This window comes from Prionailurus viverrinus, chromosome A2 (genome assembly GCF_022837055.1).
Source record: "Prionailurus viverrinus isolate Anna chromosome A2, UM_Priviv_1.0, whole genome shotgun sequence".
Lineage (NCBI taxonomy): Eukaryota > Metazoa > Chordata > Mammalia > Carnivora > Felidae > Prionailurus > Prionailurus viverrinus.
Window position 1 is genome coordinate 58,975,167 of NC_062562.1, and position 70,514 is coordinate 59,045,680.

Below are 70,514 nucleotides of genomic sequence, written 5' to 3' on the forward strand. Positions count from 1 at the left end.
GAGCCTGATGTGGGGCTCAAACTCGGAAACTGTGAGGTCATGACCTGAGCCAAAGTTGGATGCTTAACCGACTGAGCCACCCAGGGGCCCCTTTATTTATTTATTTTTAAGTAGCTTCCACGTCCAGAGTGGGGCTTGAACCCAAAACCTGAGATCAAGAGTCTGATGCTCAAAAAAAAAAAAAAAAAAGGCAGATGCTCTACTGACTGAGCCAGCCAGGCACCCCGACTAAATGCATTTTATTTTTTTAATTATTTTTTTAATGTTTATTTATTTTTGAGAAAGAGATTGAGAGACAGAGTACGAGTGGGTGAGGGGCAGAGAGGGAGAGAGAATGAGAGAGAGAGAGAGAGAGAGAGAGAGAGAGAGACATGGAATCTGAAGCAGGCTCCAGGCTCTTGTCTGTCAGCACAGAACCTGATGTGGGGCTCGATCTCATGGACTGTGAGACCATAACCTGAGCGGTAGTTGGACGCCCAACCGACTGAACCACCCAGGCGCCCCATGACTAAATGCATTTTAAATGAATGAGTTGTTTGATGTGTGAATATATCAATAAATATATTAAAAAGAAGAAGAAATTTCGAGTGGTTAAAAGACTGAAAAGCGTCAAATAGAAAGCCATTGGGGCCTGGGTAACAGTAGTTTCAGGAAATGCTGAGGGTGACCTGGTGGGTGAGAAGATACAAGGATCTTGGCTGGGGCCCTATCTTGCCCCTTGAGGGCAGGGCTGGTGCTAATCCACTGTGGGACTGGGGCCCTGACCAAGTTCTTCCCTGCAGCTCTGCTGGAGCCTAGGTCATCAGAGGCCGACTCAGTGCCACTGCTCAGGAGTCAGATGGCCAAGTCTTGGGGGACTCTGTGAATTGGCTGGGTAAGATACAATGACATCATTCCAGATCAAAGATGGCGCTCCCCTGCTTGGCCTTCACGGGCTTGGGGTGGATGGAGTGGGGGTCCCAGGCAGTCTTGGATATTGTGGTTACCCAGGAAGAGGGGCTGAGACTAGACCAGGCTTGAGGGCATGGAGAAAGCAAGATTGAGAGAGAGAGAGAGAGAGAGAGGAGGAAGAGGACAAGATAGAGGGACCATGGCTCTGAAGACGCAGTCCAGATATGGGGCTGGGGTGGGAGGGCAGGACATGCTACTGTGACCAGGAGATTTGAGGCAGCAAGGTGTCACTTCCTGGACTGTGCCCCACAAGAGGTTCTCAATAATAGTTCTTGATAACATTTAGGTTGTATTTTGCTACAAGAAACAGAAAGCTCTATGAGAAATGACTTAATAAGGCAATATCATCTCACACAATGAGAAGCCCCTCAGAACACTTGTCACATCTCCTTAGCCAGAGAGATTTTTCACATGCCTAAACCAGTCATAGCATGGAAAATGGGAACTCAGTGGGACATCCCAGCCCTGGGGCATATGGCCCTGGGGAAGAGGGGGCATGCCTGGACCCCATGAGTTGTGTCAGCAAGGAGATGGGGGGATCTGAATGGACAATGTGTTGATACCCCAACCATCTAGCACCAAAGAACACTGTGCAGACTTTCCCCTGTATGCACAGGGAGATCTCCACAGATGCACACACACGCCCAAATAGCTTCCACCGCTCTAGCCCACTTGGCTTCCAGGCCTTTGTATCCATGGCATCCTTTTCCAGGGCACCAGCCTCTGGCCTCCTAGTCCTCTTTGCCTGGCTCATTCCCACTGTTTTGTAAACCTCAGCCTAGAAGTCCTTTGTTCAGCCCAGCAACCCTTGGCCCCCATATCTGGGCTGATACATCCTCACAGTGCCCTGCACCCCCTTCAAAGCAATGGCCATTTCACAAGGGCCTCTGTGTGTTGCTTCTGGTGTCCTGTAGGTTCCATAAGGACAAGAAGAGTGTCCTGTGATCCCTTGATTCCAATGCTTTGCACAGTACCTAGCACACAGAAGGTGTTCCATAAATATTTTGGCAAATGAGTCAACGGATGGCGGATGGTGGATGGATATGAATGGAAAAAATAAATATTTATATGAAAGGATGAAAATTCTGGGGGACGAATGAGTGGATGGGTGGAGAGAGAGTGTACGTATGGCTGAGTTATACAAATGTAGGTGGATGGGTGGGTGGTGTATTGATGGATCCACATGCAGTGGCTGGGTGGAGGGGTAGAGATGTGGATGAATGGGGTAGGTGGATGATTATTAGATGAGATGGGAGAGTGGGTGGGTGGATGGGAGCATGGAGTGGATGGATGATGCATGCATGGTGGGTACAGAAGGGCTAAAGGAGGAATGGGCAGATGGGTGGGTGCGCGCTGTCCGAATCTACCACGGGGTGGCGCCCTGCACCAGTTGGAGTCCCTAGCTCTGGCGAATGCCCTTTCTGCCCAAAGGAGACTTACAAAAGAGGAACCTTTTGTCCTAGGTGTCGGTGAAAGGTTCCCGGGTGACGCAGGCTGGTAAACAAGTTGAAAAGACGCTGCCCTGCGGGCTCACGTCAAGCGAGACCGCGCAAACAGAGCCACCGCGACCTTGGCTCCCTCGCCCGCGGCCGATGTCCAGCTACCCCCAGTGCGCGATGAGCGCAGGGACAGGAGTCCTGCTCGTCCGCTCCAGCGCGGTTGCAGAAGCGGACGCAGCCGCCGCTCCCGGGGCCACAGCGTCTGGGCTGGGAACCTCGAAGGCATCGGCCTTGAATTGCAGAAAGTCGCAGGGAGATGCTGGGGGCAGGCCTACGCAGCTCCTTTTGCCCACACGCGAACGCAGTTACATTCTCAGCCGCCTGATTTCACACCTACTGGGGAAATAAATCTACGTCCTAACAAACTCCAATCCAGTGCCATTCATCCTAGCCTTGGCCCCCTCAGAATCCTCATTAATTCCAGATCTCGATTCAGGCTCACAGTTTGAAACACGAACCCGAGAAGGCTGTACCCTAATTCTGCTGGGCTTTGAGTGCAAGCCCAGTTCCTAACCCGAGACTTCCACCTTCTGACCAATCAGAGCACCCCTTTAAATCAAAAGCAATAAAATGTAATATGAGCCAACTCCAAACCCAACCATGGATGCATAGATCCTTCAAAACACTGAAATAATAGACAATGCCCCATACATTGTGAGTGCCAACTCACTTCCACCCCCATGGTGGCTGCTGGCTTCCTCAACATTTACCAGCGCCGAGAGTTAATAATGGTTGTCTTTTTTGCCAATTTGATGGGGAAAAAAGCCCAAGTATCATTTTAATGTGCATTTCTCAAGCCCCCAACAACTACTTATTAAATACACACTCAGCATTTATTTAAGCCGCATGATAAAACCCAGCACTTCCCGGCCCTATGACACCCCTCCCCTCTTCTCAGACTCCTTTGGTTGTTTCTTCTGATATGTTTCTCCGTTTTTGTAAATAATATGTTTAAACCTCCATCTATTGATTTACTGATTTCAGATAATTTATCAGAGGCCTTCCTCTCATGGAAGGTGAAGATTGAGCACTTCATGCAGCCCTGGGTTCTGTCCATCAGGTTCCCGGTGTGGCTGGCTCAGGGTTTGAGAACCCACGTGTCTTTGTCCTGCTGTGACTACATTGGTGTCGCTCCCTCCTGACACTTCCCTGTACAATGTTTTCTATTCTTTCTGAAATTAAACACTCCATTCTCCACCTTCTCAGTTTCCCCCCTGGTTTTTTTTGTTTTTTTGTTTTTTTGTTTTTTGTCTTTTTTGAGAGAGAGACAAAGAGAGTGAGCAGGGGACAGGCAGAGAGAGAGGGAGACAGAGAGAGAACCCCAAGCAGGCTCCACACTGTCAGCACCAACCCCGATGCGGGGCTCGAACTTATGAACCGTGATATCATGACCTGAGCTGAAATCAAGAGTCAGTCAATCAACTAAGCCACCCAGGGGCCCTGATTTCCCATTTTCAAAATTATGAAACATATACACCCTACAGAAGAATGTGTAAAAACAATTTTATTTAAGAAAAAGAACAAACACCCAGGCTAAGCACTGGAACTTTTCCAGTCTCTTAGAAATCCCTGGGGCGTCCTCATCCTGACTTCTGTGGTGTACCTTGTCTGGCTTGTTCAGTTTTATCATCCATGTATGTGTCCTTAGACAGCAGCTTGTTTAGTCTTGCCCGGTGGTGAACATAGAAATGGAAGCCTTTCCCCTTCTTCTTCAGGGACTTGCTTTTTTGCTCAGCATTGGGAGATTCATCCATGTTGGCTCATGTGCCTGTGGCTCAACCGTTTTCATCACTGCATGGTAGCATTTCATCGTAAGAATATAACACAGTTATTCTGTTTTACTGCTATTGACACCGGGCTGTGTCCAGTTTTTTCTCTTACAAACAATGCTTCTAAAGCCAATTGTTACATATCTCCTGATGCGCAGATACAAAAATCTTTCTTGGGTGTGCACCGGTGAGTGGAATTGCTGGGTTAGAAGATATGCTTTTGTTGTTTTCCTGGGTAATACCAAACAATTTTCCAAAGTGGTCACTCTACTTTATACCCCATAAACAGGGAATTTAAGTGTCCTTTGATCTATTTCCTTGCCAACATTCTGTATCATCAAGCTTTAAAATTTTTGCCACTCTCGGATGACTTGGTGGCTCAGTGGGTTAAGCGTCCGACTTTGGCTCGGGTCATGATCTCTTGGTTCATGAGTTCAAGCCCCATATTGGGCTCTGGGCTGACAGCTTGGAGCTTGGAGCCTGCTTCAGATTCTGTGTCTCCCTCTCTCTGCCTCTCCCTTGCTCTCTCTCTCTCTCTCTGTCTCAAAAATAAAATAAAGAATAAATACTAAATTTTGCCAGTCTGACCTACACTGTTATCATGGCCATATAGTATCTACACACAGGCCTGTGTCTGGGCTCTGTTTTATTCAATTGGTCTTTCTGTCCTCCGTTCCATTTTATATGTCATGATCACAAATCCTTACAATCACTCTAACTATCATTTCCTAATGGACAGACACACAAGATATTCCATCAGTTCCATAAATGTGCATGTTTACCCACACACATCTCTTCTGGAACCATCCACCCTCTTGCTCTCATCCTGGCTTCTGTGCCATCTGTGTCATCTGAGGGCTCCCTTCTCTTCCTCCTTGGATTGAATCCATGCAAGGAGTGTCTTCTGCTTCTTTGATCTACTTTCCTGCTTTGGTGGAGCATTCCCTAGTAGCTCTCCGAGAGAAAGTCACAGGAGGTAAACTTTTAAGAATTGCATTTCCAGACATTCACCTGACTGATAGTTTTGCTGGGTACAGAATTCTAAGTGGGAATAATTTTATTCTTCTGGGATATTTAAGGCATTTTGTAGCCCTTTGTGACAGATAATATTTCCTCCAAATAGCCAGAGTAATATGTCCAGCCCCACATGTGTTTCTAGAACCTTGCTACTGCCCATCAGGACACAGAGACTATTTCTTATCCCTTTAAGCCTGGAGGCCTTTGCAACTGTCTTGACAAATAGTATGTGGCAGAAGGGAGGTTGTTTGGCTTTCCAGGCTCTATCAGAAGGGATGATAAGGTTTCTTCCTGGCTCTCTGTCAGGCCTCTCAGCCCTGGAAACCAGTGTCCACGTGGTGAGGAAGTCCTGGCCACGTGGAGAGGCCGTGTGTGGATGTCCTGGCTGGTAACCCCAGCTAAGACTTCAGCCGAGAGTTTGCGTCAATTCCCAGAAATGTGATGAGCAATCTTGCAGATCACTTCGGCTCCCAGACTTTGAATCACCTCAGCTGATGCCAAGTGGAGCAGAAGCGTAGTATCCCCACTGAGGCACACTCATATTGAAGATCTGGGAGAAAAATAAGTGTTGTCACTGTTTTAAGCCAGTAAGTTCTGGCGTATTTGTTATGTAGCCAACGCAACCAGAATTTCTCTATTTACGCCAGCTATTGGCTAAGTAGGCCCTGAGGATAAGACGGGGAGTGGGCTATTTCCCACACCTAAGGAGATCATAATATATTCAATTCAACTGAAAAAATTTAAACAATGTAAAAGAGGGTGAATAACCCACATACTCACTGGAGCCTTAACATTTGTTCTTGTCGACACGGTACCCTCAGACTCAGCTGTGGATGGCCCTCCCGAAGGGTAGGAGGCACGCTGGTGGGTCTGCTTCTCTGGGAACGTTTGGTCAGATTGTGCTAGTGACAAGGGGGTGATGAGAAGTTGGATGCTTTTGCCTGTGTTGGCCCCCTTTGTGGTCCGGTGGTCCGGGTAGTGTCTCACTTCTGCCCGCTCCAAGTCTGGCACCCGGGGGCTGGGGAGCAAACACAGCTCTCTCCTCCTAAGTGTGGACTGAGTGGGGATCTAGGAAATGTTTGTTGAGCTGGGCTGGAGAGCCATGCTCCTAAGGCTTTAAGAGGCAGGCTTCGGACCTACAGGGCAGGCAGAGCTACTGGGCTCTGGAACACGGTTGTCCAGTGACAACCAGAAATGCAAAGCCCCTCCTGACCCACATGAAGCAGAAGGGGGGTCACCTTGGGGAAGAGTGTGGCCGCTGTGAAGGAGCTCTCGTGAGCCTGGAACGGGGGCAGAGGGGCCCACGGGGAGCACGCAAGGGCTGAGCTGCTGACAGCTGGGTCCTTCTCTGCCCCGGTCATAGGTGGGAGCCAGGCAGGTGTTCGTGCTTGGGCTGAGGTTGGAGATGAGACCTTGGAATGACCCCTGAGGGGTGGGGGGCCGACTGAGCAGTGTGAGGTTATTCCTTCAGTCATTCAAGAAAGACTTATTGAGGGGCACCTGGGTGGCACAGTCGGTTAGGCGTCCGACTTCAGCCAGGTCACGATCTCACGGTCCGTGAGTTCGAGCCCCACGTCGGGCTCTGGGCTGATGGCTCAGAGCCTGGAGCCTGTTTCCGATTCTGTGTCTCCCTCTCTCTCTGCCCCTCCCCCGTTCATGCTCTGTCTCTCTCTGTCCCAAAAATAAATAAACGTTGAAAAAAAAAAAAAAGAAAAAATTTAAAGAAAGACTTATTGAGCCCTCATCACCGGCCAGGCACATGGGAATGCAGAAAAGAACAAAAATAGTCAAAATCTCTCCCCTCAAAGAGCCAACCTTCAAAAAAAAAAAAAAAAAAAAAAAAAAAAAAAGAAAAAGCCAACCTTCTCATGGAGAAAGGGAGACAATGCATAAACATCCCAACAGGCAGCAGGCTGGATGGAGAAGAGGCAATGGCAAGAAAGCTGAACCTTGGTAAGGGCACCACGGAGGGTCTGGGGTGGGGGAGTTGTTCTATCGTACAGAGTGGTCAGCACAGGTCTTCCGGGGAAGGGGACTTTGGTCCAGGGACCTGAAGGAGGTGATGCTGTTCGTGTACCTCTTCCTGGGAGACGTGCTGTCCAGGAGCCCCGGGTGAAGTGGGAAGCGGTTAGTGGGTTTTGGACCCAGGATGATGTGGCAGCGTTCTGGATGCTGGGAAGAGGGGCAGGGTCGCATGTACATGGTGAGCCTTTGCTGGGCGCCACGGGTCATGAGACAGGGAAGCCGGTGAGGGCCCCAGAGGTGACTTTGGCCTGAGCACCCGGGAGCGACCAGAGCACGCGGTGAGTGACCGCTGGGCTCTGGAGGAATTCTCAGTCCCTGGCCAGGGCTTGGCGGTCACTCAGCAGGGCTGTAGCGCGCCCGCACATTTGAGCCTGCAGCAACCTTTATTGCTGTCGGGGAAAGAGGACGCAGACGTAAATCATTTGTTCAGTCATTTATTCACCCAGCAAACGTGTACTGAGCTCCTACTATCTGCCGGGCACGTGGCAGGAACTGGAGGTCTGCGGTGGTCTCTGTCCCCATGGAGCTCATGGCCCCTTAGGGCAGAGAGATGTGAATCAGATGTTGACTGTCACAGGGAGTGAGCAAAGGGCTTCGTGGACAGAAGCACTAGAGGGAGGCCCCTCCAGGGTCCATGTGAGCTGGAGAGGGTGAAGCTGAGGCGGGGAGGAGGAGGGCAGAGAGGTGGCAGGGATGATGGGGTTCTGAGGAGCAGAGGGGTTGGGGACAGGGACAGCGGGAAAGCCCAAGTCGGAAGGCTGAAGCAGAGCCGAGCCAGCAAATCAGGATGAAGCAGGACCCAGAGGAGCAGTGACCCACGTGAAAGGCCAGAGGTCAGGAAGGCCCCGGGGAGCTCAAGGAACTACGTGGAAGTTTCCGTCAGCTTTTGCCCTGTAACAAACGGCCCCAAAATGTAGTGCTTAAGACAACAACCACTGAATTTGCTTGTGATTCTGTGACTCTCCACCTGGGCCCGGCAGGGCTTGCTTGCGTGTCTGGGGTCAGCAGGCAGGTTGTTGGAGCTGGGGGCCTCGGAGGTCCTGGGTGTGAGAGGGCTCCCCCCTGTTCCCCTGTGGGCCAGCCTGGGCCTGTCCCGCCGAAGCTGGGCAGGGGTGTGGGTGGGAGCTGCAGGGCCTTAGGAAGCCCAGGCTCAGAGGGGCACAACCTCACTGCTGCCACGTTCTGTGGACCAAGGTGAGTCACAGGCCAGCCCAGACTCAAGGGATGGAGAGGCAGCTCCACCTCTGGACGGGAGACCCAGAGGGATGACGTCACGCTTGCCGTGGTCAATGGGCTGACCTCGAGAGCAAGGAGGGGTGTGGGGTGGCCGCAGGGGGTGGAGTCTGTGTTGTGCAAGGGGACACCACTCACCTGGGGACTTCAGCTCATTAACATCTTTCAAAAGTTGGGATGGATTGGAGCAGACAAGAGCACATGTGGGAAGAGCCGTGGCTCTGGCCTCTGGATGAGAGGGAGGTGGTGTGGACAAACCCCAGGGACTAGGGAGGGAGAGGCTGAAAGAAAATCTAGAGGTCCCGGTAGATGGTCGGCTGTGGGGCCAGGAAGAGGGTGTTGGGGTGACTTTTCAGGATCTGGACCTCAGAGTTCCCCGCCCAGATGGCTGGGAGCCTGCCCCCAGACCTGCCCCTCCAGGAGGGAGGGTGCATCACAGGAGTGTGCGCCCTGAGGCCCAGGAGAAGCAAGGGTGCTGTTTGTGGATGTGGATGTGGATGTGGGTGTGGGCAGAGCGTGGGCCCCAGTGTTCATGCACGTGTGTGCTAGCCCTGAAGCTCTGGACGGGGCCGGGACGGGAGGAGAAGCAGGTAGACAGCGCCTCTGTTTCCCTCTCACCCCGGGTTCCACAGATAGTAGGGGTGAGCCTGCTGGGGTCAAGGGAGAGCAATCACCGAGGGTTGGTGGTGTTTCAGAGACATTCATGTGGAGCTACAAACCGGTGGCTGGGTGCAAAAGATGGGAATTCAGGGGAGAGGTCCCGGCAGGAGACGGAAATTTACAAGTCACTGGCAAAAAGACGGCAGACAAGGCACGAATACAGATGAAGTCACCTGAAAAGGCCGATCCCAGGGCATAGCATTGCTCCAAAGTTTTGATGAATTTCAATGAGAGCAGGGGGAAAAAAAATGGTTCTCCCCTTGGGATAAATATCTTACTTGAAAGAGAAGTAAATATCAGAAAATGGCTGATTTCGTTATTTGATGAGATGAAGAAGGCCTCAAATCTGTTGCACGTGGACAAGGAAGATAAAAAGAAAAATCAACAAAGTCCAGGCGGTAATACTGGAATAATGGCTGATGTACGAAAACGGGAGATGTGGTTGACAGGCATCCAGAACGCGGGAGTCAGAAGCTCGGAGGCCTGTGGACTGACACAGGAGTTCCTCTTCAGGGCAAGACAGATAATTGCAGCATAGAAGCCAAGGGCCTTCGGGGGAGGAAAAAGCAAGGAAGGATGTAAGCCAGCGTGGATGAAAATACGCCCACTAATAAACCAAACCAAACAAACTTGAAAACTCAGTGGTAACATACAGCTGGGACATGTTTACATATTTCGCAGAAAAATGCTGAGCCCCCAGAAGCTTGCTGGCAGAAGACAGAAATTATTTTTAAAGACATGAGCTTCGGGGCGCCCGGGTGGCTCAGTTGGTCAAGCGTCCGACTTCAGCTCAGGTCATGATCTCACAGTCCGTGGGTTTGAGCCCCACGGGCTCTGTGCTGACAGCTCAGAGCCTGGAGACTGCTTCGGATTCTGTGCCTCCCTCTCTGCTCCTCCCCCACTCATGCTCTTTCTCTGTCTCTCAAAAATAAATAAACGTTAGAAAAAATTAAAAATAAAATAAAGACATGAGCTTCAAACTGCACCCCTGAGAAACAGCCCCGAGTGACAGAAGCCCTCCGGGAGCAAGAGTAAGACAAAAGGATTCTACAACCAGCTAAGTAGCATTCCTGATCCTTTCTCAGAGTTGGAGTTATTGTCTGTCCCAGCCAGCTGCCCCTGGCATTTTTCTTCTCTATTTAACAGATGGGGAAACTGAGACCCAAATATCTGGAGGCCACACAGCTGGCAGGCCTCTGAGCCTCTGGCAGCCTCTTCCCCTGCATGGTTATGCCTTCCCCAGTGGTCAGTATCCCCTACATGTGGGCCCCCCTCTGTCACCAAGCATCCTTCATGTGACAGCTACTCTTAACTCCTGTCAGTCAACGCTTCCTCCAAGGCCCTGGGACGCAGGCTCCCCCTACCTCTGGTCCCATGTCCAACCCTGCCTGCCTGCTCTGTTGGGCAACCCGCACCATCCCAAGGGGGTGTCAACGCTTACGCTCCTGAGCAATGCTCTGTGCCCGGGGCCGCCACCCTCCCGGGTAGCGATCATCCCGGCTCTCACCTCCCGTGCGGGGTCAGGGGTGGGGAAGTGGGACTGCCTGGCGGTCAGACCCGAGCTTGACCTTCTGGGCCTCTGTTGCCTCGCATCTCTGATGAGGACTCAGTCTTCTATTTTCTTTACAGATGTCCTCCCTCAGGATGAAGTTTGTGACTTTTTTTTGTCCCAAACTTATGGTTCTTCAAGAGCCTGGGCTCTGGCTTCAGATGGCTTGCCTTCAGATCCAGACTCTGCCATCTTTCAGCTGTGTGACCGGGGGTGAGTTCCTTCACATCTCTGTGCCTCAGCATCCTTACCTATAGGACCGGACCATGAGTGCACCTGCTGTATAAGGCTATGTGAGCATTAAGTGAATTAATACTGGCAAAGCTCTTGGAATAGAGCCTGGCCTGGGCTAAGCTCTTGGTCCTGCTGTGTGTCCTGCTGGATTCACGCCGCGGCCGCTCCCCTGCCTCAGACACCCTCATCCATCTTACAGAGTCTCCAAGTGCTCTCCTGGCTTCCACCTTATACAACCTCGCCCCTCTCCTTTGACTCTCCCTGTGTTGCTGTGGCCACACTAACTTCCTTGTTTTCTCAGCTACCGCAGGCCGGCTGCCTCAGGGCCTTTGCACCCTATCCTCTTCCCTTCCCCTAGAAAGACTGCTGTCACTTCAACAAGCCCCACTCCCAGTGGCCTGTTCCAGACTGCCTCCTGTGTCTCTGGCCTGGCGCTCCTGAGCACAGCACTCTATTTCAGTTCTTCTCCACCGTGTATGCCCCTTCTGACCTCTCCTATCATTGCCTGTGTGGGCCTTTCTGCTGTCTGTTTTCTGTCTTCCCCGATAGAACACAAGCTCCTTGAGGGCAGAAGTCTTTGCCTGTGTATTTGCTGCCGTGGTTCAAATGCCCAGGTGGTAGCGGACACGCAGCAGTGACTCATAATGCGACTGAACTGGGATGTTGTGTCTGAGGTGGGCACATTCTTCAGGGCCTTGCACGGAAGGCGGAGGCCTGCACCCCAGAACCCCGCCTGACTGCCACACGCCCCAGCGCCCGGCCCACAGTCGGAGGCTCACTTCTCGGGCCCCTAGCTATTCTCGCCCCCGAATTCTCCTGGTTTCTCCGACAGTGGCAACACGCCCAGTGCTGTATGGGACACATTTGCTCTTGCAACAAGTGGCCAGAGGCACAGAATAAAGTCCCGGTGAGGACCAAACCAGATAAAGAGCCATTTTCAGGCAGCTAAAGAGGTCTTGCTCCTGAGGATGAAGGACGGCCTGAGGCTGGGTCAGTGTGGAGGGCCCAGCCCTGCAGGGGCGAGATAGTGATCCCTCTCCCGGCCTACAAGAGGAACGGGAGCCAGAGCCGGGAGCGGGGCAGGGCTACTGGTGGGGCCGGCAGTAAGTGGGCAAAGGGGTTAGGAGTGGGTTAACCCAATTCCCTTTGATTCTCTTATCAAGAGCCAGTGATGCACCTTGCAGATGTTAACCCAACTTTAAAAATGCAAATATCCTTGACCTAGCTCCACCCCCCCTTCCCCTTCCCCTGCCCCGCCCATTATGCTACAGGGGGTCACCTGCACAGTGGAACTGAAGTATCAGGGAATATCCACTGTATCCACACAGAACAACCCCAGGGAGATTGTTAAGAAGTGTGTGTGTGTGTGTGTGTGTGTGTGTATTAGAATCCACTTTGTGTATTAAAGATGGACACGCTTTTCTGCTTGGCAAACCCATGGAGATGGCCTCAGGGTGGCCTCTGGGCAGGGGCACTGCGGGAGGGGGTGACAGTAGGAGGCACACTGGCTCTTTATTGAACACCCATTTCCACTTTTTGACTAACTTACTGTGTGCATGAATTACACAGAAAACTCTGCTACCCTGAAAACAAACATAGGCGGCCACAGTCCCAGCAATGGGCATGCTGGGCACACACTCACTCACCAGGCACGGACTTCCATTCCCTTCCTGCCCTGCTCGGGGCTCAGCACAGGGAGGGTGCCTCGGGCATTCTGTTTTGGTTTTAAATGTTTTTTTTTTTTTTTTTAATTTTAGTTTTTGGGAGAGAGAGAGAGTGCGTGTGTGGGAGAGGGAGGGGCAGAGAGAGAGGGAGAGAGGAGTCCAAGCAGGCTCCGTGCTGTCAGGTCCAATGTGGGCCTCGATCTCACAACCGCGAGATCATGACCTGAGCCAAAACCAAGAGTGGGACACTTAACCGACCGAGCCACCCAGGCGCCCCTGGTGCGTTCTGTTTTGAACCAGGGAGAACCCATTCATAAGTCACCAGGAAGCCGACTGAGAGAATGTGGCGGCCCTGGACCATGCGAGCCCAGGACCGCAGATCCGGGGCTGAACGGCAGGATAGTGAAGAGCTCTGTGCAACTCCTCGCTGGCCTTGGCTGGAAACAAGCCCTTCCCTCTGGCCTGCTGACCTCTGCTCCACTGCCTGTGCTGACCATGCTACGGACACACTGGTGTTGTCTCGGTCTGTCTCACCTCAGTGCCTTTGCATGTGCCGAGCTCTTGGCTAGAGATGCTCTCGTGTGATTCTCAGCCTGGCTGGGCCCTTCCGTGTAAGAGAAGCCTGTCTTGACATTGCAGTATAACTATGCCTTCTGCTCCTCTTTTTTCCCTGTCTCAGTCTGTGGCTGGTTTTCTTCAACCACGTTACAGGTAAGCTCTCTTCCCGACAGGTGTTCCTGTAAGCACCAGGGAGCAGGGGCTGCGCTGATCATGTCTGCCGCCTTCTCCTCAGCACCCAGAACGGAGCCTGTACCTGGTAGCTAGAGCACACACACCTGTCTCCTTGATGCCATCCCTCCCTAGCCCTTCTGCCCTGATTCTCATGGCCCCAGAGCCCACAGGAGTCGGTAGCGGGAGTCCTCTCACGGCCCCCAGTATACCCACCCCATGTGGCCTCCCCCATCTCCCCCCAGCCTCACCTGGGGTCAGTACCGGTGTGCACAGGCAGGGCAGGAAGCCATAGGGTCCCGGATGGGACATCCTCCTCCCTGGATTCCCTCCTCCCCAGTAAGATGGGGACAAAAACAGTCAAGAGAATGATGCGGTGAGCCAAGGGAGGGAAAAGCCAGAGAGGAGAGAGCTTGGGCAGGTCCCAGGGAGCGGGGACGGGACAGCAAGCAGGATCTGGCCATCTGGAGCGAGAGTGCAGAGAAGGGAAGCAAGGACCCTTGTCTGCAAACGCAGTGGACCCCCCCCCCCCACTTTAAAAAGTACCCGTCCTCTGGAGCAAGCCTGAAAGGGACTCTTCAGGGGACAGTGACTGTCTTGGTGCCTGCAATGAACTCCGATGTTTTCCTTCGTTTCCCTTTCGATTGTACCCTTCGGTTTTGTTCCGAACAAGGCTGATTGCACTTCACTAAAGGGATCGCCATGACCCACTTACTGGGCTCTAACTTGCAGCTGGACGTAGAGGTCAACACGTCTGGCAAGCGAGTATGGAGAGAAGGTGCCATCCAGGCCTGGCTCTGCCGCTTCCCGTGCCCCTCCCCCCAGCACGTTGGGGTCGGGGACATGATGAGTGTCACACACCTTCCTCCATCCTGCTGGGTTGGGCTGGTCCCCCCACCCCAGATGCCACCCCAGGCTGAGCTCGGCCTCTGTCTGGCCTCTGTCTGTCGTTTCTTGCTGTGCCTTAGGAACATTCCAGCATAATCCCCTTTAGCTCAAATGCCACACCTGGGTGGTGACACACCCAGGGCGCCCTGGTGTGGATGGACCAGCAGGGAAGAGCCCTGTCCCGACCTCCAAGGGTGCCCTGCTCCCAGCCACTCCTCTGCTCTGCGCCCCACTCTGCAACCCCTGGGCTGCCCGTGGTCCGGTGACGGAAGGGGGCACCTCACACAGCCTGCCCTGCCCTGGCGCTCTGACCAGGGGACGCCTGCACCTTCCTGGTGGGGAGATACTCTGAGTGTCCCGGCTGCCCACGGTGCCTGTGTGCCTTGACACCTGTGCTCTCCCCTCACCCACCCTGGGCCCCCACCACGTCTTGCATCTTGTGTTTTCTGAAGAGCCCCCAAAGTGGAAAAAAGCCCTTTCCGCAGGAGTCTAATCCAACCCAAAGGCTGGTCCTGGGGTTCCACACTTCATGTTCCCAAGGCCATTTCCTCTGCTGCTAGCCCACCCCAGCCAGCGCTGGCTCTCACCTGGCTCTTCCATTGGCCACACTCCGCTCCCCACCCCCGTCAGGGACCTCTGCTGTGTCCTGGAGGCTGACCTTGCACCTCAGAGGGGATGTCTGTGTGGTTGGGCCAATGAGAGGCGCTGCAGACAATGGGAGGTGGGAGCGGAGAGGGGTGAGGCGCTTCCCCTGAACCAAGGTTCTGGCCCGCTGCTGGCCCCTACCTTCCCACGCGGTTCCTCCAGCTCCTTCCGGCCTCGGTGGGGGTGACTGGTTGTGGGACTGCCCCTCACCTGCCCCACCTGCGCGGAGAGCCCTGTCTTTAACTCAGTATCACCCTTTTGAGGGCGTTGTCTGTCCTTCGGGGACTCTGGCTGACTGACACACCCCAGACACTCCCTTTTGCATACAACAGCAGGATAGTCTTTTAAAAACCTCAGTCTGGTCCAGTCTCTCCTTCCCCTAAACACGCCGTGGACTCCCACTGTGCTGAGAAAACAAACAAAAATCTTTATTTCCATCTACAACAGCCTGGCGTTAAACTGCAAGTTGCAGCCCCTCAGGGGGTCAGGAGGTTAATTGCAGGGGTTGCATTCCTTTCCTTTCTTTTTCCTCCCTCCTTTTGAGGAGAGCAGAGCAGAATAGACAGAATAGAAAACCCCAGCACTCAGTGCTGGGAGTGCGGGTTAGGTGATGGGGTGAGACTTTTGCTAACACACAAGCTGGTGAAGCCGGAAGGTGAAGTCTCACCGTGGGTTGCGGTGTGCTGAATGTTGGAATCCCTGGCCTTCTCTGGCCTCCTCTCCATTGCTCCTGCCTCACCCCAACAACTGCCTGGCTCACAGCCTCGGCTTCCTGTCAGCGCCTCAAACCCACATGCTCTTTCCCTCCTGAGGCCTTTGCATGTGCTGTTCCCTTGGCCTGGATTGCCTTCCATTGGCTCCTCCTAAGAACTCCTCCTCACCCCAGTGTCACCTCCTCAGAGAGGCCCTCCCTGGTTGGCCACCCTGAAGCAGCTTCCCTCTGTCTGTCCTGGTCACAGGACATTGGTTCCTTAGAACCTCCATGAGGACATAAAAGCTGTTGGGTGAGTATTAGTAACTGTTCCTAGCACTTATTCGCATGAGGAGTTACGCCATGTCCCTTTACTCCTCTTCTTGCTTATTCCCACTGGAATAAAAGCTCCAGAAGATGGGCTTTTGCCTCTAGTTAATGGCTGTCTCCCCAGACCAGTACTGGGTACACGGTAAGCACTGCCGTATCCCTGGGCCAGTACTGGGCCTACGGTAAGTTCTCCATAAATGCGCGCCAGGTAAATGAGTGGATGAAGTGCTCCTGTAACAGAGAACAGGGAGGTTTCAGGGAAGCACATCTCAGGATGCCTTGCATGTTTGGCGACCCTGGGTGGGGGCTGGGACTCAGAGGAGTGGGTGTGGGTGAGATGGCTGAGGGTCCTCGAGCCTCAGGCTTCGGCCCCTTGCCCGCCCTGGGCCCTGCTTGTGTCAGCACCTACGGCTTGCAAGGTCCCACACAGCCCTGACCTGACAGCTGGAGCTCCCTATGGGTCCCTGCTCCTGGGATGGGTCCCTTCCTGTGGCAGAAACATCGAGGATAGGCACCAGGAAAGCCCCCATCCTGCCTCTGCTGTGTGTAGGTGGTGTCACCAGACACGTTCCTTTGTGTGGCTCCCCCTTCAGCTGAGAAGTCAGGATGGAAAGCGATACGTACTGTGAGGACCGAGGGAGATAGTGTGCTCTGCTGAAAGACTGATGTGCAGTGTGACATTGACAGTAAATCATCCCAAACTGGGGGCAGAGAGGGTGCCCGCCGGTTTGGCCAGTTGAAGAAGTAGCTCCTGGGTCCCACGATGGCTCATCCATTACATGTCAGTGGTGGTTCCTGAAATGCCATTGTCTGGACCCTTCCCCCACCCCCAACCTGGTGGCTTCTCCCGAATCCTCTTCTGTAGGGCAAATGCCTTTGGAAAAGGCCGTGCGATAGGGCTCAATAGGGCTCCTGCTCGGCTCACAGTGGAAAAGAGTTTTTCTTGAAGGTGGGGATTATGCAAAAGGCCAACTCATGACAGGAGGAAGTGCTGAAGCCGGGAGAGTGTGCAGGGAAGACTGGTCATCCAGGGATGGCTGGCCTTGACTTTTAGACACAGGGGACGTCCTAATCTTAGCACACACCCATCCAAATAATCCCAGCTGGACTAAAGAAGCAAGTGAGAACACCGAACCGTGACAGCACTGGAAGCAATGCAACAGGGCGAAAATGTGACTAATCCACAGGTAACTCTGAAAGAGAGGAATTTGCTAGATATGACCCCAAAGGCAGAATCCTTAACTGCATTTGGCTCCATCAATCTAAAAAAAAAAATCCTGCAGCTTCAAAACGTGGCTGGTCACATCCCTGGTGCATAGAGTTCACGCATCCTTCCTGTGTAGCTCCTACACACCGGTAAGAGAAATATCAGTATCTCTATACAAAGTAGAGATAGGACTCCACGAAGAAACACAAACTGCCAGTAAAATATAAACACAGGAAAAAATGCAACTTCACCAATAATCCAAGAGATACACATGAAAACAATGGCACTTTTTAAAAAACCTGACACACTGGCAAAAACTGCCCAAAATGTTGTCACTTTTTATGAAGTGCTAATATTCAGTACCGACCAGGATATTCGAACTTGGGGATTGAGATTCATTGATGGCAGGGATCCAGATTAATATAATTTTTGGAGGACAAATTGGTCAAAGAAACCAAATCTAAAAATACCCCTTGACTCAGAAATCTCACTTTTCAAATTTATCTTTAAGAAATAGTAGGATAAGTACACAAAGACTATTGCAGTTTTGTATATATGAAAATTTGGAAACGATGTAAATGTCCTTCAAGAATGGATTTGGTAGGGGGCACCTGGGTGGCTCAGTTGGTTAAGCATCCAACTTTGCTCAGATCATGGTCCCATGGTTCATGGGTTCAAGCCCTGCGTCGGGCTCTGTGCTGACAGTTCAGAGCCTGGAGCCTGCTTCGGATTCTGTGTCTCCCTCTCTCTCTGCCCCTGCCCCACTCATAGTCTGTCTCTCTCTGTTTCTCTCAAAAATAAATAAACATTAAAAAAAATTTTTTTTAAAAAAGAAAAACCAAATTTGGTAGGATCCCTATGTTATACAGCTGAAACTAATATAACATCATATGTCAACTATGCCTCAATAAAAAATAAAGATACATTATTAAAAAAAAAAAGATTTACCAAATATAGAATACTAGGCAACTTAATAAAAGTAATTGCTATTGGGGCACCTGCGTGGCTCAGTTGGTTAAGTGTCTGACTCTTGATTTCAGCTCAGGTCATGATCTCATGGTCATGGGATTGAGCCACACGTCAGTCTCCATGCTGGGTGTGGAATCTGTTTGAGATTTTCTTTCTCTCTCATTTTCTTTCTCTCTCTCTCTCTCTCTCTCTCTCTCTCTCTCTCTCTCTCCTGCCCCCCCCCCCATTTGCTCTCTCTCTTTCAAAAAAAAATTAAAATGTTTAAAAGTATCTGCTTTTGGGGTGCCTAGGTGGCTCAGTCGGTTGGGCGTCTGATTTTGGCTCAGGTCATGATCTCATGGTTCGTGAGTTTGAGCCCCACGTCGGGCTCTGTGCTGACAGCTCAGAGCCTGCTTCGGATTCTGTTTCTCCCTCTCCCTGTGCCCCTCCCCTTTGCACTCTGCGTCTCTCTCAAACATAAATAAACATTAAATTTTTTTTTTAAAGTAACTGCTATTAATTTATCATTATTGGCACAGGAAGAGGTACACAATATATTGTTCTGTTTGAAAAGGCTCTAGAAACAACCCAAGTGTCCATCAATTGATGAATGGATAAGCAAAATGTGATAGAATATGGTTCAGCCTTTAAAAGGAAAGAAACGCTGTCACATGCTACAACATGGGTGAACCTCAAGGACATTCTGGTTCATGAAAGAAGCCAGTTACCAAAGGACATATATTGTATGATCCCACTCTTATGAGGCCCCTGGAGTGGTCAAACTCACAGAGACAGAAAGTAGAGGGGTGGGTGCAGGGGCACAGGGAGGGGAATGGGGAGTCAGTGTTTAATGGGGACAGAGTTTCAGTTTGGGGAGATGAAAAATTTTGGAAATAGACAGTGGGGATGGTTGCACAACAGTGTGAATGTACTTAATGCCACTGACTGCACATTTCAATGGTTAAGATGGTCAATTTTATGTTACATGTTTGTAGTCACGAGTTTTACAAAGTCTCTAAAATAGTATGTATGATGTGTTTCCATTTTTGTAATATAGCAAGAAAACGTTAACAATGATGGGATTACAGATGAGCATTTTCTTCTTTTTTATACCTGTCTGTATTTTCTGATTTGAGGGCAGTGAGAGCATTTACTACTATACTAATAAAAAACCTATTTAAAAAATTACATACCAAGTTGCACAATCAAACGATATTTTTTTTTCTGGTTATAGAAGTAGTATATATTCATTGTAGAAAATCTGGAAAAGTGAAAAATAGAATGCTAAAAAAAGATCACTTGTAATCCCATTATTCAATGTAAATACTTTCATTTAAAAATTTTTTTTAGGGGCGCCTGGGTGGCTTGGTCGGTTAAGCGTCTGACTTCGGTTCGGGTCATGATCTCATGGTCCGTGAGTTCGAGCCCCGCGTTGGGCTCTGTGCTGACCGCTCAGAGCCTGGAGCCTGTTTCAGATTCTGTGTCTCCCTCTCTCTCTGCCCCTCCCCTGTTCATGCTCTGTCTCTGTCTCAAAAATAAATAAACGTTAAAAAAAATTAAAAAAAAAAAAAGAAAAAAAATTTTAATGGTTATTTATTTTTGAGAGAGAGAGAGAGAGCGAGAGAATGAGCAGGGGAGGGGCAGACACACACACACACACACACACACACACACACACACACACACACACAGAATCCGAAGCAGGCTCTAGGCTCTGAGCTGTCAGCACAGAGCCCAATGCAGGGCTCGAACTCACGGACCTTGAGATCATGACCTGAGCTGAAGTCGCATGCTTAACCGACTGAGCCACCCAGGAGCCCCTCTAATGTTTTCTATAAACATATATTCTTTACATAATCACATATAGAATAACTCCTACATAAATTTTTCATCCTGCCTTTTTTCACTGTAACTTTTATCAAATAGTCTTGTGAAAACCCAATTTAAATAGATAAATGATATTCCACTACATGGAATGGGGCATTCCCCATTGGGGGGTGGGGCATTGTTCATTATCACTTTCCTTTGGCTGGACATTCATTCAGTGGTTTCTAATTTTTCTCAGCTGGAAGCAACATTGGGAAGAACAAGCTTGTATAGAAATCTGCCGACAAATCCGATCACTTCTTTGTGATCAGTTCCTAAAAGCAGACTTACAGACTGAAAAGTGATGTCTATATTGCAAGGTTGCTTTCTGGAAATGTACCTCTTCCCAACCAGTGTTATAACTTAAAATATCCTTGTCAGTTGGATGAAGATGGCACGTTTTCATTTGTGTTCTTTTGATCAGTGGTGACGTTAGGAATTTCCCTGTGCACACACTGGCCATTTGCGCATTCTGTTTACGTCTTTTTTCCACTTGGGTCACCGTTTTCCTTGTTGTGTTTTGAAATGACAAGGAATTCCTCCCTGAATCTGCCAGGTGGCTATTGTCAGGCTGGCGTGGTGCCCGCCCAGTGCTCTCGGTATCTTCGTGTAAGTCCAAGATTCTGACACAGACCCCCCTGCTTACCTGTGAAGCCTGCCCTGTGGGTGCCGATCAGTGGTCACTTCCCAGCCCCACTGGTTCCCTGTGGTTTGCTTGGGACCCAAGATAGCTAGTGACTTCCTGGACTACCAGGATAGGCACCTGGGGAAAGGAGATGGGGACCTCAAGTACAAGGGTGGCTTAAAAAGCACACACTAAACCTCGAGGGCTTTAACTAGGCAGGAATGACTCACCAACTCCCTGTTATCCATCAACATCTCTCTGCCTGAGCGAGGAGGGGCCGGATTTCACTGGGAAGGTGATTTTGATCCATCTTCGTTTCTGCATGTGAATTCAATTCCTTCCATTGAACCGTGGCTCTGGCATTTTTCTCTCATAATTTCCATCTGTTGCTCTGATTTGGTTCTCAGGTGTGTCCATTCTGCTATTCAGTCTTGGTTGGGTTTTCATGATTACTGTGAACGCTTACATTTTCGAATGTTCTTTCCTGTTCTCTGAATGCTCCTTTTTCATAGTGGTTGGTTCTTGTTTTACAGGTTTGCTATTCCCGTGGTGATAACAACAGCGCCTGCATCACAGAGAAGTTGTGTGGCTTAAGCAAAGTGGAAGTTGTAAAGCACTTAAAATAATGCCCAGCATATAGAAAACACTCATAAATGCTAGCCCTTAGCTCCAAGCCTGGTGTATAACAAGCACTTAATAAAAGTTACCTGACGTATTAGCATCAGTTCATAGAAGCTTTTCCAAGAAAGCTTGGGAGCTCGGGGGCTGTGTCAATGGCCTGGGGTACATTGCTTTCCCCCGGCCTCCCAGTACAGTCGAGGGAGCCACCCACAGACTGATTTCACCTTTCCTTCCCCAAGACTGTGCCTCAATGGCCTCGAGAGACTATTGGTTCAGAGTCTTCCACTGAGGACCCCTCAGAGGCTATTTTGGCCAAACGTTTGGTGCAGAGGAGAAAACAGTCCCACAGAGTATATATAGTGACTCGCTCTGATCTCTGCAGCTGGAGATGGGAAAGGACTGTAGGTGTCTGGCTTCCCAGCCCCACTGGCAGACAGACACAAACCTGGCCACACAGCTCACACCCCAACCTTGTTTTCTCCCAGTGACAGTGGCTCCTTCTGCGTGGTAGCCTTAAAGGGCAGAGGCATCCCTCCCCTTTTTCTTTCCCCTTCCCACGGGCTAGAGCCCACGTGTAGCTGTGAGTCGTCATGTGGGAGAAGGCAAGGCCCTGCAGGGAAGGGGCCTGGCAGGCAGCAGTCTGGCCTGGTGGGTGGGTGCAAGATGGATTCCTCTCTTATTTACAACACTGCTAGTCTCAGAGCCAGTGTCACATCTTTGTCCTGGGCCTCCCCCCTCCCAACAGTGGGCTGGAAGCTTGGCTCAACCCCAGGCCTGTGCCCACTTGGCTGCTGGTCACTACTTGGACCTCCAGAGCCATGCAAGATCCCCTAGGCCTAGGTGCAGTGGGATGGTCCAGAGGTGTGGGGGTAAGGACAGTAAGGACTGAGTGACAGAAGATGCTGAAGAGGCGAATGCCAGGTGTCACTGCTGGAGCTGGGCTTCATCTGTCTCCTGCCCTGCGAATTGTGTGAGGTCCGATGCCCTGACCCACCCCCTCCAGGCTCCCACCTGACACCTTGCTAGGGGACCCTCTCTCCAGACCCTTCTCCTTACTGCCCCTTCCCAGGGTTTCAAAGCCTTCTCCAGGAAGCAGCAGACGCCTCCCAAATTCCCATGACCTTGTTATTTTCCGGAACCTGGGCACCATCTCCTGCCGGCTGGGCTGCATGATTTCTAGTAAGTGACTTCTCCATGCCTCTGTTTTCCCATCTGTAGCATGGACCAAGTAGGAGGAGGACTATGGGGGTTAAATAAAGTCACCTGTTTAAAGAGATTAACACAGGGGCACCTGGGTGGCTCAGTCGGTTAAGCTTCCGACTTCAGCTCAGGTCATGATCTCACAGTTTGTGGGTTCGAGCCCCGCATCGGGCTTAGTGCTGACAGCTCAGAGCCTGGAGCCCGCTTCAGATTCTGTGTCCTTTCCTCTCTCCCCCTCCCCACTCATGCTCTGTTGCTCTCTCTCTCTCTCAAAAATAAATAAACATTAAACAAAATTAAAATAGATTAGCACAGCGTTGGGCATACTTCCTGCCTTCCCCTTGCCCACTTGACTTTTGCCCAGGGGACTCCTGCTGTTTCCAACCAGTGGGCCCATTAAGTTGTATCCCATGCAGGGTTGCCGAGCGCCCCCCAGAGGAAGCTTCCCTTCTCCACTGACTTGCTAGGCCAGCAGCCAGCTTGGATGATGATGCTTCCCCCTTCCCGGGTACACGGAGGTGGGGTAGATGCAGCACCGAGAGCACTGGTGGTCTTGTGAGGACTGCTGGTCCCAAGACTGCAGGCTGGTGTGAGGTCTGATGTGGGGGTCCGCCTCTGCTGCATCCAGCCGTTCTGGCTCCATCCTGACTCCTGACAGGGAGATCCTCTCAGAGTGGCAGGGAAGGGTACAGGTGGCCTGGGAGGAGCGGCAGGGTGAAGCGACAGTGGGGACGCTGTCCCGGGGCCAAGCTCCACAGCCTGGGATGGGAGAAGAGAAGTCTCTGGAGCGAGATAGGTCTCAGTTCTCTTTTTGTCTTTGCCAGTGCATTTGCTGTGTGACCTTGGGTGAATTGTCCACCTCTCTGGCCTCAACTTTCTTTTCTGTAAAACGGGAAGAGTCAAGATGTGCGCGCTGCCCCCCGTGTCACAGCACCGGGCCTGGCACGCCGCAGACCCCGCCCTCCTCCACCTGTCTCAGAGTGTGTGGCTGTGAAGGGTCCAGCATAGACCCGGCACATGGTAAGTCCACCCTCTTTCTCCGCTGCCCTCTCCGGCAGCCTGGGACTGGTGAGGCTGTTTGGCACCCCTTACCATGAGGCAGATCTGGGCTTCCTGCCTTCGCCGGTGGTGGTAGGTGTCAGCAGGAATTGGATGACTAGGGTGGGCTGGCCGCTGTGATTGGCCGTGCTGCCTCCATGACGTGAGTCCTCAGTGTGACCCTCACTGAGGGGGCCAGGAGCAGGGGCTCGAAGGCCTCCTTCGCCTGGTGGCCTGGCTCATGTGTCAGCGTTGGGACAAGTGTCTACCTGATTTCAGCAGGCTGGCAGCTCCTGCATTAGGGGAGGGGCTGCATCTCAACACTCCCTTCTAGCCTGGTGTGCACTGTCCAGTGTGGTGGCCGCCAGCCGCATGCGGTACCTTACTGGACAACAGGCATACATGGAGCATTTCCTGCCTCACAGAAGGTTCTAGCGGATAGTGCTGCTCTAGATTTCTATACAACTTCACTCCATGAGCTGGGCGCTGCGGCGGTCCCCGAGATGGCTGAGAAAGGGTCCAGCCCCCAAAGAACTCATTCACTCACTCATCCTACAATAATCAAGGACCTTCTAGGTGCCGGGAGCACATGGTGATGACCAAGGTGGACCTGTTCCCTGGCTTCACAGAGCTTCCTGTTCTACAGGTAGCCAAATCTCTGCCGTTAACAGAGACTCAAAGTAGTCTTGGCTTAAACAAGCTACACTTTTGAGTTTTCTCTCCTTGAAATCCCACGCTGGTGAGGCAGTGCACTCTGAGGCTGTTTGGGTCTGTATTCCTCCTACCTTGTCCATCCCTCCAGCAGACAGCATTGGCCTTGTCTGCCCGCATTCCAGCCAGCAGGGAGGAGGGAACATGGAAGGAGGCACATCCCTTCTCTTCCCAGGGGAACTCAGAAGGGTCAGCCATCACTTCTGTGTACATCCCATTGGCTAGCTGCAAGAAAGGCTGAGGAATGCAAGCTTTCTTTGGGGCAATACTGTGCTCTGCTGAAAACTGGGAGTTCTGGGAAGGGATGGATAGGGATCTGAGGACTGGCAATCTTTGTCCCAGAGAGACAAGCGTGAAAGAAATGAACACACATAAATGGATAAACCTTGAAAAATTCTTTGAAGGAGAGGCACATAGTGTAGGGAAAACATATAAAGGAGGTCAGGTAGGCTTCCCTGAGGAAGTGACATCTGAGCTAACAGGAAAGAGGGGTTAGAGGGCTCACAGTAAAGGAACAAAGGCAGTGGCGGGTGCAAAGGCCCTGTGATCACAGGAAGCATAGCACACTTCGGAAACTTAAGAAGGCCTGGTCCACAAAAGAATACGCAGAAATCTATGGACAGGGCAGATACAGTCCCCAAGAATGGCCCTTAGAAAGGAGCTACGTGGTGTTGGGACTCAGATACCTACTCTGTTCCAGGCACCTTTCTAAGGTTTCTGTGTGTGTTAATGCGTTTAACCCTTGAACAACCTATGAGACAGCTACCCGGGCCAGTTCTCATCTTCAGAGAGCAGATGCCAAGAAGGGGTTAGACGTGCAAGAGGCTCGTGGGGCAGTGCCTGTGGAGGATGAGGGGAAGGAAGTAGGAGCAGGAACTGGCAGGGAGAGCCTTCTATCTGGGTGTGGGGTTGGCACCCATGAAAGGAGAAGGGAGGAGGGAGGATGAGGAGGGAGAGCCTCGGGCTGCAGTGCAGCCGGGAGACAACTGGGCCACACTCGGTGGAAAGCCCCAGGGGTCAGCCTGCCTGTGGGGAAGCGGGGGTCAGGCAGGAGCGGCGGCTCCAGTGCCTAACATCCTGGCTTCTGGGTGAAGCTCGGCCAGATCCCCAGGTGGGGCTGCTGCTGGAGGCGGTCACTCAGCAGTGCTCCGTGTGGCAGCCCTTTAAGAGAGACTGAGCAGGACACCTGCATGGCTGAGGCACGATTGCTGCTGTCCCCGCATCGTAGGTATGGTGGCCCACAAGGGGAAACAACGCTCCTAGAGTTACGCGGCTCGGGGGTGGCAGGAGCATGATGTGAGCCCAGGCAGGTCAGTGCAGAGTCCTTGCTGTCCTTGGGTGGGACAAGTGGGGCAGGAGGCGCGTCACTCAGAGCCATGGATGCCCGGGGAAGTTAGGGCGCCGACCTTTTACTGTGACCATGGGGAGCCAGTGTGGGCTCTGAGGCAGGAGATTGCTCTGCCTGGCCACCTGCGTCCCCCCGCAGCATGGCCATCCTGCTGCCCCCACACATGACTAGGTGGGAATTGCTGGATGAAGCACTGGGTGAAGGGGGTGGCGGGATGGGGGCACCCTGGGGGGTTATGATGTTACTATATCCCCCCCAATTCGTACGTTGAAATCCTCAGTACCTCAGAATATGTACTGTATTGGGAGACACAGTCTTTACAGAGGCAATTGAGGTAAAATGAGGTCATTGGGGTGCCCACGCATCTCACCTGACAGGTGTTAATAAGAAGAGGAGGTTAGGGCCTGGCCCACGTGAAGAGTCGGAGAAGGCCACCATCCACAGAAGGAAGCAGAAGGAAGCAGGATTGCTTCATCTTGATCTCAGACTTCTGGCCTCCAGAACCGTGCGGAAATCATGCGTGTTGTCTGAGCTACCTGGTCCGTGTTACTTGTCACAGCAGCCTGGGCTTACTAGTACCCCGGGGCAGAGGGGCAGGCCTAAGGGGTTTTCCTTGGGATGCCTGGTGACGTCTGCGAGCTGTCAAGGGGAGATGTCTGGGGAGGATCTGGAGCTGGGGGCTGGGGGGAGGCCAGGGCCGCAGACATCCCATGCCTCATGGACGCGGTTTATGGGACCACACACAGGGCTCCTGCCGGGGAGCAGAACGGCAGAACTGGCGATGCCCACCAAGCATGTTCGGGACAGGCCCTGCCAGGCCTCGTGTCTCGTCCAAGCCATCTGGCTGTGGGTGTCCCAGGCCCTGCGGTGGGCCCAGCCCCTCAGCCAGGCCTCGGGAGCCTGCCAGGACAGGGCCGCACGGGACCGAGGGGGCAAGTGTGTGCGGACCCTGCCGTGACCGTGTCATTGGCCCCTGCGAACAGGCGCCCCCTCTGAGCATCATTTCCTCATCTGTGATGCCGACCTCTGGGGTGCCGTGAACACACAACAAAGTGAGCATCTTTGAAGTGTGATGCATGCACCTCCATATTATTAACCCGAAAGCTGGAGATACCCAGCCAGGAGGGTTGCCCCCAAACGGGCCTGTGGAAGAGAGACTTTGGGCGAGGATGGGGGAGCGGTGGGAGGCAGAGGCTTTCTGGGCAAAGGTTAGGAGAGGGGGGGCTTCAAGCTCTGCCAGGCTCCCTGAGAGGAGCCACGCCCACTGGAGAGACACAGCCAGCTGACAGTGACCCACAGGGGACAAATGCAACGTCACGTTCCTCCCATCCTCACCTGTCACCAGTACCTCTCACTGGCCAAACCCTCTCGGAAACCAAAGGGCCCCCGTTCATGGTCTGTGCAGATAAGCCTCTGGGGGCACAGAGCAGGGGCAGAAGGGCAGAGAGAGATCTGGAGGGGCAAACACAGAATGTGCAGCACACAGAAAGGGGCATCATTCGCTTCCTTTGTAGATACAAAAGAGACAAGCATAGTGTGTACAATTAGGTCACATGGAAACAGAAATGCTGAGTGGAACTGAGGCCGAGTGCAATTTTACTCTTCATTTCATGCCTTTCTGCGGTGCTTCAACACTAATATAATGTGCAGGCATTACTTTTAAGAGGCTCAAGAGGTGCCCGGGGGGCTCAGTCGGTTAAGTGCCTGACTCTTGATTTCAGCTCAGGTTGGTTATCTCAGTTTCTGAGATCGAGCCCTGCGTCAGGCTCTGCGTTGATGGTGTGGAGCCTGCTTGGGACTCTCTCTCTGCCTGTGCGCTCTCTCTTTCTCTCTCTCAAAATAAATAAATAAACTTCAAAAAAGAAAAGAATTATTCAAACAAATGGCTTGGATGTCAGTCCAAGTGGCTTGGGCTTGCACCTGCAAGGGGACAGAGAATCTACACCTTTGGTTCCATCCACAGTGTGGCCACTGTTTCATAGGCTTTCTTGTATTTTCCGGCATTCCAGAGCACGTCCTGGACTGCCTCCTCTCCAAGGGGGCCTGGACATACGCTTCTCAGCAAAGTTGCTCCCTCCTCCCCAGGAGGGGCTCCTTGCTGCCCTGTTAGATCTCATTTACTGCCATTATCCAGCTGCCCCCTGGGGGGTTGCTGTGTGCCAGGCTTCCCATTCCCCAGCATTGCCCAGTGCTGCTAACCGCCTGTCCTCAGTCTCTGGACCTTTCCAATGCCTTTTCCCATCTATTACTGTTTTGGCTCCTCCAACAACCCTGGGAGGTAATGAAGTCAGGGGTCCTGGCACCCATTTTATAGATGAGGAAGCTGAGACTCTGATGGGCAAAGTAACTTGGACAGACTCTACCAGGACCGGAGGCCAGGCTGCCATAAACACAGTCCCGTCGGGCTGAGACCCAGGCTGCCTCCCAGTCTGGAATTCTAGCAGATGCCAGAGAGACCACCATTTATGGCAGAGATGGGGAAGAGGGAAGCTGAGGAGCCCTCTGTCTCCTGGAGCTGTGCCTGTGTCCTCGAAACAGGGAAAGCTGGAGCCCCTGCCCTAGAGGTGAGCCCCACTTCTGTCCCTGGGGTCTTTACAACCGTTCAGGGCTGGACAAGCACCAGGGACTCGGGTCCTTTTCTGTGGGAGATGATGTACAAGTAGGGAAGGAATTAATTGCGTGGGAACATTGGGGGTTTTCATTGCTATGAAGAGAAATATTTCTTTCTCTTTGTCATCTGTTTGGAAAACCACTACCTGGTTTCTTTTTCTTCTAACAGAGTCTCCCCACAATATGGGGAGATTTTTTTCTCCTTAGATACAGCCATACCTAACTGCTCAGGTGGACATTCAGCTACTTAGGCTGCCAGTATCCCCACATTCACTCATTCATTTATTTATTTTCTCAACAAAAGTTTACTGAGGCCCTACTACATGCCGGGCACAGTGCCACAAAGGATAGGCATGTGAGACCTGGTCTTGCCTGGAGGTGGGAGAGGTTTTTGCGGGACTATGTCCCCAAGAAAGGTAAGTTTGAGCTGATGGCTGACGGATGAATATAGTTCACCAGGCCAAGGTGGGTGCTGGAGGGAGGAGGAGACTGAAGCAGAGAGAAGGCACCCTGTACAAAGGCAGTCCTTGGAAACTAGCTTGAGGGTGCTCTGGGTCTCTTTGGGGAAAACCGTTCTAATTTCTCCAGTGGCCAACTCCTTAACTCATTTGGGGTAGGTCCCTCAGCCCTGTTGAATTCCTCTCAAGCCGACCTTTTTGCTTTAAGTCAGAAATTCATTAATTCAACAACTGAGCACTTACTATGTGCCTGATGCTAGAAATATGAAGGGAACAGGTGGAGAGAAATCACTGCTTTGGTGGCGCTTACATTCTATTAGAGGAGACAAAAACAAATAAAATATAAAATATATAATACATTAGCAGGGAATAAATGCCAATTAAAAAGTTAAACAGGATAGGGGAATAGGAAATACTAGGGAGAGTGTTAACATTAAGAGAGAGAGAGAGAGAGAGAGAGAGAGAGAGAGAGACAGAGTGCAAGTGGGGGAGGTACAGAGAGACAGGGAGACACAGAATCCGAAGCAGGCTCCAGGCTCCCAGCTGTCAGTGCAGAGCGCGACTCAGGGCTCAAACTCACAGACTCACGGACCGTGAAATCATGACCTGAGCTGAAGTCGGCCCCCCAACTGAGTGAGTCACCCAGGCGCCCCAGGGAGAGTGTTAACATTTTAGACTGGGTGGTTAAGGCAGGCCTCCCTGAGAAGATAACATGCGGAGAAAAGCCTGAAGGAGGCGAGAGAACCATGTCATTTGTGTGGAAAGAGCTTGTACAGGCAGTGGGAAGAGCACATGCAAGGGCTCTGAGGTAGGACTGTGCCTGGTATGTTTGGGGAACTGCAAGGAGGCCAGTGTGGCTGGAATGATGTGAGCAAGGGGAAAGGAGTAGAGTGTAAGGTCAGGGATCTAATTTTGGGGGGGAGGCGATCCTGTAGGGCATTGCAGGCTGTGATGCTGGGAACCCCTGGAATGTTCTGAGCCAATGAGAGACATGATCTGACTCAGGTTGTAACAGGAGCACCTTGGCTGTCCTTCAGTTTCTTCCCCTCCCCCCAGTTTTATTGAGACATAATTGACATGCAGTATTGTATGAGTTTAGTGTGTACAACATAACAGTTTGACACCTATTTTGTGAAATAATTACTGTAGTTTTAGTTAGCAGCCATCATCTCCTATAGATATAATAAAAAGGAAACGAAAAAAAAGGCAAAAAAATTTCCTTCTGGTGAGAACTCTTGGGACCCACTCTCTTAATCACTTTCCTGTATATCACACAGCAGCACAGTGCATCATGTTGCACATGACTTCCTGGGACTTAGTTCTCTTACACCTGAAAGTTTGTACCTTTTGATCCCCCTTCTCCAAATCCTTCTCCCCTGACCCTCTGCCTCTGGGACCACAAGTCTGATCTCTTTTTCTATGAGTTTTTTTGTTTGTTTGTTTTTAGTTTTTAAAATTTCACAGAGAAGTGAAGTCACACAGTATTTATCCTTTTCGGCTTTTCAGTTTCTGACCACCTACGTGCTGAAGCTGCTATGGATGTATTTCACCTTTAACACCAGTGTCCCCTAACCTGTCCCCCCCCTCCCCAGCCCCTGCCACCCCCAGCTGGGTTTGGCTCCTGGTGGCAGCAGGAGCCACATCCCTGGCCCCAGCTGGGTATACAGGGAGGACCACATGACCCAGGGGCAAGCACCAGCCTGGACTTAGGAGCCCAGACCCACAGCATTCCAGAGAGCAGGGAAAGGTCCTGGCTATGAGTACGCTGCTCTGGCAATACACTGGGAGAAAAGTGGAGGGAATGCTCTCTATCTCCCAGGCCAGGAAGGGAAAGGATGTCAACTCCTTAGAAGGAGCTCTGCCCACGTGTCCCTGTGTTGCCTGGAAAATGCCCTCCGGGGGGCAGGTGGACAGGCTCTGCCTCACCCCCTCCTCTCTCCTTACCAGCCGAGTCACCCGGGGAGGACCCGTGGCCCCTCACAGTCCATGTCTTCATCTGTAGGCTGAGGATCCAACAGGAGTGTGAGTTAAAGGGCGTTAGCAGGGTGCGTGGCACCGTCGGCTCACTGCCACCTCTTGGTTAAGTTCCTCTGGGCCTTGCTCTTCCCACCTCCGCGCGGAGTGCCAAAGCGTCCCGGGACTGCTGCGGACCACAGCAGCCTGAGAGTGAAGCACAGGTCGGTCCTCAGGAAGGTGGCCCAGACCTGGGGGTGTCACTGATTCGAGTCAGGGGTCAGACGCCCTAGGCCGTCCTGGAGGCTGGGAGGCTCCGAGGCAGCGCAGCGAGCATGCACTTTCCCGAGGGTAACCGTGATCGCTAGGCAGAAACACCGTACCGTATTTCTCCAACAGTACGTCCCCAGGGTAACCCCCCACTTTATCCGGCCCACAGCCGGAGGCCAGCTGCGGGTACCGGAATGGAGGTGGGAGTGAGGGTGGCGGTAGAGGCCAGACCTGCCCTGGCGGCCTCATGACGCCCGCCCCCTCCTGGACTCCATTTCTCGCGGGGCCCACGGCCAGTTTCCCGTCCTCACCTGGGGACCGACCTGCAGAAGCGACGCCCGCGGACTGCGCGAGGCCACGGCCGGGATGGCGGGAGGGGAAGTGGCCGGAGAGCCCGCGCTGCGCGCAGCCGACAACTCCCGACGCCTGAGCGAGGGGCTGGGGGCGGGACCAGGGCCGGGGCTGGGGGCAGGGCCAGGGCCGGGGCCGGGGGCGGGGCCGAGGCGGGGCCGGGGCCGGGGCGGGGCGCGTGACGCGCGGCGCGGGCCAATGGGGCGCGCGGCCGGGGCCGAGCCTCCTGCGAGCCTTCGCGGCGCCCGCGGCGTCACGTGAGCCGCGGGGAGTGAGCGCAGAGCGAGCGGCGGCGGGCGAGTGCTCCGCCGCAGCGACCCGCGGGCCAGCGGGCTAGCGAGCCAGCGCAGGACCCGCGGCTGGGCCCGCGGCCGCCGCCGGACCGGGAGCCAGGCCGCCGCCCCCAGCCCAGCCCCCGGGGCCTCAGGACCGCCGGGGCCTGGCCGCCAGCCGGGCGTGCTCCAAGTTCAGGTGGGAGAGGCTCTAGGAGGCCGGAGGGGAGCCCAGGGGGCTGATCGGGACGCGAGTGGGGTGGCGGGACGCCGGCTGGGCTCTGGTGGTGCGGCCGGGTGCCGGCGCCGCTGTCCGGAGCTCCGCGCCAGTGTCGGAGGAAACGCCGGAGAAGCCGGGCGAGCCCCTGCGCGGGGCCCGGGGTCGGACAAGCCCGCGCGAGAGTGACTCCCCCCGTGCCCATCGGCACTTTCCCCGCGCGTGTCCGGGCCGCTGCCTCGGCGCCTGGCCCCGCGGGTCCTGCGCGCCTTGCGAGCCGGCCCTCCCATATGGCGGGCACCGGCGGGGCCTGGCGACCGGAACGGGCCGGCGAACGCGCCGGCCAGTCGGGGGCCGAGGAAGGGGGGACGAGGGGGCTGTGGCGGAGGGGTTACTGTCGGTCACCGCAGCCGTGGCCTCTGGGAGAGGGGCACCGGCCGAGGGCATGGTGCCTGGCCGGCAACGCTCCCGGGCTCTACCGAGGGGTCTTCCTTTCCCACGCTCCTCCCACACGCGGGCGGGCACCCACGCCAGCTCCACGCGCGAGTATGTCGCGGACACGCTCCGGCACAGCCACACCGCTGCCGCGCACCACGCCCCGCACACGCACAGTCACACGACATGAACTCACACCCCTTCGCGCACACCCGCACTGCTCACACACCTCTTACTTCTACTCCCCACGCAGAGTCCCTGCTGCTTTCCACTGAACATTAGCAGAACGATGGCCAAGGGGTGGCAGGGGCAGAGGAGAGGCCACCCCCACCCACCGTGGCTGTGCTGTTCCCTCTTACCTCCGCACTGTGGTATTCCCTAAGGAGCCCCCCTCCCAGGGCACCGGGGGGGCTGTTTTCTCGCCCAATCCCTGGGAAGGTGACAAAAATCCCCAAATGCCTTAGTCCCTCAAATCACCTTTCCCCCAAGGACCGGGTGGCTCGTGGGAGCCCCCGCCGTCCTACAGGTGGGAGAACGCCTGGGCTCTGCGACTTTGGGGCCTGCGGGTGGCGCAGGGACCAGAGACTCTTATTTTGAAGGGCGGCCCCCACCCGCCACCCCCGTGATTTGCACGCTGACCCAATGGCAAGCCCTTGGCCGGCGCTGGGCTTGTTATCAATTACATGTTGTTCCTGCAGCCGCTGTGTCCCCGGGAGGATAAACAGCAGGCCGGGCCGGGCCTGGGGGGAGGGGGCGGAGTCCGGCTGTAGGCCGGGGACGGTGCCCGGAACAGCGTGTCCCCTCCCCCTGCACGCAGCCTGTGCTTCTGGCCATGCCATGTGCTGCTGTGTTTTAGCTTCCTAGCCGGCTTCCTCCAGCCCCCGCGGGCCCTTTTTCTATCGCCAGTGCCCCCGGGTGTCCCAGAACCCCTTCTCTGCTTTCAGTGCCTCAGTGTGCAACCCTGGCTGACCAGCCCTGCCTGAAAACCCTGCTGCCTGACCCTGGCCATTCCATACCTGGGAGAATCCCCACACCCGCACCCCCTGCCCAACTTCCCCAAGCACCTCTCACACAACCAGCGTGTTCTACCAGGTCCTGTTTCGGAGGCCGGGGTGGTGGCAGACTGGATAGTCAGAATAGCTTCTATTTTGGTGGGGAGGTGAACAGAAAAGTACACAAACCCATAACCAAGATGATTTCCCCCCTGGTTACCAACTACTGGAAGAATAGTGTGGGATGATTTAACAGATGGTGGTCAGGGGAGAGCCCCACAGGCAGTGTCTTCTGAGCTGAGCTCTAAATAAGGCACTCCCACTTGGAGTGTTGGGAGAAGAGGGGCCCACAGAGACAGCACAGTTAAGGTGGAGTGGAGCAGGTGAGGTGAGATGTGGGAGAGATGGGCAAGGCCCAGGTGCTGGGAGAAGATGGGGTCACATTTCCTAGGGAAGTTATTGGATGTTTTCTCCTACCCTACCCTACCGTACTTACTCCTCCCCCCTCCACACTATTTCTTTTCATACCATTTCATCTGTGAATATCTAATTATCAACTATAATACCATCATCACACTTAAAAATATGAACACTAACTCCTTACTATCATGTAATATTCGGTTGGTGATCACATTTCAGGGGAGAGTTTTAAGTGGGCAAGAACATGGCCTGATCTGCCTCTTAACCACTAGTTAAGGCCTGTTCCTAGGTCCTAGGAAGGCTGGAGTCCCTCTGATTCCTTAGGATCACATCGGAGAGGCACAAAGACCACGTGTTCACCCATTTGGAGGTTAATCCTAATGGCTGGTACTGACCAACGCCTGAGTGCATGCCAGCCACTGTAGGAAGTGTTCACCTGGTGTTAGCTCATTGAACTCTTTGAGTAACCTGGGAGCTAGGCACTACTGGCAGCATCCCTAGCCAACAGACCGGACACAGAGAAGTTGCCCGAGGTTGCCCAGCTGAGTTGCAGAGGCCAGAGCAGAGCCCCCTGCTCAGAGGGTGGGCCAAAGTGGTGGGGGGGGGGGCCCAGGGCCCAGTGTGGGCTCCGCACAGCCTTGTTGCCCTTCACGTTATCTGGTACTTTTATTCCTTCCTGGCACCTGATTGGGTGAATAGCATGTATTTTAAAACTTCCAGTTTTAAATCCTCAGATGAGTATTAACAATTAAAGAGCCAAATATCCTCCTGGCAAAACTGCCCTGGGGTATGGACTCGCCAAAGGCATCCACCCTGCCTTAGCTTCCTGGAGCTGCATGAAGCTTCCTGGATTAGTGGGGAACTGAGGTCACTGGGGCCCGGAATAGATGGGGAAACTGAGATTCAGGGAGTGAGGACTTGTCCAAGGTCGCAGCTGATGATGATCCTGGCCCTGACAGGTTTCTGTCCATGGACAGACCTGTCGGCCATAGAGTATGCTGTGTGCTAAGTCCAGCAGTGGCCCTCGAGACAGAGCATAGGAGTGGGTGCAGAGTGGGGATAGGCAGCAGAGAATCTCTGGTTTTAGACGTGGAACATTCCCTGTTCCCCAACCTCACTGGTCATTGGGCGGGGACAAAGGTCCACAGAGGTGGCTCCATCATAGCCATACACTGTTGACTCTCCTTGGACACCGGACCTAGCATGGCCTTCAGAGGACACAGATGTCCCCTCTCTTCTCTGTTGATGTTCCCTGAGGCCCTCCTGGGAACTAGCTGCCATGCCGGAAGCTGGGAACACAGTGGGGACCCAGCAGAGCAGCCTGCCTTCCTGGAGTTCACGGTCTAGTGGGAAGACGGGAGTTAGCTGGGCCTTCTTGAGGTGGTGAGTGCTCCATGGGGTACAGGCCAAGGGCATCCTCTCTCTCATCCCACTAGGTGGTCGTGTAGTCACATGGGGTAATAGCCGTGCAAGTACTCTGGGACCTGGGTCCACTTTTGCCCTTGTGAGTTATCACTGTGGGGCAGGGCCCTGTCCACCCCATGGTAAAGCCTCAGTAAAGTGTCTGGGTACAGTCAAGAGCCTTTTGTTCTGTCCCTGCCTCTCCCACTTCACAGAGGAGGCAGCTGAGGCTGGAGGGGTCCGAGAACAAGAGGGTGGATGAGGTCTCTCCCTTCAGATGGGGAAACAGAGCTGGTGAGAGCAGGTGCATATGGGTCTTTAAGTTTTTTGCGGGGGAGGCACAAATTCAACTTGTCTGATTAAAATATAGACTGCCAAGTTGAGGTTCAATCTCAGATAAAATATTAAAAAAAATTTTTTTTTCTGTTTATTTATTTTTGAGAGAGAGAACAAGCAGGAGAGGGGCAGAGAGAGAGAGAGACACACACACACACAGAATCTGAAGTGGGCTCCAGGCTCCAAGCTGACAGCACAGAGCCCGATGCAGGGCTCGAACTCACAAACTGCGAGATCATAACCTGAGCCGAATCGGACGCTTAACCGACTGAGCCACCCAGATGCCCCTAAAATAATTTAATATGAGCATATCCCATTTAATATTTGGGACATACTTATGTTAAACGTTGCTTGTTTTTTAAAACCTGAAATTCAAATCTAACTGGGTGGCCTGCAGTTTTATTTGTTTAATCTGGCAACCTTACCCAAGCTCCAACCAACACAAGGGTCAGGGGGCAAATGGCCATCCTCCTGCCCCCTTCCAGTGAGTCAAGAATGAAGCTGAGGTCAGGTGTCCTCAGAAGTGCAGCCACTCCAGTCAGCTGGACAAGCTTCCCCAACGTTGGCCATTTCAGGGTACAGACATCCTCCTTGCATACTTTCTCGCTCACACGTGCACACACTCAATCATTCACAGATACACACGTGTTCTTTCCCAGAACTGTTCTGGAAAACCTGTTTGAAACCAAAAGTACCCTGGATTATGCAATGGGCTTGGAGAGCGCTCTTTTGCAAACAGGTGGTGCAATTTCGGAAAACACTCTTGCAGACAGAGTTCTCCCACGGGATGGGATGGAGACAGGATCCAGGCATTTGGCAATGGGAGACTGTGGGCAGGCAGCGGAGGTGGGGGGGGCGGTGCACAGGCCCACGAGGTGGCAGGTGAGCATGCCATCCTTCTGACCAGGCCTCCTTTGTTCTTCTCTGCAGCCGCCACCGGCACGGCCAGGCCAGCATGGTGGACCACTTGCTTCCAGTGGACGAGACCTTCTCGTCACCGAAATGCCCAGTTGGTTATCTGGGTGACAGGCTGGTCGGTGGGCGGGCGTACCACATGCTGCCCTCGCCCCTCTCCGAGGATGACAGTGACGCCTCCAGCCTCTGTTCCTGTGCCAGCCCGGACTCGCAAGCAGTCTGCTCCTGCTATAGCGGTGGCCCGGGTGCTGAGGGCCAGGATAGCATCTTGGACTTCCTGCTGTCCCAGGCCACACTGGGCAGTGGCGGTGGCAGTGGCATTGGGGCCAGCAGTGGCCCCATGGCCTGGGGGTCCTGGCGGCGGGCACCAGCACCTGTGAAGGGGGAACATTTCTGCTTCCCCGAGTTTCCTGTGGGTGACCCTGATGACGTCCCAAGGCCCTTCCAGCCCACCCTGGAGGAGATTGAAGAGTTTCTGGAGGAGAACATGGAGCTGGGGGTCAAGGAGGCCCCAGAGGGCAGCAGCAAGGACTTGGAGGCCTGTGACCAGCTCTCAGCCGGGCCACACAGGAACCACCTCCATCCTGGGTCCAGTGGGAGAGAGCGTGGCACTCCCCCTCTGGGCAGTGCCAGTGTGGGTGGCAGCCAGAGTCCGGGTGGGGGGCCCACATCTGACGGCCCCATCCCCGTGCTGCTGCAGATCCAGCCTGTGCAGGTGAAGCAGGAGTCGGGCAATGAGCCTGCCTCCCCTGGGCAGGCCCCGGAAAGTGTCAAGGTAGCCCAGCTTCTGGTCAACATCCAGGGTCAGACCTTTGCACTGGTGCCCCAGGTGGTGCCCTCCTCCAATGTGAACCTGCCCTCCAAGTTCGTGCGTATCGCCCCTGTGCCCATCGCTGCCAAGCCCATTGGGTCGGGACCCCTGGGGCCTGGCCCCGCCGGCCTACTCATGGGCCAGAAGTTCCCCAAGAATCCAGCGGCAGAACTCATCAAAATGCACAAATGTACTTTCCCCGGCTGCAGCAAGATGTACACCAAGAGCAGCCACCTCAAGGCGCACCTGCGCCGGCACACAGGCGAGAAGCCCTTTGCCTGCACCTGGCCGGGCTGCGGCTGGAGGTCAGTATGACAGGTGACAGGCCAGGCCGTGAGCACGGCCAGCTCATCTCTGCTCCCCTGGGGGTGTGGTCAAGGCCCAGTTCACTATTAGATGAGGCTGATTAGGAAGGGGAGATGGGGCGGGCAGGCAGCGGGGCCAGAGCTGGTGTGGCTGCCCGCAGGCTTCCTTGTCCCTGCTTCCCTACTGATCACTGAAGCCTGAAGCCACCTGGTCTCCAGGTTCATAATGACCTGGTCCGGCTTGCTGCGGGTGAGGGGCTGGGCCATGGCAAAAGGGCTCTCTTAGTAGTAACAATGGCAGCTAAGAATGATGGAGTGGGGGCTGTATGTCAGATGGGGTTGTGGCCCTGTGTGCGCTGTTCCCTCAGTGCCTCACAGAACCCCTAAGGGCAAGTGCTACCCTTACAACTGAGCAAACAGGCTCAGACCAGCTAGGTAACTTGCCCAAGGCCACACCACTTGGTAAATGGGGTTTGGGCCCAGAGGGTCGCATCAGAGGCGTCACATCCCGAAAAAATGCTGCTTTTCTGACCGGAGGGACCAGCTTCACTTGTGGACATCCTCAGACACCTGGACAGGGCCTGGCCCTTGCTTCCCTGTGGTACCTGAAGGTGTATCTGGGAAGCTGTGAAGGAGGACCAGGCTGGGGGTGCTGCCCAAAGGTGGATGAGTCCTCCCGGACTCTACTCTGTGTGGTGCAACACGAGAAGCCAGCTCTCAAAGGGCCGGAGTCTTGCTCCAGGGCTGCTCAGCCAGCAGACGGCAGAGCTGGATGGGATCCCCCCGGGTCACCCTCACCTGGGCCCCCAGGGGTCCCCAGATCACCCTTCAGGTGGACTGGGTGCACCTTCCCCTGAAAAGCAGGCAGCCGGGCGCTCGCACCCTCAGGGGCACCACAGCTGGGCTGTCTCCAGTTTTTAGGACACCTACCCTGCAGGAATCTGGCCTATCTGGCTGGGGGTGGGTGCAGTGTGGATTACCAGCACATTCCCGGTCTTTACTGCCAGGGCTGCTGTGGCCGGCGCTTTGTGAGCATTCGTGAGAGAGCGACCGGGCATGCCCCTCTGTGTGCAGACCTCACAAGTGGGCGTGTAGCTGCGTGTGCACCTACGTGTACTTGCTTTCTTCATGTGTGTCTGGGTGTGCTGCAGGACTACGCATGTCATGTACCTTGCGAGTGCGTGTGCATCTGTGTGGGTGTGGCCTACAGGGAGCAGTTGGCAGCTTCTTGGTCAGACTCATCCGGCAGGTCGGGAGGGTTGGCCCCAGTTGGGAGGTGCTGGCCACAGAGTCCTGGCCAGCTGAGGCCCTGACTGCAATATGTGATGTGACCCTGCAGCCGCTTTCCGTGGAGTGCTGAGCTGACCAAGGAAGAGACTTTTCCCAAATAGTGTCTTGGGTTATGGAGGCCCTTCCTGATGAAGGGTCTCATGCAGCCACTGCTCCAGAGGCACCCACCAGACAGGCCCACGGGGCTTCTGCCAGAGGCCCATAGGGTGTTGGTGCTGGTGTCACATCCCTCTCTCAGCCTCTGCTGTAGTCTGTTGAGTGGGCCCCCAGGTGACAGATGTACCTGCAGGGCCACTTTGAGACCTGGTACACTGGTGGGTATGCGGTGTTGGTGGTCAGAGCTTGGGGGTGTGGGGAAGCTGAGGCACTGGAGCCATAGAGGCAGGTGTTCAACTGTAGAAGGGAGGGCCATTGACCTTGGGTGGGGGGTAGCTGGTGGCAATGGTGGGAGCCTCAGCCTGTGTCAGTTTCTGACTTGCTATGTGCTCTCGGGGAGCTCCCCCCTGGCCAAGCCTCACTTCCCCATCTGTGAAGTGGGGGGCCTGCTCTCTCCCTCTTCCTCTCAGGGCCAGGGGCGCAGGGGTGCTCGGCACCACCCCTTTCTCATTGGTGGCACTGTTACTCATACAAGGGCAGAGTCTGAGAAGAGTATCGTTTCGGAGGTGGCCCAGACTCAACAGGGACTCCTCTTAGATGCATTTTCTCTTGGGAGGGGTCGGGCATCTGGCTGGACAGAGCACTGGTCCGACTCCTGATGGGCTCACCTTCCTGGGCACTGTCCCCTGGCCACTGCTAACTCTTGGCGAGTGGCCTTTCCTGTTGGGATGAGGCTGGGCAGGGCTACAGGGAGGAAGGTGTGGTCCTTGGGGAAGGCTACCCACTTGTCTCATTCCCCCAGGAGGAGGGGACCTGCTTTCTGGGCTGTCTCAGAGAACAGACAGAATCCTCAGCCCAGAGCGCATCTTAGGGAGGCAGATCTCATCCCCAACACCGCAGCCTCAGGAGATAGTGAGTTTCCCATGGTAGGAGGTGTGCAAGCAAGAGTGGGATTTGTGGAGGGGATTCAGCCTTGCCACTGTCTGGGTCCTGGCACTGTTCTTGCCCAGGACCCACTTGGCAGGGGAAGGCATGGCATGTGTCTGGCATGGTGAGTTCCTGTGGAACTGACCCTGGGGCCATCCTTGCCTCCAGCCACTCCTAGGCCTTCAAAGGCCTCCCCAGCTTCTCCCAGGGTTCCCCTGGAATGGGATCTGGCCTTTTTGGGATTACACGTGATGGAGGCACAGGCAGCTGAGGGTACGTGTTTTGGGAGAGCTATTTCTCTGAGGATGCAAGAGTCCCTCATTGGTCTTCGGGAGTCCAGAACCCCTGGGGATGTACATGAGATGTGTGTGTCCCTTCTATGCGGAGGGAGCCCTTGCAGTAGTTGGGCAGGCAGGCCGACCGGCGCTGGGACAGCTTGATCTGGACAGGACAGCAGAAGTAGTGGTGATGATGGCAGTTGGGCGCCACATTTTGTGGCCACCGACTGTATTCTGGGCACCACCCTAAGGTGCTCAGAGTGGGAATCCCTTCCACAAATCCCCATTACTTGGTTGTATACTTCCTGCCATGAGGAGCCCATTACTTTATGAGGCTACTCTCGCCTCTTCATGTACTTGGTACTCTTAGATTCCTATCCACACTTCGCATTCTGGCCTGATCTGCTGGCCAGCCTCCCTTGCACAGTGCAGGCTCCCACTCGGGCCCCCACCTTCTTTGCCCCCTCTGTGTGCCCCCTGTCTCCAACACTTCCCTCCTGATGGCAATGGTAGTCGATCTTGCAATGGTCCCTGCTTTCTTCTGCACATGTCACAGAAATGAGCTCGTTGAGCCCTCAGGACAGCCCCGTAACATGGGCGCACCAGTCTGCATTTCCCAGAGGGCCCACAGGGGTGGAGCTAGTGAGCGTGGCTCTGGGTGTGCCCTCAAGCAAGTGCCTCAGCCCCACCCTGTCCCACCAGCAGTCTGGTGGGCATGCCTTTCGCACCTGGACAGCTACGCGGCTGGCCTTTCCCTCATCCTCTCTCCCTGCGCACCTGGTACCATGATGGCTGGGCGTCTTCTCTCCCCGACGAAGCCATCAGCTCTTTCAGATGTGAAGCTTCTGGGCGAGGAGCAAAGAGCTAACAGTAACAACAGCAATAACAGAGCTCTCGTGCACGCGCTGAACATTCCAAAGTAACTCATTGAATGCGCCAGATAAGTCCACAAGGTAGGCACCAGTATGCTGCCCCCATTTAGAGAGGAGGAATTTGAGGCACAGAAGAGTTAAGTAATTTCTCCTTGGTCACACAGCTAATGAGTGGCAGCGTCCGGAGTCCAGCCCAGACTGTTTGCCCCTTGACCTCCTACACCCAGACTCAGGACCTCTCTCCAGCCCCCTGCGTACCCTCCAGTGAGGGATGGCCAGCCCCAGTGCTGGGACGGAGGACCTCCACCTGCAGCTGGTCTTCAGGCAGCACCCCTGCACACTTGCCTGCCTCCTCCTATGGGGAGTTTACCACTCCCAAGGCCACCTATCTTCCTGGTGGCTCTGGCCCTGTGTCCTGTGCCCCTTTGTGAAATGATGGTGGCTCCCCCACTCCCCCACCCCTGCAACAGCCAGGTCATCATTTTGCCAGGTCACCAACCCCCCACTTCCTTCAGCTTTTGATCCTGAACCCAGTATTCTCTGTCCCCTTCCTTCTTGTGACGTGGTTCTGGCATCCTTGATGGGGCCGAAACCAGACTTTGCCTGTTCCAGTCTGTCTGGGAAGTGGCTGTTTGCCCGCCTTCCTAGAAGTTCCCTTGCTATGCTCTCAGACACAGGCCCCTTTTGTTCACGGCAGCAGAACATCCTGTTCCGGAATGGCCAAGCCATTCTATCCAGTAAGAATCCCCTCCTTCCACAGCTAATATGAATATTAATAACTTCTAGCAGTCCTGTGTGGCAGGTACTGCGGTCATCCCTGGGGGACACAGGGGGCCCAGAAAAGGGAGCCTGTGGGCCTGAGGCCCCAGAGCCAGGATAGGATTCAGACCTGGTGGTACACTGCTGGCCCGATTCATTCCCATGTCTCTGCTGCCCTTATTCAACAAGGCATTCTCTCACCCCTTCCCCCAAGTGGTGTTGGACAGGTTGTACACTGTACAAATCTGGGGGGCACCATGCCCATTGCAGGCCTTGAGACCTGTCTACAATAATGGCTTTCTGGCTGATGGAAGGAGCACTTTGCACAAAGGTGCTGTGTGTGCCAGCGGTGGGGCTGATGTTACGGGCTGCTTCCCTCTCTAGTACCTCAGCAGCACAAATCATGGTGCTGACCCATATGCTCCTGGATGTCACCAAGGAGCAGGTTCTGCGCTGAGCAGCTTGTAGGTAATCAGAGCTCACGGTCACTGAATCATTGCCACGTGCTGAGCACTGTTGTAAACCCTCAAGTACCTTCCCCAATCCGCATAGTCCCCCGAGGCAGATCTGTCGTTTCCACGTCTCCAAGTGGGGAAACTGAGCCTCACAGAACTTGGTGACTTGCCCAGGTCACCTGGTCATAGGTGGCAGAGCTCACAGCCTGCAGAGCCTGCATCTTAGCCACCCGGCCCCCCTCCCACTATGTGGTCCCCGGGCTCCTCCAGTGGCTGCTGTCTGGGAGAATGTGAGGGTGTGAGGTAGGGATCCTCTGAGGGCTCAGTTCCCAGGGATGGACCGCTCAGGTCACAGGGCCCTAAGGCAGCAGGGAGGAGGCTGGCAGGTAGGGACAGCTTGTTCTCAGGCCTAGCTCTCATGATGTGCCCAGAATGAGAGGGCCACTGTGGCCATTGTGTCAACTCCTTTGGCCTCTGAGACGAGTCCCAGCAGGTGGGCCAGAATCCCAAAGTCTTCATTGGATGAGTGAGGAAATCTTGCCCAGGACCACACCGGGGCTCCTGGTGGGGTAGGGACCTGAAAGGATCCTGCCGTTCTGCTGGCTCTGACCCTGGCAAGCCCCTTATCCTTTTGAGCCCTTGCTGTGGTGTTGTCAACCCTATGGGACTGATCCTGGCTCCCTGGCCAGAAAGGTGCAAGGTAATCCCAGTGCCTCGTGCCCAGGATGGCTCAGATATTGCTGGTGGTGTTGTTTCTGGTAAGCAGGCTTCCTGCTTACCCCTGCCCTGGGCAGGCCCACCTGTATAGAAGCTGTATGTGCAGCTCCTGCTGGGGCAGGTGGCCCTGGCCTGAGAGCACAGTCCAGGCTCTGACTGCCGGGGTGCATTGTGCAGCTTCCTCACTGGCTCAGGGCTCCAGTGATATACCGCCCAGCCAGGCAATGTGGAGGAGGCCAGGCACAGCAGGGAGCTGGATCAGGATCTTCGCTCCCGCCTTGGCTGCTCTGTCATGCTGGGGATGCTGGATCAGGCCCTCATCATGCTGAGCCTTGGTTTCCTCATCTGGCAAATGGGCCAGTCTTCCACAGCTCCAAAGATAGGATGAGAGCATTGCTCTGTAGCAGCCTCAGTTGACGCTCTGGGATATGAAGCGGAGTGCCAGCCGCCTGTCTTCTGTGCTTCTGGGCTCCCTATCTGGTGCTCAGGCCTTCCTACTGCCCACCTCGAGCCTTCCTCAGGGAATGTTCTGCTGTGTCCTTCTGATTCTTGGCAGGCTGTGGGATTAAAGCTTCCACCAATAGGGTCAGGCCACAGGTAGGCTACCGGTCCCAACACATTGGCTGGTCTGGGGACAGCTGTTCCACCCAACCTACCTCTTGCTGTGTGGCCCCAGGTTCGGGAAGGGACTGTTGGTCCCGGTTCCTGTGTGTGTGTACATGTGTGTGCTCACGTAGGTACACGTATGCCCATGCACATGATGTGCATATGTGTACATGTGTGCGTGTGCACACTCTGTGCACCTGTGTAGAGTGGACGCATGTGTGTGCAGTTCACCCATGCTTATGTAGCACATGGGTAGCTGGTGTGTATGGGTGTGTCTGCGTGCATTGCATGGTGTGCATGCATGTGCATGTTTGTGCATGCCGTGGAATTTGAGAGTGCCCTGTAACAGTCCTTCGTCCTCCTGTAGGTGCTTGCTGTGTCCACGCTCTCACGTGAATGCACTTGCTGGCATCTGCCATGCACCAGGCCCTGGGCTGCTTGTGGGATGGACCACAGGGAACGAGACACACATCTTTCCTCATGGAGCTGATGGTCTAGTGGTACAGGCTGACATTCATTAAGAAGTTGGAAGCGAATTTAAAGTTACAATAGTGGCAGGGCCAGGAAATTGAGGTGCATATAGTGCTGTGGGAGCCTAGAATGGGATGCAGTCCCAGAGGGCTTTCTTGAGGAAGTGACATTTGAGCTAAGTTCTAACAGATGGGGGAGGCAGCAAGGAGAGGGGAGAGAAAAGCATTCCAGGACTGGAAAAAGTATGTGCAAATGTCCTGTGGCAAGAAGGACCAAGGATAGGTCCGTGTAGATGGAGCAAGAGGAAGACAGTATGTGGCAGGGGAGGGGGACGAGTGGGATCTCGTTGTCAGGATGAGGGTCACGGGATGGGGAGAGCTTCAAATCCCTGAAGTCAGTGACAACATTCTGAGCCCTGTGGTCCAGCTCAGATCCTTACCTCTTGGCATTAGCAGCTGCTCATTCTCAGTGGCCTCTGGGCTATGGGAGCACTTGCTCCCAGGCAGGCTGAGGCCGAGAGAGGGAAGTGGCAGGGGAACCATTTAAACTCTCAGAAGTACCTTGCAGTGGCATGGTTTTGTTTGGTGACGTTTTAGGGGGCCCAGCCTTCAGGAAAGCGGTGTCTGGGACTGGAGTGGTGACTCAAGTCTGAAGACCCCCACCTCTGCTGTAATGGAGGCAGGAGGAGCCGGGAGATCCCCACAGGGCCGGGGAGACACCTCTCCCAGGCTTCAGCTTCGGCTCTGGACAGGCCTCCCCACGCACACGCTCATAGAAGCCCCAAGTTCTAGCCTAAGGGGGAAAGGGAATGCGAGGTGTATCAGGGCCAGGATGACCCCACTGCACACTGCCGGGCGGGAGGGGGCTGTGGGCAGTAATCCCGGACTCTGGTGGGCTTGATCGCCTATCGGAATATTTACCAGCTGCTCGCAGGCCCAGATGCCTGAGAGCGGACCGCCGTGCAGCATTGGGCCTTTTCCTGGCAGTTCTGGAGGGGGGGGATGGGCGATGGGGCTTGGGACAGTGACTTTTCAGCAATGGATTCAGAAGTTCTCGGGAGCCGGAGCAGCGCCGGGGCCGCGCCTGCCGGGCCCGTGCGTAGAGCCCTGCACCTGCCGGCCGCGCTCTGGGTGGGCGTCCGGCGGGGCGGGTCTCGCTGACCGCTGCCCGTGCGTGTCCCGCAGGTTCTCCCGCTCGGACGAGTTGTCGCGGCACCGGCGCTCGCATTCGGGCGTGAAGCCCTACCAGTGTCCCGTGTGCGAGAAGAAGTTCGCGCGGAGCGACCACCTCTCCAAGCACATCAAGGTGCACCGCTTTCCCCGGAGCAGCCGCTCGGTGCGCGCGGTGAACTGAGCGCCCGCCGGCCCCGCCCCCTCACCCGCCCAGTTCTTTTGTAGCAATAATTTATTTGCCTCTTCAGAGGCACGTGACGATGTTGCAAACCCACCTTCTGGAGCCCGGGAGGTGCAGGAAGAGAGGGGCTTGCCTGGGAGGCGGGAACCGGAGCCGCCCGGCCCGCTGCCTTTCCCGGGAAGACCTAGAGCCACGCCCGGGTCCCTGGGGTCTGAGCCCCTAGCACCCGCGCAGGGGGCCCTGCCTTCCCGCCTTTGTGCCTTCGTGCCTTCCAGCGGGCCGGCCTGTGCTGCAGCGGCGCGGGGAGCCTGGACCTTCTCCCACTGGGCTCCCTGCCTGGGCCAAGGCCGGCGCTTTTTGCTCAGAAGAAGAAATGTGCCGTTTTGAAATGTCAGTTCCCAGAGGGAGCTGTGCTGGGAAGAAGGAAGTAGGCCAGAAGTCCAGGGCTGCACTGTGGTGTGAGGGTGGCTTGGTCCCAGACCTCTGGCTCAGCCTGACTGCCGGAGGAGGAGGAGGAGGAGGAGGGTACGGGAAGGGCCGTCAGGGGTTTAGAACCTGGCCTCTGGGCAGATAATGGAATTAGGGTGAAAAGCCCCCTCTTTGGGGGGGGGGGGGTGTCTGGCAGTGCATGTGCTTGAGTTAAACAGTGCGGGGCAGACAGGTGCAGTCTAGGTACCCAGCATGGCTCATCCCCTCGTCCTGTTTCCAGACAAATCCAGACACCAGCCTCCAGGATCACCTTGGGGAAAAGAGGGGAGCAGGCTGCATTGCGTGTAGACGAACTAGATAGAGCCTCCGAATCCTGATTTAGAAATGCATTCCTTATTTTGTCTAGAAATTAATATCAAATGAACTAGCTTGTTTTGACAGGTTTATTTCACATCCTATGAATGTATGTAAATAAGCTGTACATAGGTACATCTACATAAAATATCTTTTAATAACATATCAACATTTGTGTACATTTGAAATTAAAAAAATCTATAAAGCTGGTGTACATATGTTACAATTATGTATATTTTCTTTGGTCCTTCATAAAAATATATTTACTTTGCCAATAAAAAGAAAAAAGAACTCGATAACTTTATGGCATTCCGGTGCTGTTTTCCTGTTTCTCCAGAAAGTGAGTGTGATTCTGAGGGCCGAGGCTCTGTGTCTGTGTTTGCAGCATTTAGGGAGCCTTGTTTTGTATCCAGAGGGACACGAAGATCCCTTAGGGGTTCAGCCCCTGGCCCATCAGTGCAGGCTTCCCAAGGCAAGCCCTCCTCCATGCTGGCTGCTGGGTTTTTGCTCATTGTGGACTCCCGGAGGGCTCTCTCTCCCCTCCCCACAAACCCAAATCCAGCTCCCATCCCAGCATCACCTATGGGAAGCCACCATGGGCTAGGCCAGGCCTGCAGTGATCACTATGACGACTATTGGAGACCCTCACACAGTGCTTCCTGTGCAGTCAGTCCTTCAAGCATCTGCTGTGCAGAGGAGAGTCCCCTTCGGAGATGGCATAGTTATTCTCACCGGCTCGGGGCATAGTGAACGAGTGGACTGGTGGAGGGGAGATTAGAGAGGCCGGTATATGCCAGGAGGCCGCCTCCTGCACCCATCCCAGCTGCTCTGAGCTCTGGGGAGACAAGTCCTCCTGAATTCCCCCAGATTCCTGGCATCTCCACCGTGTGCTTGCACAGTTGAGGTCTGAGTGCATCCACATGTCCCGGTGGGTTGGAAGCAGGGGACAGTGGGAGCCTGAGAAGAAGGAGAGGCCGTGAGCTAGCAAGGGGCTCAGTGGGGTGGCTGAGATTGGGCAGAGAAGGTGGGCTTGGTGGCTGTAGTAACGAGGCAGCCCCAGCTCTCCCATCCACGTGAGGTGACAGACAAGGACCTTCTAAGGGTGACCCTTAGAAGTCCGATGCAAGTTGGGCAAGTAGTTTTTAGGGACCTCCTCGGAGATGGAGGCAGGTGGTGATGCACCCATGGATTTGTAGCAGAGCGATGTCTAAGTGAGATGTGTGTGCACGTGTGCGTGAGGTCACGGGCCTTTGAGCCACTGTTCCTGCTGATGGGAGTCATCTGCCACCATCATCTTTCCTGCCTGGCAGGAGCTGGCAGGTGTGAAGCTTTCACGTGTGCCCAGCACACAGCATGAGTGATCCGGGAATGGATGCTTCCATCCTGACCAGCTCTGGTCCTGGGGAAAGGACTTTGCCTTGTGACCTCTATCCTTTGACTTACCCTCTGTGGTCAAACATGCTGTGGGGAAGTGAGGCATTGATTTCCAGGTGCATTAACGTAGCCTTTGTTTATTCATAAACAAGCGGTGCAGCCCAAATAAGAGGAACAGTGGAGGTCAGGACGGTCACTGGAGGAGGAATAAGTCTGTGAGCCCATGTCCCCGTGATGCCAGGCACCAGGACCCTTCTTACCTCCGTGTATGTCCCCCAAAGCCCACTGCTCCGAGCCTGCAGTGCCCTGGCTAACCTGTCCTGGCCAAGGTAAGGCTGGCCGGTGTGCAGGGTGGCCTAAGCCATCGCCCTCGGTCTGGGCTCTGGACTCCCCACCTAATGTGTGTGCTGACACCTGTCCCGCATGGGCAGCACAGCCCCAGGCTCTGCTTCCCAGAGGCGCCAGCTGAGAGAGAGCTGACAGGGACAGCAGAGTGAGCATGGCAAGAGGGAAGGATGTGGTCACGAAGGCGGCTGTCTCTGGATCCTCACTCTACCTTCAGACGAGTTTGTTAAAACTTTCCGAGTTCACCCTGCAGGATGGACACGATAGTCCCCGGGTGCCGTTGGTGAGCGTGAGTGTGACTTTGGACAACAACAAAGCCCCTTTCTAGGGTGGGAGCCTGTCTCTCGGCCAGGTGGAGAGGCTGGGGAGGTGGGGTCTCCGTGCTGGGCCGTGGCCGGCACCTGCGCAGGCACCCCCGTAGTGGGACCCACAAGAACACTGAGAGCTCTGCTGAGGTGCCTGGCTTGTGACTTGGCCCTTGGAGACCCCCATGCCACCACCTTTGTCACCCTTTGTGACCTCTATGACTGGAAAAGTAGTGTTTGTCTTGGCCCACAAGCTAAGAAAATGGATGAGAGGTGAGCCAGCGCGCCCCCAACTGTTTGTAAGAGAGGAGTCTGGATGGTTGCAGAGCAGAAATCTGGCCTTGACAGCCTCTGGCACCCTGCCCTGCACAGTACCCCTTCCCCAAGGCGCACAGAGGGGAAGGAAGTACCATGTATCGAGTGCTGTATCAGGCAGAATATGGGTCAGGTTGCTGTAACAAAGAGACCCCAAACACTGTGGCTTACACAAGGTAGACATGTATTTTTCTCTGTTGGAATAGTCTGGAAGCAGGCAGCCTTGGCTGAGAGGTGGCTGTGGCACGGGCTCCTTCTCTCCTGTTGCCCTCCACGCCCTAGGTGCTGGTCCAAGGTGTCTCACCAGGGTATCAGGCGAGCCCATAGAAAGTAGGCAGGGGGCTGCATGTTCCTTTTCCCCGTGAGTGCACGGGCTGGGATTTGCACGGTTGGGCCTGCTTGGGTCTCTTGGGCTAGTCACATGCCTCATCCACCACAAAGGAGGCTGGAAAATGTGGTCTTGAGCTGTGAGGTCGTGCACACAGCTAAAATGCAGGGGTTCTCCAATGTTTGTAGCAGCACTATCCACAATAGCCAAAGTATGGAAAGAACCCAAATGTCCATCGATGGATGAATGGATAAAGAAGATGTGGTATATATATACAATGGAGTTTTACTCGGTGATCAAAAAGAATGAAATCTTGCCATTTGCAACTACATGGATGGAACTGGAGGGTATTATGCTAAGCGAAATTAGTCAGAGAACGCCAAATATCATGACTTCACTCATATGAGGACTTTAAGACACGAAACAGATGAACACAAGGGAAGGGAAGCAAAAATAATATAAAAACAGGGAGGGGGACATAAACAAACTGTTGCTGGAGGGGCTGTGGGAGGGGGGATGGGCTACACGGGTAAGGGGCATTAAGGAATCTACTCCTGAAATCATTGCACTATATGCTAACTAACTTGGATGTAAATTTTAAAAAAATTAAATAAAAAAATAAAAAATAAATAGAATGCAGGGGTTGTACTGCAGGAGAATGAAAGGGAGCCTAGGAGCTGCCTTTCTGCCATGAGCACATCCTCCTCGCCTGGCGATGTGTGCAGAGCGGGCCCTACAGCTCTCCCCAAACCCCATGCCTGCACAGTGAAGTCATGGGGGTACTGGTGGATCTCCTGACGCATGGCCTCACCCACATGCTCAGAATGGGTGTCACTGACAGCTGTGGGACCAACAGTCAGGCTTCCAGGGACAGCAGGGGATCACCAAGGGAAACCGTGGGAAAGAGGCGCTAAGATGCTTTGGTGGACAAGCCAAGGCTGCCAAATGGCAGAATCCTAAACCCTATGGACAAAGTAAACAAAACCAAACCCTTATAATGTCATCAGTGTCTACTCCTGCATAGGGCCCAGAATCTATACAGGTGCTGTGAACAGAAGTGGAAATCCCCTGGGTCCAGACTTTTAGGGACTCGTAGTCTTTCCTGGGCTCCCTGAGTTCAGAGTACCAAGGCGCAGGGCAGTGAGTACAAGGGAGACTCTGCAGAGAATAGGTGTGTTAGTCTGGACAGCAGTTGTTATGACTAGGGGCTTTGAATGTCACATAAGGAGACCCAGAGTGAGGACAAAGTCTGTCCTCTGTGTGACAAACACCAAGTCTCAGCAGAAAAAGACCGCAGATGGAAAAGAGGAGCATTCAGAAGACCCAAAGGAAGTGCACACTCCAGCCATTCACTGCAGGACAAAGAAAGGCATCCCTGCAAGTTTCCTGTTACTGTCAGTCTCCTGGGAGGCCATAGGGAGAGCTCAGGTTGAAACAGAAGAGCAGCTGGGACACCTGGGTGGCTCAATGGGTTGAGCATTTAAGCATCTGACTTCAGCCCAGGTCATGATCTCGTGGTTCATGGGTTCGAGCCCCGGGTTGGGCTCTGTGCTGACAGCTCAGAGCCTGGAGCTTGCTTAGGATTCTGTGTCTCCCTCTCTTGTGCTGCCCCTCCCCTGCTCACGCTCTCTCAAGAATAAATAAATGTTAAAAAAAAAAAATAGAAGAGCAGCAAGACAGAGTGCAGAGAGAGATGGAGGGGATCAGGGAAAATCCCAGGGAAATAAAGATGGTAATATCAGAGTCAAAGCCTGCCTTGGTGTACAGCAAGGGGGGTTGGGAATACTCACATAGATCTTCTAGAACTAGTGGGGAAGGAAGGATGGAAAGGGGATACATAAGTGTGGAGGGCAGAAAATACAACACCAATAGTTGGATTCTGGATCAGACTCCAGAAAAATAACATATATACCAATACAAACACATATAATACACTAATATATAGCATGTAATATACTAATATGCAACATATGTAATATGCTAACACACTGATACATAATATTCTAGTATATAACATATAATACATAATACATAACATACCAGTATATAGTATATGAATATATAACATAATATAATAATGTATAACATATATACTAATAAAATATAAGATATAATTCTGACCATACACACATGTGACATAAGCAGAGGACAGGGAAAATATCTCAGCTTGGAGGACAGGAAGACATAGTGGGGGATCTTAGAGGCATTTCGTTGACATGAAGCCACGTGAGCTTGGTTGGCCTGTCTGAACTTCGGAATCCTTATCTGTGAAATGGGTGTGATAATGCTGACCTCTGGGCTGGGTGGAGATGGGACAAGTCACCCTGTTTAAAACAATGGACCCAGTGCATGGTGGATAAGAAGTGGCAACAAGTGACAAGGTGGAAAGGAAAAAAATGCAGTAAGCAGAGAAGGGCCTACCACTGGAGGAAGCAGCTGAGATAAGGACGTAGAGGATGTGCTGGGAGTGGCCACATCTCATAAGGTCCTGCTGTGTGTAGGTGGGAAGGGACACCTGGGGGCCTTGCAAGAAGGAGCCTGTTGTGGAAGGAGGTCTAGACCCTGAGACGCAGAAACCTTCCAACCACCATTGGTCCTTCCCCATTTCAACTCATTTGCACTGACTCTGCGAGCCCCCCACACACGACAACCTGCCAGCATCTGCCTCTGATAGAGACCTGAGGACGCTCCCCAGGGCTGTTCATTGCCCACCTGTTCCCAATGGCGGTTCTGGGAACTGGGCTCAAATCTGAGCTGAGCTAATCTGGTAAAACCCAAGAGCAGTGTCTGAATGGGGTGGCTGCTGGCACAGGTAAGGAGCGGGATCACCACAGTTCTTGTCGAATGATGACATCAGAGACGTGACCAACTGGGTGACGAGCAAAAGGGAGACCTGGGGCAAATGCAGGGTGGTCATAGTTGGACATATCTAAGAATGAAAATATGTTTATGTAGAGATGAGTCTAAATACTTGCAAATGGGTTTTAAAATCTAAATGCAGATGTCAAATACTGTCTCAGAAAGAGAAGGAAAGTTTGGAGTGAAGAAATAATAATGTAATACCTACCAGTTATCCGGCTCTAAAGCCCCAGGCTGTACAAACAGACTCAAAGTTGTGTGATGCTTAAAGTAGGTCTCTCATCAACCACCTCTTTCCCAAAGAAGAGCATTGTACATCAGTTGCATTTCTTGATATCCTATTTTGTATTTCCCTCTTCCCCAAGAAGTCTTTGTCTGGTCACATGATGAACAAATGAAGCCAGATGCCATTTCTATTGGGTAAATTGGTAACTGATTGGACAACTGCCTCCAGTGAGCTCAGCTTGAAAGAAGAATGAGGGCCACTTTGGCCCCACAGCAAAGTGGGTGATAAGTCCCACTAAACCTGGACAACAAGCATGCTGGCTTGGGGCTGCTACAGGACAAGTGGATGAGTGCCCCCCTCGCTCCTGCAACCACAGGACATTCCAGACCTGTGATTGCACCATGCAGAGAAGTTCTAGTTCCTGCCTTGGGTGCTGAAGGTGTGGCCCCTCCCTGTATGTCAGCTTGAGGGGGGGGCCCTTGGGGGTGGTGACATTGTGAGCAGTGGAAGTCCTCTCTCTCCTCTGTCCCCAGTCACTCCGCTCCAGAGCGGACCTTGCTAGATGGACCTTGCTAGAAATTTGGGTGCTCAGCTGGAAATTCATGCCCCCTCCTAGGCTGAGGGCCACCGGACGTCCTGCACAGAATTCCCATGGTGGAGAAGGTTATGCTTTGTGGGATACCTGTTCCCTCCTGTCACACTAGCACACGTTTTTCAAGTAGTGATGACACCCCTCAGCAGTGCAGCAGACTCTGCTTTCTATGACAGCACCAGTTTGTCATGCTTGACCCCTCCACTGGTTCTGAGAGTCCAGCCACTCTGATGAGTGCCATCTATGTGACTTCTCCTGAAGGTCTGTGGGGTCCCCTGGCCCTGATGGTTTCTCGTGGAAAATACTTCAACTTATTCTGTTGAAATAATGTAATAAAATAAATTATAATATATACTAAGTTCTATTATAATTATATTATTTATAACATATAAATACACATATGAATGTAATATATAATATAATAATCTAATGTAACATATATTCTAATACCTAATACAATATACTAATATGTAACATATAAAATATATAACATATATACTAATGTAACTACAATACAATACTGTAGTATAGCTACAGTAAATAGCCTAATAACTATATGCACACATATAGAGTTTAAAGAACACAACTTTATTATATGCTGTTATTTATAACTTAAATAATAGAACTATATGATATATAATGCAACCAAAGACTATGACTATACTTAACTGTCACATGTGCTGTGAAGCACCCAGGGACTTGCTTCTTGAATCTATCCCTTGACCACCTTGTGAGCATCTTCCTCTTCCTCTCAGAACATCCAATTCCCTACCTTTTTAAATACACATAAGAATTTAGAGCCAGACTCCCTGGGTTCCTATAACCTCTCCTTGCCTCAATTTCCTCATCCGTGTGGGACAATGATGGTACCTCTCTCATAGGGTCACAGTACAGACAAAATGACTTAAAGCAAGAAATGCACTTAGAAGAGCCTCTGGCAGGGAACAAAAGCTGTTATTGTTGGTGGTATTCTATTACCACCCGTTGTCACTTGAGTATTCCCTCAGTATCCCCATCCACTTCACTCCAAGGGGTATAATAAGACACTTCTGCTAAATGAACACAGTCCCCTTCCGATATGCATGTTTCTCGGATCAAACATTCTCCAGCACTGGCACCTTGCTGTCTAGTGTGCAGATGGGTCTAGCAGAGGCCAAGCTCATTCCTTTGGCAAAAGGATCATGAGGCTCTGTTTAATCAGTGTCTTCTCAGTCTTCATTCACAGACCATCAAATACTTAACGCTAGGGAGAACTATAAGCCAATGTGTTCAAGCCACTGCTGATTAAGTATCAAGCAATAAACAAGATAAAGTCAATCAGAAACTGTAGTGGCTGTAAAAGGTCATGCATGTCTCATGGGTTTCATTTGCATTTTCCTTGAACAGAAAGCCAGTCATTGGACTGTTCCACTCAATGCCACACACCTGGGAATACTACCTAGGTCTGAATCCTCTCTTGCCAGCACTCTTTTCACCTGCACAGAGGGGCAGGCCTGCAGTGCATAAGAAGGCCCCCCAGGTATATGGCCCTGTGCTTTGGAGCCTGAGACCTGAGGGTAGTGGCCTGTCTCCAGAGGGTAGTTGTGCTCTCGGACAACTGGGCAGTTGAGGCTCACTTAAAAATGCCAGGTGGATATTCTGGGCACCCTGTGGTGGGGGCTGGTGACTCTTGAGTTTCTGTCCATGGAGCTGAGGGTGAGGGGGTGTCTTAAGTGCTTCTTTTTCTGTCCCTCTGCCTCCCTGCTGTTCCTATGAGAAGGATGCTAGATGGATTTACTGTGTCTAGAAGAATGTTCTCAGGCTGCTGGAGACACTGGATCCCATAATAGCCCTTGTATTCACAAACAGCAGCACACTCCTGGCACACACAAAACCTAACTACACCCTTGGTATTGTTCGTGAACACCTTGCCAATGACAACAACAAAGAGGAACAACAATAGCAAAGGAAGGAACAGGGTGATCTTTACTGCATATGATGTGATTATCCAGGGGAAACCATCCACTGAAGGTCTATCAGAATTCGTGACTGTTTACCTAGTGGCCAGGTGCAAGGTACACACGTAGAATTAGATTGCTTACATATCATTGTGTCAGCTAGGAATTGCTGCATAATGACCTGCCCCGAAACTCAGTGCTCTAGAACAGCAGTGATTTAACATTCTAGCTGATGCATCTGGCAACTGGCTAGGGGTCCGCTGACGTAGGCTGGCCTCACGCACGTGTCTGTGGTTTGGCGGGGAGTTCTGCTCTAACTTGGGCTGGGCGCGGGCAGTTTAGTTGGACCTGTGCTCTACATTCACTCATTCTCTCCTGGGCCCAGTGGTGGGCCACCATGTTTTCGAGGGGAGGGCAGAGCTAGGATCCTACATGGAACTTCTAACCATGGGAAGGGCAAGAGCGTGAGTTTGAATGTGCAAGCCCATTTCGAACCTCTGCTCGTGTCCCATCCACTACAACCCACTGACCAATGCAGGTCATGAGGTCAAGCGTCAAGGGGTGGGATAGGTTATCCCTACCCTAAGTGAGAGCATGTGAGGTCACATGGTAAAGACATACCTAAATGGAGCGATCATCACTGGCGCCAATGATGCAGTAAAAAACCAACTAAAGCTGTAACAATAAAGAGCATCCATGACTTTCATAACAGCAAGAACAACATGGCAGTAAACTGATTAAAAATATGTGAGAATAGGAGCACCTGGGTGGCTCAGTCCGTTAAGCGTCTGGCTTCGGCTCAGGTCATGATCTCGCAGTTCGTGGGTTCGGGCACCGCATCAGGCTCTGTGCTGACAGCTCAGAGCCTGGAGCCTGCTTCGGTTTCTGGGTCTCCCTCTCTCTCTGCCCCTCTCCACTCATGCTCTGTCTCTCTCTGTCTCAGAAATAAATATTAAAAAAAAATTTAAAAAAAAGAATACACATCATGGATAGGGTTGAAGGACAAGTATTAGATATGGAGAGAAGTATGTGAGTAATGATCGAAATATATCTGGAATGCATAGAACTGTTCTATAAATTACCGAATAAAAGGTAAAAATTCCAACAGAAAAGTGTGCAATGGATATAAGCTAGTAACTTGTGGAAAAAGAAATGTCAAGTGGCAAATAAGTATAGGAGAAGATGTTTGACCTTGTAAATACATGGGAAAATAAAAATAACAATATATCCTATTTATGCTGGCTAGAATGAAAACAGGTGAAAGATTGACAATATGTCCAGGGTGGGGAAATGACTACTGTCATCACTGTTGACTGCAACACAATTGTTTTTTGGAGGATAATTTGGAAGAATGTATCAAACTTTAAAATATACCTGCTCTTTGACCCAGCAAACCCACCATTAAAAATCTGCATATGGAGGGCATTATGCTAAGTGAACTAAGTCAGACAGAAAAAGACAAATACTGTATGATCCTAGTTAGATGTGGAATCTAAAAAGGAAAAAAAAACTAAATTAGAAGAGATCAGACTTGTGATCACCCGAGGCTGGGGCGGTGGGAGAGGGGAATTGGAGAAGGGGTGTCCAAAAGTAGAAACTGGCAGTTATAAGGTAAGGAAACACTAAGGATGTAGCATACAGCCTGATGACTGTAGTGGTATACTTGAAAGTTGTTAAGAGAGTAAGTCCTATCACAAGGAATAAAATATATTTTTCTTTCCTTTTTTGTGTGTGTGTATCTATATGAGATGACGGACGTTAACTACTGTGGTTGGCATGTCATGATACGTGTATGTCAAATCGTCATGCTGTATACCTTAAGCTTACGCGGTATTGGGCATCACTTATATCTCAAAACTGGAGGGAAAAAGAACACTTAAGGAATATATTTTAAAAACCCACACACAGGTGCTCCTGGGGGGCTCAGTCGGTTGAGTGTTCGACTTCGGCTCAGGTCATGATCTTGGCGGTGTATGGGTTTGAGCCCTGCGTTGAGTTCTGTGCTGACAGCTCGGAGCATGGAGCCTGCTTCAGGTTCTTGTTTCCCTCTCCTTCTGCCTCTCTCTCTCCTGCTTGTGCGCACTCTCTCTCTGTCTCAAAAAAAATCCGTGTACAAAGATATGTGTACAAGTGTGTTCTCTTTTTTTTATTCTTATTTTTTTCTTTCTTATTTATTTATTTAAAAAATTTTTTTAACGTTTATTTTTGAGACAGAGACAGAGCATGAACGGGGGAGGGTCAGAGAGAGGGAGACACAGAATCTGAAACAGGCTCCAGGCTCTGAGCTGTCAGCACAGAGCCCGACGCGGGGCTCGAACTCACGGACCACGAGATCATGACCTGAGCCGAAGTCGGACGCTTAACCAACTGAGCCACCCAGGCGCCCCAATGTGTTCTCTTTTTTAATGTTTATTTAGTTTTGAGAGAGAGAGAGAGAGAAAGCGCGCACGCATGTGCACACACACAAGCTGGGGAGGGACAGAGAGAGGGGGACAGAGGATCCAAAGCGGGCTTTGCATAGATAGCAGCGAGCAACATGTGGGGCTCAAACTCATGAACTGTGAGATCATGACCTGAGCCGAAGTGGATGTTCAACCGACTGAGCCACCCAAGCGCTCCCAACTTTGTTCTTTAAAAAAATCTTTTTTAATGTTTATTTATTTTTGAGAGAGAGAGACAGAGTGCAAACAGGGGAAGGACAGAAAGGGAGACACAGAATCTGAAGCAGGCTCCAGGCTCTGAGCTGTCAGCACTGAGACCAACGCCGGGCTGGAACTCACAAACTGCTAGATCATGATCTGAGCCGAAGACTGTCACCTGACTGAGCCACCCAGGCGTCCCTGTTCTTTTTAACATTATTTATAACTGCCAACAATGGAGAACAGTGTAAAAATCTACTAATGGAGAATTGGGTAAAGTAAGGTGCCCAGAAACCAGTTCTTTACTTGGTTGGCAGTGAAATGCTCATAATTAGATACAATTTACATACATAAAAATTATGCATAGGGTTTTAATTTTTAGAATCACCCTGTGCACAGAGGATAGAAGGCTTGGTTAAGGGACCTAATTAAGGTGCAAATATCCATGACACGAGCATAGCTGACAGAGATGCAACAAGAACATGGAGAGGTATGCTCCGGGGAGAACACAAGCCCTAAGAATCATGGAGTGAGTCTAGTTCACGAAGGAACATCTCCTTTATCAGCAAAATATAACTGGAATCTCCTCCCACCCACTGGGGCCCAAGCCACCCCTGACCTCTCGCACGAACTATTGCAGTAGCTCCCACAGCTCTCCCTGCTGTGGCCTCACACCCCTAGCACAGCAGCCAGAAGGATCCAGATAAAATCTGTCTGATGGTGTCCCTCCTCCTCTCAGAACCTTCCAGGGGTTCCTGTGTTTCACTCAGAGGAAAAGGAAGACAGAAAGCCCTACAAGGGCTGTCTGCCCTGCACTGCATGGACCTCACCACTCTTCTCCATCCACTCCAGCCTACTCTGCTGATCTGGGAAAACAGCTCCCGCCTTGTGGGCTTCGCGTTGACAGTTCCCTCTGTCTGGAGCGCTCTTCCCTAGCTACTCCATAGCTCCTTCCTCACCTCCTTCAAGCCTGTGCTCAGATGGTACTGTACAGGAAAGGACTCCAGTTGATAGCAGGGGTCTACCTTCAGGCCTTGAGTCTTGATAAATACACCCTCCATATGTAATGTGTTCCTAGGGCAAACTGGGGGAGGGCATTCGGGGGCCCTCTGTACTATCTTTGCAACTCTTGTAAACCTAAAATGTGTCAGGACAAAAACAAGCAGAAGTTCCACCCACCAGCCCTCCTTCTCCCTCTGAGCTCTTGATCTTTCTCGGCAGCACTTACCGCCTTCTGCACAACTTGATTTACTCGTGTGTTCATTCCCTGCTAGACTGCTCTGTGAAGTCAGGGTTTGCCATAAACCCCCATCCTATAACAAATATCGTGTTAATCTACAAATTCTAGATTCTGGGCACCACTTATTTAATGGTAAGTTGTTCACCATCACTACATGATTGATTAGTTCCCAAATGTCTGCTGTCATAAACGTTGCTATAAACATTTAGCATATAGAACATCATAGACAGATTTTTTTAAGTTTATTTATTTTGAAAGAGAAAGCAGGCATGCCCACGCATGTGTGCATACACACACACACACACACACACACACACACACACTATGCAGGGGAGGGGCAGAGAGAGAGGGAGAGAGAGAATCCCAAGCAGGCTCAGCACTCTCAGCGCAGAACCTGATGCAGGGCTCGATCCCACAAACTGTGAGATCATGACCTGAGCCGAAATCAAGAGTCAGACCCTTAACCGACTGAGCCACCCAGGTGCCCCTCATACGCAGATTTTTAATGGTGGGTTTGCTGGGTCAAAGGGTAGGCACATTTAAAATTTTGATAACTTTTGCCGAATTATCATCCCCAAAACAATTGTGCTGGAAACATGTCTTACTTATTTATTCCTTTTATTATCTGTTCTTTACTAGAACATAAGCTCCTTGGGAATGAGGAAACAGGGAAACCGTTTTGTTCGGTGCTGTAAACCCGGCTCCCAGAACAAGTATTTGTTGAGCAAACTGGGTAGTAGCAAGGGCTATGGCTAAAATGGATGGGATAAGATATAGAGGTTTAAATAGATTATTTAAGGTTATAAAGGTAGTGTGGTAGACAGAACAATGGTCCCCCAAAGATGTCCGCATCCTAGTCTCCAGAACCTGGGAATGTATTTCTTTGCACAGCAAAAGGGACTCTGCAGCTGTGATTCTGCTAAGGCTCTCCACCTGGGGAGGTGATCCTGGATTATCTGGTGCACCTGGTGTCATCACAAGGGTCCATACAGGAGGGTCATAAGGAGGTGTGACAATGGAGGAGAGTTCAGGGGGACAGGTTGGAAGATGCTGCTGGTTGTGAATATGGAGGAAGGAATGCGAGAGCCTCTGGAAGCTGGAAAGGTGAGGAAGCAGAAGGGACGCCACCCTGCCCACATCTCATTCTAGGACTGACCTCTAGAACCGTAGGAGAATGCATTGGTGCTGTTTTCAGCCACCGAGTTCGCGGTGATTTGTTACAGCAGCAGTAACAAATTAACCCAGGTACCAGGAGAAGAAGTAAAATAAAAATGTAAGTCCCAAACATGAGCTGCGGAGGAGGTGGGATTAGAAGACAGGGGGAGGGTAAGGCTGTCGATGTGACATCAACCGGCAGAGTCCAGAGTCAGCAACTCCAGATGCAGGACCCGCTACACTCAGATGCAGCCCCTAGAAGGATAAGAACCAGACAGGTAAAGGAGGCCGTCCCTGGAAGAGGGCCAGGCTCACGGGGCTAGTTGTCACCTGCCCTGTTTGCACTTTGGTGCTCATGGATTCATTATCGTGGGCGCATCTGACTGCCATAAAAATGCACTCTCAAAACCTGCTCCTGGGGCACCTGGGTGGCTCAGTCGGTTGAGCATCTGACCCTTGATTTCCCCTCAGGTCATGATCGCAGGTTTGCGGGATGGAGCCCTTGTTGGGCTCTGTGCTGAGCGTGGAGCCTGCTTAAGATACTCTCTCTCCCTCTGCCCCACTCCCCTGCTCATGCACGCTCTCGCTCTCTCTCAAATTAAAAAAAAACAAACAGGGGCGCGTGAGTGGCTCAGTTAGTTAAGCCTCTGACTGGCTCAGGTCAGTCAGATCTCATGGTATGTGGGTTTGAGCCCCACGTCGGGCTCTGTGCTGACAGAGCCTGGATCCTGCTTCAGATTCTGTGTCTCCCTCTCTCCCTGCCCCTCCCTTGCTCACACTCTGTCTCTCTCTCTCAAAAATAAATAAACATTAAAAAAATTTAAACAAACAAACAGGCTGGCTTTGCATTGGTGCTCTGGAGAAGTGACAATGTGTCCTCAGCTGTGCATCTATGGGAGTCCAGTGGCCGCAGAAAGCCTTAGGCAGACTGGTGCTGCCTCTACCTACTGGGAGGACGTTGTGCCTGGGCCTCCGACAGCTCACCGAAGCATGCCCAGTGGGGACGGAGTCCAAGCAGGAAGGCAGAAGGTCCAGAAGGTACCATGCAGGTACCACGTAGGGGGCGGAGTCTTGGCCCATGATACCCCATCCCTCAACCACAGAGACTGGACTGACCACCATCTTCACCCAGGCCCAAGGGGGCACCTCTGTTCTCCAGGCCTCCCTGCTGGAGAGTTCCAACACAAGGCCACCCGTGCGTGCGTGTGTGCAGTACTTGTGTACATGGGTGTGCGTGCGTGTGTGCGGGCACGTGCAGCTGGGTAAGTTGAGGCATGAGTGAGGCATGTGTGTGCCGGCATACATGCTCATCTGTGTGCACACTGCCAGGGCTGTGCGGAATGTGCACGTGTACAGACACATGTGAGTGTGCACAGGCTCTTGTGTGGGTGCATGTGCGTGTGTGGTCACGTATGCATCTTTGTGCATGGAGAGCTCATGGTGGCCTTGTTGCCAATGTTAGCTCCTGGCAACATTCTGTTTGGTTCTCATGATTCAAAAGCTCGGAGCTAGTATTTAAAAAATTAAGTTTTACATGGGGAACCTGGGGGGCTCAGTCGGTTGAGCATCTAACTTCGGCTCAGGTCATGAGCTCACACTTCATGGGTTCAAGCCCCACATCAGCTCAGGTCATGAGCTCACACTTCATGGGTTCAAGCCCCACGTCGGGCTCTGTGCTGACAGCTCGGAACCTGGAGCCTGCTTTGGATTCTGTGTCTTCCTTTCTCTCTGCCCCTCCCCCACTCGCGCTCTGTCTCTCTCTCTCTCAGAAATAAACATTAAAAAATAAATAAATAAATAAATAAATAAATAAATAATAGGGTTTTACAAACAAACTTACACGTTCAGCTTCTTTTGAAAAGTAGTAAGGCAGTACTGGGCCCTGTTTCTGAACGGTGTAGGCTCTGCCCTGAGCCTCTAGAGGGGTCATGTGACCTCCAGTGAATCAGAGTCCTCACCACTCCCAACTGTCTCACACATTGCCCGCCTGGCCCATCTATGTCACCTCTTTGGCTCGTACAGGAATGTGAGATCTTTTGACGAAGTCTGGACAATTTAGCAGCAAGTTTCAGCCTGGGCTAGTGTGCACCCCCGCCCCAACATGGGCAGCTTCTGCACTCCTGCCTTCATTCACCTTCAGGGGCTTTGTCCACGTGGTCACTCTGTCCACACGGTCACGACAACTCCTGACACTGTCTCCCTAGTCTGCTATGCCCGCCCCACCCTGTGTCTCAACTAGAGTCTTGCTCTTTCTTCAGCAGCACTTCAGATGGGCCCCCTCCTCTGGGAGGTCTTCTCAGATCTCCCCCAGCCATCAGTCACGCCTTCTCTTCTCCCTGGCTCGCGATGCTTCACAGCCGATCGTACTTCTGGCCGGGGTACGTGGAAAGGTCATGTTATGAGCTGGGATTAGAAATCCTCCAAGGGAGAGAAATATCTTTTCTTGGGAAAGCCTTTGATAAGTCCACGGTATGAGAGAGGAGGCACAATTGTGATCAGGAGCCCAGTCACTAAAATCAAAGAAAGAACTCCTGAAACTCAGCGATAAGAGAAGGAACAGCCTGATTAAAACATGGGCCAAAGACCTACAGAGACACCTCATCAAGGTGCACAGATGACAGGTCAGGATATGAAAAGATGCTCCACATCATCTGCCATCAGGGAAATGCAGATTAAAATGACAGCGAAACACCACCGCATGCCTATTAAAATGGCCAAATTCCAGGACACTAACAAGCCAAGTGCTAGAGAGGATGTGGAGTGACAGAAACTCTCCTTCATTGCTGGTGGGAATGCAAAATCGTGCAGCACCTTTGGAAGACAGCGTGGCAGTTTCTTACAAAACTAAACCTGTTCTTACCATAAGATCCAGCGATCACACTTCCTGGTATTTACCCAAATGAGTTGAAAACTTATGTCCACACAACAACTTGCACATGGATGTTTACAGCAGCTTTATTCATCATTGCCCAAACTTGGAAGCAACTGAGATGTTCTTCAGTAGGTGAATGGATGAACTGTAGGACCATCATTCAGTGGGATGTTAGTCAGGACTGAAAAGAAATGAGCTATCAAGCCATGAGAACACATGGAGGAAACAGTCTGAAAAGGCTGCACACTGTATGATTCCAACCATATGACGTTCTGGGAAAGGCAAAACTATAGAGACCGTGAAAAGATCAGTGGTTGCTGGGGGTTGGGGGGTGGTGGAGGGGAGGGATGATTAGAGCACAGAGGGTTTTTAGGGCAGTGAAAATACTCTGTGGGATACCATAAAGATGGATACATGTCATTATTCATTTGTCCAAACCCATAGAATGTACAATGCCCAAAGTGAACCCTTTTGTAAACCATGGACCTTGGGTGATGACGCGTGGGTGTAGGTTCATCGATTACAACAAATGTACCACTCTGGTGAAGGACGTTGATAACGGGAGGTTGTGTATGTGTGGCAGGACAGGGGATACAGAGAAACTCTGTGCATTTTACTAAACTTTGCTGTAAAAATAAAGTTTACTGGGGTGCCTGGGTGGCTCAGTCAGTTAAGTGTCTGACTTTGGCTCAGGTCATGATCTCACAGTCCATGAGTTCGAGCCCCGTGCCGGGCTCTGTGCTGACAGCTCAGAGCCTGGAGCTGCTTTGGATTCTGTTTCCCTCTCTCTCTGCCCTTCCCCTGCTTGTACTCTCAGTCTCTCTGTCTCTCAAAAATAGACATTAAAAAATATAAATAAATAAAGCTTATTAGTTAAAAGCAATAAAAAAAACATGAGTCATGTCTTAAAAGGGGAGTTAAACCCTAAAACCAGCTCAGCAAATGAAATCCCAATTAGCCAAAATCACTTTTGAAAGTTTTCTTAAATCATCCATAGAGCACAGTGTGTCATGTATACTGGCCACCTTGGTCACTGACATCCCCTCTGTCCATATGGCCATCACAGATATATTTTTCCCTTCATGCTGGGTAGAATCAGTAGTTGGCTTGCATTTAAGAGGCATTTATTTTGTATGATAAATACATGTCTCTCAATGCTAGGAACAAATGAGGCTGGAAACTCACTCTGAGAACTGAAATCAGGATTGAGAAGCACACCTTCTAGTACACGGGTGTGGATGATCCCACACAATCTAAATTAATGTGAATTTTTCTCCTTCATTTTTGGGAACTGCCGTAGTGTGAGGTAAGTCCTCAGAATGAGGTTATAGTCAAGTTGCTTGGCATGATAAAATGGAGGAATTTGTTGGAGGAGAAGAACGAGATGGAAAGATGGAGAAGGGTGCGTGAAGGCAGAAAGAAAGAATTATGGTGGATTTGGAGAGAGGAGCTGCTTTTTCACAGGTCCAAGTTGGCTCTGTATAAAGCAGAGCCAGCTAGCCCTGAACTAGGGGCTTGGAGCACAAAGTGATCACAGAGATGTTTTTTCCTGGGACATTTGTAGATATATTTGGGAGGGATTTGAATGCCCACAAGACATAGAATTAAGGATGTAGAGTCAGTGCTAATTAGATCTCAGAGCACAGGGCAGCCCCAGGTGACATCTAATCTACCCGCCATTATATTCATGGCTTGTGGTATTACTTTCTGTGTTCGACTCAAAGGGATTGTTGCCCCATGGTGAAGGTGGGAAGGAGATGGATAGAATCTAGAGGACCTCCTGGTACTTCCAAATCTTATGGTGAAATTTAGTGGAAAATCCTAGGGATCTGGGATAAGATCAAGCAGGGGTGAGATCAAGAAGTTTCCCGGAAGCTGGCAGAGAGCGCAAGGACTGGGCCAGGAGGGGAAGGTCGCGATCACAGGCAGCAGCCATGGTCTCATGGTCAGTTGCTGAAATGAGGATGTGAACATATTTGCATGTCTTTCCTTGTTAGGTTATGGAGATATTTGTATAGTGTAACTTTCCTTTCCTTCCCTCTCTTTCTCCTATTGATGTGTTTGGGATGCTCTGTAAACTTTTGGAATGCTAAATTGTAAACTTTGCAATTCTTCCATAGGTTTGGTATGTTAAAATGGGACCATGATGGTCAGAGGAGATGTGGTCATCACTCAGGACTTCGAGTTTGGAGCTGAGGTCACCAACCAAGTGTGTTGGTCAGTCGAAGGGGTGGACTGTGCTGGGCAATCTGGCCTGGGTGCCAGACTCAGTTCAAGGAATCTGATTCTATGTGACACTTGCTTACCTTGACCCTGGGTAAGTTATGGCCCTAGGACCTGTGCTTGGCCAAGCAGATGCTTCTGCCTTGATCCTTGGATCTGGAGCAAGTGAAAAGAGAAGAGACGACAGCTCATGATTCACTGTGGTGGCTTTCATGACCTGGCACGTGGTACCTGGGGCAGAGTTCACAACAGCACTGGGGCCGTGTCCAGGGCTCAGCAGCAGTGCCAGCCAAGACCAACAAGTCTCTCTCTGTGGTGTGGTCTTGAAGGTGACTCTGCCCACAGCTCTTGCCCATTGATCTGAACCTTGTTCTCTGATAGATGCGGTGAGCTACTCTGGGTCTTTCCATTAAATCTCTTTTCTGATTATTTAAAGTCAAAGTCCATTTATTGTTTGCAAAAAGGAACCTTGAGCAAATCAGTCTATCTGCCAATGTGCCCTTCAGGCAGCTTGTCTGTCCCTCGGCTCTCCCAGCATGTGAAACAGACCCTGGGAAGGCTTGATCCTGTATGGGGGCAGGCCAGCTAGGTGGAGGAAATATTCAGTTTGGACTGTGCATCTACCCGTCCCCCTCACCCCCACCACCCGGCACATTTCTACATCCTCCATGGATCTATTCTTAGACAGCTTTGGCTCTCTGTGGCTCTCCCAAGCTCCCCCAAACCTTTCGTCCCTTCCTCTGGTCTCCCCTCAGCTCTGAGCCCAGAGAAACCTCCCACACCTTTGGGTGACAATAGGTGATTTTATTGGCTGAAAAGAAATCCAAAGGGAGGATATAGAGATGTAGGAGAAAGAAACTAATCGGTGGAACAACTTTTCTAAGGAGGATGACGGACGCCCAGAGGATTTACCCGCCAACAGGTAGGACCCACATTTTTCCCAGATGGCAGAGCAGGAGAGTGGGCACAGGTGATAGTTCACATGTGGTGACAGTAGGGAAGTGAGTTGACTCTGTCCTTCCTTTGCTGTGACCTGCCCCACCCCTTTCCCCCTGAGAATAAAGCCTCAGCTCTTGGGCATTGCATGACAGGGCCTCTCCCAATGACACCCTTGCCACTCAACAGCACATAATCTGTTCCAGCCTGGCTGGCCTGCTCCTCTTTCTTCACATCCACATATATATGGCCATTCCCACATTGGTGATTTTATTCTATTTTTACGTATTTGGAATGCCTTTCTCAGATTCTCTAGCCTGGGTTTCCCCAAACGCTGGCCCGGAGACAGAGATTTGGGTACAAGCTGTTTATTCAGGAACAGATCCAAAAAACATTGATAGGGGAGTGGGAAGAGTAGGGCAGGCAGACGCATGGGTTGCCACTATGGGCAACTGGGGCTCCATCTGGCCTCATCCCAAAGAGGACTGCAGACCTTTGCAGGTGGGGGTCACTCTGGAGGCATTCATCCTGTGGCACTTCTGCCTGCCCTACCTGCCAGATCACGTGTGCTGCCTGGTCTCTAAACACCCAATGGCAAGCAGGGGGCGTCTGCAGGTGGCCTCTGGGTCATGCACAACAGTCTTTGCCTCACCATCAAAGCCTAATTTGAGGACAGGAGTAAAATACCCATGATGTCTCTAAACTTTTGGAATGCCAAATTGTAAACTTTGCAATTTCTCCATAGGTTTGGTATGTTAAGATGGGACCATGATGGTCGGAGGAGATGTGGTCATCACTCAGGACTTTGGGTTTGGAGCTGAGGTCACCAACCGAGTGTGTCAGTCAGTCAAAGGGTGCCCAGCATTGTCCTTCCTTACTCAGGTGGAGGAATCTGATTCTGTGTGACACTTGCTTGCCTTGACCCTGGGCAGATTATGGGCCTAGGATCTATGCTGGGCTAAGCTGCATGAACTTCCTCAGTCTTCACAGAAGCCCAATGAGGTAGGTATGACTGTGGCTGTCCCTGCTGTGTAGATGAGGAAGCAGAAGCACAGATAGGTTAAGTGACTTGCCCAGGGTCCTCACTTCAGTTGTCTTGCTACGTAACAAGCTACCCTAAAACTTGGTGTCTTCAGCATTGCCACGACTTCTCTCAATGCTGTACATTGACTGGGCTCAGCTGGGTGGTGGTCCTGCTGGTCTCACTTAAGGGTCTCATGTTCAGGTGGTGTCTGGGCCTGGAATCTCCAAGTGGGCTCCATGTTCATGCCCTGGTGGGGACAGCTGGCAGGCTGGGTCTGTTTTTTTTCTCCACTTTTGCTTTGGCTTCTCGAGGGGGTGCTGGATCCCAAGAGTAGGAAAGTGGTGGCGGCCAGGCCCTCTTTCAGGCTTCAGCCAAAAATGGCACAATACTCTACTGGAGAAAGTGAGTTGGCTGCCCAAGTCGCAGGTGTGACTGCTGGGAAGTGAGGCTCATGGGAGTCATCTTTCGAGACCGCTGACCTTAGTTTCACAGCGAGTGAGAGACAGCAGCAGATCCCAGCCATGTTGCCAGGCTCTGGAGCCCATGCTCACGGCATTACTCCCAATGGCTTCTCTGCACCCAGAGTGTCACCATGCAGACCCTTGGTGGCCAGTGAAGGGCGGCACACATGATGTCGGCGGGGGAGGGAGGTGTTACAGTTTTCATACATGCCACCAGGGAACCCCCTGGAGTGGGTGGCAGTCCCCCAAAAGATATGGCCATGTTCAAACTTCCAGAACCTGTGACTGTGACCTTACTTGGAGGATGGAATTGAGTCCAGGTTCTCAAGATGAGATCATCCTGGATTATCTGGGTGGGCCCTAAATCCAATGACAGGTACCCTTGCAGGAGACAGAAGAGGAGGAGACACAGAGAAGAGGAGATGGCCATGTGAAGAGGGAGGCGAGCTGGTAAAGGCTGAGAGAGGTGGGGAGGATCTGAGCCTGGAGCCTCTGGGGGGAGCGCAACCCAAACACTTTGATCTCTGGCTTATAAGCCACCATTATGGGGGTCCGCCCTAGGAAGTGGGTATACCCCCAGACCCCTCCAGGTCAAAGTGAATTGAACTACTTAGCTGGAGAGGGTCTTAGGCCTTCTGAGCTTTCTGCTGCTTTCCAGGGCCTTCTGTGGGGATTCTTCTAGTCCTGCTGAGAAGATGCTCAGCCCTTTCTTGACTCCAGGCATTCCCGACTTTGGAGTCCCTAAGGAGGATGCAGGAGCAGGGGGCAGTATGGGACAGGAGGCTGCCCACAACCCCCCTATGCTCTCCATCTCCCACTTTTTATACTGTGACAGAATCTGATTTTTCCTATAAAGGGGAAGATAGCAAATATTTTAGGCATTATGAGCCACATCTACATATGGTCTTTGCTGAAATTCTTTTTCTTCTCCTTTTTTTTTTTTAACAATCCTTTAAAAGTACAAAAACCATTTAAAAAAAAACACACCATTTTTAGCCTGCACAAGAACAGGCACTGGCCCAATTTGGCCCTTAAGCAGTTTGCCAATCCCTATTCTAGAATTTCAAAAATTCCTCTCTCTCTTATGCAGAGTGAGGGGTATGGTCGGTGTGGGAGCAGGGATGTGGGGGGCAAGGGGGACATGGAAGGATGCTCAAGTTGAGTTGTGTTGGACCCATCTGTGAAATAAATGGCTCTGGGCCCTGCTAGTATCACCCTGGGAAATGTCGACTTCAGCTCTCATGAGGCTTACTAGCCTAGGGCTTAGGCTCAGAGGTGCAGGGAAGCAGGAGGACCTACTGAATGGGAGGAAGCGGGGGATGTGACTGGGAGCTCTGAGCACTAAGAACACCACACCAGCCATGGTGAAGGTCATTCTGTGTGATATTCCTTTCTCCCCACCCAGTCAGTAAAGCTCTGTCAAGGACCCTAAGCTGAATTTAGCTGAGCTGTTGTGTTCAGGGGAAGACATTTGTGTGATTTTTGTAATGATGGTGGCAGTTCCTTCCACTCTTGGTATGTAGACACAGCGTCTCCATATGGGAACTTTCCCTACTTCCTGAATATGGCTGTCATGTGACTGACATGTGATTTCTGAGCCCAGGCTTCCAGAAACTTTGCAGCTTCTGCTCCCAGCCTCTTGGAATCCTGACACCACCTTGTGAGGAAGCCTAGGCAGGCTTCCCTGAGGATGACTATTGGTACCAGCCACCTAGCATGAGAATGATGCTGCCTGACACCAAGGGTCAGAAAGCTTTTTCCATGAAAAGCAAGATAGTAAATAGTTTAGGTTTTGCGAGCCATATGCAATCTCTGTCCAACCACTCACTCGCTTTATTGAAAGTGACCATCAATAATACCAACAAATGTTCCTGGTAAGCTCTCATCTGAGAAGGAGAAACCTGTGCAATCAATGGAGGAGCACGCTGAAAACTGGTTCTTAGAAGGCAGCTGTCCTTCCCGTGAACTCTGACAGGCACAGATGTCTACAGCATGCTTGACTCTGACACCAGATGCTGCAAGGAGGGGCTGGGACAGGCTGCAGAACTGGGGCTGCCTGGTGGGCCCAGACTAGTCAGGGGCTGGACAGCTACTACTCCCATTCTCGACAAAGGGATAGAGCACAGCGTGTGCATGCAATATGGATCCAAGCAAGAGGGGCCAACCCAACTATCTGCAGTTGATAGGGAACTGGTTGGACCAGCTGCCGTCCCACCTCCAAGCCAGCTGATAAGCAAGGGGCTGGGGCTGTGCCACCTTCCTGGCTTATTCCTGACCACTTAGTAGTAAACACGGTGGGGGGGGGGGTCCACAAACACTGGGCCCAGGCTGGCAGTAGGGTCTGTGCTTTCTAGTACATTCTTACATTTTCTGTTGCCCTTGGACCTGGCTGACTTTCCCAGAGGTTAGTGAAGGTTGAGGAAATAAAGGTTGGAGCCCTGGGGGAGAAAGGCACCAGGGTATAAAGGGTTCTCTCCCCCTATGGGGTAGCTGATGAATGAGTTGTGATTCCAGAGGAAGAATGAGAAGTACGCACTGTGTCCAGGCACATGACTTAGGGCAGGAGTCAGCTCCCCTCTCTCAGCTCAAGGCCTAGTGTCTTTCACAACTTCTGAGTTATGTTGAGAAGACAGGATAGAGGCCTCTGGAGCAATGGCTCCCATTAAGTAGGTCCTCCTGCCTCCCTGCACCATGATTCCACAAGGTGGAGGATAAACTTGGGCACCTTGGACTGGCTGAGCCCAGGACCCAGATGTTAACATAGTCAGCCCCTTCCCAGGGTCTAATGTGCACCTGCTTATACACAGTGGTGTTTGTGTGTCCACCTGGGAGAAGACCAGGAGCTTGACTTGGCAAGAGAGTGGAAGACGAAGGAATATGCCAGGAATTCTCTTCCTCCAAAGGCCCTTTGGACTGAGCTCAAGCTTCTGCTGTCTGGGCAAGGGCCCTTTTCTGGTGTTGGGGGGGTGAGATTCTGGAGTAGCTATCATGGCTGGAAGTGATGGGCATGCATAGCAAGGGAACTTGCAGATATGGACAGTGAGCTGCAGAGGAGACTGTGACAAGAGTGGCTTGGGGCTTAGGAGAGACCATCCCCTGCCTCAGGCCAGGACCCAGCGCTGCCCTGGCATCCTGATGTGGATGCACTGGCAGAAACTGGGCCCCTGTGGTGGGCTAGGGTGGCAGAGAGTTAGGGGATCCTGAGTGGGGGCGGCACTCACCCATAGGGGGGCTTGTAGGTGTGTGGAAGCTCCTGGGTTGTGCCTTCTCCTCAATCCACATGTGGAAGTCCTAACACCCTGTACCTTGGATGTGACTGCATTTAGAGACAGGGTCCTTACAGAGGTAACTGAGTTAAAATGAAGTCATGGTGGGGGGGTACCTTTCCAGCAAGACTAGAGTTCTTATAAGAAGAGCAGATTGGTACACAGACATATACAGAGGGGCAACCATGGGAGAAGACAGCCATCTGCAAGCCAAGGCCAGAGGCCCCAGGAGAAACCGACCCCACAGACGCCTTCATCTTTGAATTCCAGCCTCCAGAGCTGTGAGAGAATGAATGTCTGTTGTCGAAGCCGCCTGATCTGTGGGACTTTGTTGTGGAACCTGAGCTGACTAACACACGGCTGGTGAGGACTCCTGGAGCTCCGCAGGAAGGGCTGTGGTCTTGGCACCCCATGCATGGGGGCCTCCCAAGCTACCGGATGTTGGGTTACACCTGCTCCATAGCCAGTGTGAAACAGCCCTGAGTTTGCAGCTAAGGGCAGAGCCTTCAGTCCAGGCTGGGGGCAAGAAGATTGTCTGGAACAGAGTCCCAGGACTCGTGCAAGTGTATTTTATATTTTGGGTGATGGTATGCTACAGTATTTATTTTTCTGCTCC

General features: G+C 52.3%; 1 protein-coding gene and 1 long non-coding RNA gene across 5 annotated transcripts; one reads left to right on the forward strand and one right to left on the reverse strand.

The window, feature by feature from the left end:
• Positions 1-7,696: 7,696 nt before the first annotated feature.
• LOC125147867 (uncharacterized) lies at positions 7,697-31,158 on the reverse strand. Of its 4 annotated transcripts, none has more exons than XR_007145335.1 (4): positions 31,051-31,158; positions 30,461-30,833; positions 20,761-21,095; positions 7,697-9,703 (listed from the first exon to the last, which is right to left on the reverse strand). It is a non-coding gene; the product is annotated as an uncharacterized LOC125147867 (long non-coding RNA). The 4 variants fall into 4 exon arrangements; XR_007145334.1 differs by adding an exon at positions 22,812-23,110 and having other exon boundaries at positions 30,461-31,157; XR_007145333.1 differs by adding an exon at positions 22,812-23,233 and having other exon boundaries at positions 30,461-31,157.
• Positions 31,159-31,364: 206 nt separating this feature from the next.
• KLF15 (KLF transcription factor 15) lies at positions 31,365-46,067 on the forward strand. Its single transcript, XM_047850576.1, has 3 exons — positions 31,365-31,561; positions 36,094-37,194; positions 44,850-46,067. Exons 2-3 carry the CDS (start codon positions 36,119-36,121, stop codon positions 45,016-45,018), a joined length of 1,245 nt encoding a protein of 414 aa, XP_047706532.1. The 5' UTR covers positions 31,365-31,561; positions 36,094-36,118; the 3' UTR covers positions 45,019-46,067.
• Positions 46,068-70,514: the final 24,447 nt, after the last annotated feature.

Excerpts from the sequence above, each read along its gene's own strand:
- KLF15 (XM_047850576.1), top strand. The coding sequence starts at position 36,119 with ATGGTGGACCACTTGCTTCCAGTGGACGAGACCTTCTCGTCACCGAAA. Across the intron at positions 37,195-44,849 it reads TGGCCGGGCTGCGGCTGGAG|GTTCTCCCGCTCGGACGAGT; the intron begins GTCAGTATGACA and ends CGTGTCCCGCAG.